The sequence below is a fragment of the Schistocerca serialis genome, chromosome 2 (assembly GCF_023864345.2).
Source record: "Schistocerca serialis cubense isolate TAMUIC-IGC-003099 chromosome 2, iqSchSeri2.2, whole genome shotgun sequence".
NCBI classification, from domain to species: Eukaryota; Metazoa; Arthropoda; class Insecta; order Orthoptera; family Acrididae; genus Schistocerca; species Schistocerca serialis.
In genome coordinates, this window is record NC_064639.1 from 78,125,123 (window position 1) to 78,197,211 (window position 72,089).

Sequence of the window (72,089 nt, forward strand, 5' to 3'; positions counted from 1 at the left end):
GAGTCCAGTTTTAGATTTCGATGTTTCACTACAGGTTTGCAGTATACCTTGGAACTTCTTATTGATGATGAAACACAGTAATTGCATCGGAATAAAAATTCAAAAGGCACAATGCCGACTTAAGTACAAGAGGACTGACACTCTAACACTCTATGATTTCAACCTCTCCTGTAAGTCCAGTTTTGGATTCCGATGCTTCACTTTAAGTTTACTGTATACCTTGGACCTTCTTATTGACGATGAAACACAGAAATTATATCGGATTTAAATTCAAAAGGCACAATGCCGACTTCAGTACAAGAGGACTGACACTCTAACTTTCTATGATTTGAACCTCTCCTGTGAGTCCAGTTTTAGATTCCGATGCCTCACTTCAGGTTTACTGTATCCCTTGGACCTTCTTATTGACGATGAAACACAGAAATTGCATCCGAATTTAATACAAAAGGCACAATGCCGACTTAAGTACAAGAGGACTGACACTCCTACTTTCTATGATTTGAACCTCTCTTGTGAGTCCAGTTTAAGATTCCGATGCTTCACTTCAGGTTTCCTGTGTACCTTGGACCTTCTTATTGACGATGAAACAAAGAAATTGCATCCGATATAAATTCAAAAGGCACAATGCCGACTTAAGTACAAGAGGACTGGCACTCTTACTTTCTATGATTTGAACCTCTCCTGTGAGCCCAGTTTTAGATTCCGATGCTTCACTTCAGGTTTCCTGTATACCTTGGACCTTCTTATTGACGATGAAACACAGAAATTGCATCCGATTTTAATACAAAAGGCACAATGCCGACTTAAGTACAAGAGGACTGACACTCCTACTTTCTATGATTTGAACCTCTCTTGTGAGTCCAGTTTAAGATTCCGATGCTTCACTTCAGGTTTCCTGTGTACCTTGGACCTTCTTATTGACGATGAAACAAAGAAATTGCATCCGATATAAATTCAAAAGGCACAATGCCGACTTAAGTACAGGAGGACTGGCACTCTTACTTTCTATGATTTGAACCTCTCCTGTGAGCCCAGTTTTAGATTCCGATGCTTCACTTCAGGTTTCCTGTATACCTTGGACCTTCTTATTGACGATGAAACACAGAAATTGCATCCGAGTTTAGTACAAAAGGGACAATGCCGACTTAAGTACAAGAGGACTGACACTCAAACTTTCTATGATTTGAACCTCTCTTGTGAGTCCAGTTTAAGATTCCGATGCTTCACTTCAGGTTTCCTGTGTACCTTGGACCTTCTTATTGACGATGAAACAAAGAAATTGCATCCGATATAAATTCAAAAGGCACAATGCCGACTTAAGTACAAGAGGACTGACACTCTAACTTTCTATGAAATGAACCTCCCCAGTGAGTCCAGTTTTAGTTTCCGATGCGTCACTTCAGGATTACTGTATCCCTTGGCCCTTCTTATTGACGATGAAGCACAGAAATTGCATTCGAATTTAATTCAAAAGGCACAATGCCGACTTAAGTACTAGAGGACTGACACTCTCACTTTCTATGATTTGAACCTCTCCTGTGGGTCCTGGTTTAGATTCCGATGCTTCACTTCAGGTTTACTGTATCCCTTGAACCTTCTTATTGACGATGAAACACAGAAATTGCATCGGAATTTGATACAAAAGGCACAATGCCGACTTAAGTACAAGAGGACTGCCACTCTCACTTTCTATGATTTGAACCTCTCCTGTGAGTCCAGTTTCAGATTCCGATGCTTCACTTCAGGTTTCCTGTATACCTTGGACCTTCTTATTGACGATGAAACACAGAAATTGCATCCGAATTTAATACAAAAGGCACAATGCCGACTTAAGTACAAGAGGACTGACACTTTCACTTTCTATGATTTGAACCTCTCCTGTGGGTCCTGGTTTATATTCCGATGCTTCACTTCAGGTTTACAGTATCCCTTGAACTTTCTTATTGACGATGAAACACAGAAATTGCATCGGAGTTTAATACAAAAGGCACAATGCCGACTTAAGTACAAGAGGACTGACTCTCTACCTTTCTATGATTTGAATGTCTCCTGTGAGTCCAGTTTTAGATTCCGATGCTTCACTACAGGTTTGCTGTATACCTTGGAACTTCTCATTGACGATGAAACACAGTAATTGCAACGGAATAAAAATTCAAAAGGCACAATGCCGACTGAAGTACAAGAGGACTGACATTCTAACTTTCTATGATTTGAACCTCTCTTGTGAGCCCAGATTTTGATTCCGATGCTTCACGTCAGGTTTACTGTATCCCTTGGACCTTCTTATTGATGATGAGACACAGAAATTGCATCCGAATTTAATACAAAAGGCACAATGGCGACTTAAGTACAAGATGACTGACACTCTAACTCTCTATGATTTCAATCTCTCCTGTAAGTGCAGTTTTGGATTCCGATGCTTCACTTCAAGGTTACTGTATACCTTGGACCTTCTTATTGACGATGAAACACAGAAATTGCATCGGAATTAAATTCAAAAGGCACAATGCCGACTTAAGTACAAGAGGACTGGCACTCTTACTTTCTATGATTTGAACCTCTCCTGTGAGCCCAGTTTTAGATTCCGATGCTTCACTTCAGGTTTCCTGTATACCTTGGACCTTCTTATTGACGATGAAACACAGAAATTGCATCCGAATTTAATACAAAAGAGCACAATGCCGACTTAAGTACAAGAGGACTGACACTCTAACTTTCTATGAAATGAACCTCCCCAGTGAGTCCAGTTTTAGTTTCCGATGCGTCACTTCAGGATTACTGTATCCCTTGGCCCTTCTTATTGACGATGAAGCACAGAAATTGCATTCGAATTTAATTCAAAAGGCACAATGCCGACTTAAGTACTAGAGGACTGACACTCTCACTTTCTATGATTTGAACCTCTCCTGTGGGTCCTGGTTTAGATTCCGATGCTTCACTTCAGGTTTACTGTATCCCTTGAACCTTCTTATTGACGATGTAACACAGAAATTGCATCGGAATTTGATACAAAAGGCACAATGCCGACTTAAGTACAAGAGGACTGCCACTCTCACTTTCTATGATTTGAACCTCTCCTGTGAGTGTAGTTTCAGATTCCGATGCTTCACTTCAGGTTTCCTGTATACCTTGGACCTTCTTATTGGCGATAAAACACAGAAATTGCATCCGAGTTTAGTACAAAAGGGACAATGCCGACTTAAGTACAAGAGGACTGACACTCAAACTTTCTATGATTTGAACCTCTCCTGTGAGTCCAGTTTTAGATTCCGATGTTTCAGTTCAGGTTTATTGTATCCCTTGGACCTTCTTATTGACGATGAAACACAGAAATTGCATCCGAATTTAATACAAAAGGCACAATGCCGACTTAAGTACAAGAGGACTGACACTTTCACTTTCTATGATTTGAACCTCTCCTGTGGGTCCAGGTTTAGATTCCGATGCTTCACTTCAGGTTTACAGTATCCCTTGAACTTTCTTATTGACGATGAAACACAGAAATTGCATCGGAATTTAATACAAAAGGCACAATGCCGACTTAAGTACAAGAGGACTGACTCTCTACCTTTCTATGATTTGAATCTCTCCTGTGAGTCCAGTTTTAGATTCCGATGCTTCACTACAGGTTTGCTGTATACCTTGGAACTTCTCATTGACGATGAAACACAGTAATTGCAACGGAATAAAAATTCAAAAGGCACAATGCCGACTGAAGTACAAGAGGACTGACATTCTAACTTTCTATGATTTGAACCTCTCTTGTGAGCCCAGATTTTGATTCCGATGCTTCACGTCAGGTTTACTGTATCCCTTGGACCTTCTTATTGATGATGAAACACAGAAATTGCATCCGAATTTAATACAAAAGGCACAATGGCGACTTAAGTACAAGATGACTGACACTCTAACTCTCTATGATTTCAATCCCTCCTGTAAGTGCAGTTTTGGATTCCGATGCTTCACTTCAAGTTTACTGTATACCTTGGACCTTCTTATTGACGATGAAACACAGAAATTGCATCGGAATTAAACTCAAAAGGCACAATGCCGACATAAGTACAAGAGGACTGACACTCTTACTTTCTATGATTTGAACCTCTCCTGTGAGTCCAGTTTTAGATTCCGATGCTTCACTTCAGGTTTCCTGTATACCTTGGACCTTCTTATTGGCGATAAAACACAGAAATTGCATCCGAATTTAATACAAAAGGCACAATGCCGACTTAAGTACAAGAATACTGACACTCTCACTTTCTATGATTTGAAGCACTCCTGTGAGTCTAGTTTCACATTCCGATGCTTCACTTCAGGTTTCCTGTATACCTTTGACCTTCTTATTGACGATAAAATACAGAAATTGCATCCGAAGTTAATACAAAAGGCACAATGCCGACTTAAGCACAAGAGGACTGACACTCTAACATTCTATGATTTTAAACTCTCCTGTGGGTCAAGTTTTAGGTTCCGATGCTTCACTACAGGTTTACTGTATACCTTGGAACTTCTTAATGATGATGAAACACAGTAATTGCATCGGAATAAAAATTCAAAAGGCACAATGCCGACTTAAGTACAAGTGGACTGACACTCTAACTTTCTATGATTTGAACCTCTCCTGTGACTCCAGATTTAGATTCCGATGCTTCACTTCCGGTTTACTGTATCCCTTGGACCTTCATATTGACGAGGAAACACAGAAATTGCATCCGAATTTAATACAAAAGTCACAATGCCGACTTAAGTACAAGAGGACTGACACTCTCACTTTCTATGGTTTGAAGCTCTCCTGTGAGTGCAGATTTAGATTCCGATGCTTCACTTCAGGTTTCGTGTACACTTTGGACGTTCTTTTTGACGATGAAACACAGAAATTGCATCCGAACTTAATACAAAAGGCACAATGACGACTTAAGTACAAGCGGACTGACTCTCACTTTCTATGATTTGAACACCTCCTGTGAGTCCAGTTTCAGATTCCGATGCTTGACTTCAGGTTCCGTGTATACCTTGGACGTTCTTATTGACGAAGAAACACAGAAGTTGCATCGGAATTAAATTCAAAAGGCACAATGCCTATTTACGTACAAGAGGACTGACACTCTACCTTTCTATGATAAACGTCTAATGTGAGTCCAGTTTTAGATTCCGATGCTTCACTTCAGGTTTACTGTATCCCTTGGACCCTCTTATTGACGATTAAACACAGAGATCGCATCCGAATTTAATACAAAAGGCATAATGCCGACTTAAGTACGAGAGGATAGACACTCTCACTTTCTATGATTTGAACCTCTCCTGTGAGCCCAGTTTTAGATTCCGATGCTTCACTTCTGGTTTTCTGTATACCTTGGACCTTCGTATTGACTATGAAACACAGCAATTGCATCCGAATTTAATACAAAAGGCACAATGCCGACTTAAGTACAAGAGGACTGACACTTTCACTTTCTATGAATTGAACCTCCCCTGTGAGTCCAGTTTTAGATTCCGATGCTTCACTTCAGGTTTACTGTATACCTTGGACCTTCTTAATGACGATGAAACACAGAAATTGCATCCGAATTTAATACAAAAGCCACAATGCCGACTTAAGTACAAGAGGACTGACACTCTCACTTTCTATGATTTGAACCTCTCCTGTGAGTCCAGTTTTAGATTCCGATTTTTTACTTCAGGTTTACTGTATCCGTTGGACCTTCTTTTTGACGATGAAGCTCAGAAATTGCATCGGAATTAAATTCAAAAGGCACAATGCCGACTTAAGTACAAGAGTACTGACACTCTAACTTTCTATGATTTGAACCTCTCCTGTGAGTCCAGTTTTAGATTCCGATGCTTCACTTCAGATTTTCTGTATCCCTTGGACCCTCTTATTGACGATGAAACACTGAAATCGCATCCGAATTTAATACAAAAGGCATAATGCCGACTTTAGTACGAGAGGATAGACACTCTCACTTTCTATGTTTTGAACCTCTCCTGTGAGCCCAGTTTTAGATTCTGATGCTTCACTTCTGGTTTCCTGTATACCTTGGACCTTCTTATTGACGATGAAACACAGCAATTGCATCCGAATTTAATACAAAAGGCACAATGCCGACTTTAAAACAAGAGGACTGACAATCCTACTTTCTATGATTTGAACCTCTCCTGTGAGTCCAGTTTTTGATTCCGATGCTTCACTTCCGGTTTACTGTATACCTTGGACCTTCTTATTGACGATGAAACACAGAAATTGCATCCGAATTTAATACAAAAGGCACAATGCCGACTTAAGTACAAGAGGACTGACACTCTCACTTTCTATGATTTGAACCTCTCCTGTGAGTCCAGTTTTAGATTCTGATGCTTCATTTCAGGTCTACTGTATCCCTTGGATCTTCTTATTGACCATGAAACACAGACATTGCATCCGAATTTAATACTAAAGACACAATGCCGACTTAAGGAAAAGAGGACTGACACTCTCACTTTCTATGATTTGAACCTCTCCTGTGAGTCATGTTTTAGATTCCGATGCTTCACTTCAGGTTTCCTGTATCCCCTGGACCTTCTTATTGACGATGAAACACAGAAATTGCATCCGAATTAAATTCGAAAGGCACAATGCCGACATAAGTACAAGAGGACTGACTCTCTAACTTTCTTTAATTTGAACCTCTTCTGTGAGTCCAGTTTTAGATTCCGATGCTTCACTTCAGGTTTACTGTATCCCTTGGACCTTCTTGTTGAAAATGAAACACAGAAATTGTATCCGAATTTAATACAAAAGGCACAATGCCGACTTAAGTACAAGAGGAGTGACACTCACACATTCTATGATTTGAACCTCTCCTGTGAGTCCAGTTTTAGATTCCGATGCTTCACTTCTGGTTTCCTGTATACCTTGGACCTTCTTATTGACGATGAAACACAGCAATTGCATTCGAATTTAATACAAAAGGCACAATGCCGACTTATGTACAAGAGGACTGACACTTTCACTTTCTATGAATTGAACCTCCCCTGTGGGTCCAGTTTTAGATTCCGATGCTTTACTTCAGGTTTACTGTATACCTTGGAAATTCTTATTGACGATGAAACACAGAAATTGCATCGAATTTAATACAAAAGGCACAATGCCGACTTAAGTACAACAGGACTGACACTCTCACTTTCTATGACTTGAACCTCTCCTGTGAGTCCAGTTTTAGATTCCGATGCTTCACTTCAGGTTTACTGTATCCCTTGGACCTTCTTATTGACGATGAAACACAGAAATTGTATCCGAATTTAATACAAAACTCACAATGCCGACTTAAGTACAAGATGACTGACACTCTCACTTTCTATGATTTGAACCTCTCCTGTGAGTCCAGTTTTAGATTCCGATGCCTCACTTCATGTCTACTGTATACCTTGGACCTTCTTATTGACGATGAAACACAGAAATTGCATCCGAATTAAATTCGAAAGGCACAATGCCGACATAAGTACAAGAGGACTGACTCTCTAACTTTCTTTGATTTGAACCTCTTCTGTGAGTCCAGATTTAGTTTCCGATGATTCACTTCAGGTTCACTGTATCCCTTGGACTTTCTTATTGACGATGAAACACAGCAATTGCATCCAAATTTAATACAAAAGGCACAATGCCGACTTAAGTACATGAGGACTGACACTTTCACTTCCTAAGAATTGAACCTCCCCTGTGAGTCCAGCTTTAGATTCCGAAGCTTCACTTCAGGTTTACTGTATACCTTGGACCTCCTTATTGACGATGAATCACAGAAATTGCATTCGAATTTAATACAAACGGCACAATGCCGACTTAAGTACAAGAGGACTGACACTCTCACTTTCTATGATTTGAACCTCTCCTGTGAGTCCAGTTTTAGATTCCGATGCTTGACTTCAGGTTTCGTGTACACCTTGGACGTTTTTAACGACGATGAAACACAGAAATTGCATCCGAATTTAATACAAAAGGCACAATGCCAACTTAAGTAAAACAGGACTGACACTCTCACTATCTATGATTTGAACACCTCCTGTGAGTCCAGTTTCAGATTCCGATGCTTGACTTCAGGTTTCGTCTATACCTTGGACGTTCTTATTGACGATGAAACACCGCAGTTGCATCCGAATTTAATACAAAAGGCACAATGCCGACTTAAGTACGAGAGGATAGACACTCTCACTTTCTATGATTTTAACCTCTCCTGTGAGCCCAGTTTTAGATTCCGATGCTTAACTTCTGGTTTCCTGTATACCATGGACCTTCTTATTGACGATGAAACACCGCAGTTGCATCCGAATTTAATACAAAAGGCACAATGCCGACTTAAGTACAAGAGGACTGACACTTTCACTTCCTATGAATTGAACCTCCCCTGTGAGTACAGTTTTAGATTCCGATGCTTCACTCCAGGTTTCCTGTATACATTGGAGCTTGTTATTGGCGATGAAAACAAGAAATTGCATCCGAATTAAATTCAAAAGGCACAATGCCGACTTAAGTACAAGAGGACTGACTCTCTAACTTTCTATGATTTGAACCTCTTCTGTGAGTCCAGTTTTCATTCCGATGATTCACTTCAGGTTTACTGTATCCCTTGGACTTTCTTATTGACGATGAAACACAGCAATTGCATCCGAATTTAATACAAAAGGCACAATGCCGACTTAAGTACAAGAGGACTGACACTTTCACTTTCTATGAATTGAACCTCCCCTGTGAGTCCAGTTTTAGATTCCGATGCTTCACTTCAGGTTTACTGTACCTTTTGGACCCTCTTCTTGACGATGAAACACAGAAATCGCATCCGAATTTAATGCAAAAGGCATAATGCCGACTTAAGTACGAGAGGATAGACACTCTCACTTTCTATGATTTGAACCTCTCCTGTGAGCCCAGTTTTAGATTCCGATGCTTAACTTCTGGTTTCCTGTATACCATGGACCTTCTTATTGACGATGAAACACCGCAGTTGCATCCGAATTTAATACAAAAGTCACAATGCCGACTTAAGTACAAGAGGACTGACACTTTCACTTCCTATGAATTGAACCTCCCCTGTGAGAACAGTTTTAGATTCCGATGCTTCACTCCAGGTTTCCTGTATACATTGGACCTTGTTATTGGCGATGAAAACAAGAAATTGCATCCGAATTAAATTCAAAAGGCACAATGCCGCCTTAAGTACAAGAGGACTGACTCTCTAACTTTCTATGATTTGAACCTCTTCTGTGAGTCCAGTTTTCTCTCCGATGATTCACTTCAGGTTTACTGTATCCCTTGGACTTTCTTATTGACGATGAAACACAGCAATTGCATCCGAATTTAATACAAAAGGCACAATGCCGACTTAAGTACAAGAGGACTGACACTTTCACTTTCTATGAATTGAACCTCCCCTGTGAGTCCAGTTTTAGATTCCGATGCTTCACTTCAGGTTTACTGTATACCTTGGACCATCTTATTGACGATGACACACAGAAATTGCATCCGAATTTAATACAAAAGGCACAATGCCGACTTAAGTACAAGAGGACTGACACTCTCTCTTTCTATGATTTGAACCTCTCCTGTGAGTCCAGTTTTAGATTCCGATGCTTCACTTCAGGTTTACTGTATCCCTTGGACCTTCTTATTGACGATGAAACACAGAAATTGTATCCGAATTTAATACAAAAGGCACAATGCCGACTTAAGTACAAGAGGACTGACACTCTAACTTTCTATGATTTGAAGCACTCCTGTGAGTCTAGTTTCACATTCCGATGCTTCACTTCAGGTTTCCTGTATACCCTGGACCTTCTTATTGACGATAAAACACAGAAATTGCATGCGAATTAAATTCGAAAGGCACAATGCCGACATAAGTACAAGAGGACTGACTCTCTAACTTTCTTTGATTTGAACCTCTTCTGTGTGTCCAGATTTAGTTTCCGATGATTCACTTCAGGTTCACTGTATCCCTTGGACTTTCTTATTGACGATGAAACACAGGAATTGCATCCGAATTTAATACAAAAGGCACAATGCCGACTTAAGTACATGAGGACTGACACTTTCACTTCCTAAGAATTGAACCTCCCCTGTGAGTCCAGCTTTAGATTCCGATACTTCACTTCTGGTTTCCTGTATACCTTGGACCTTCTTATTGACGATGAAACACAGCAATTGCATCCGAATTTAATACAAAAGGCACAATGCCGACTTAAGTACAAGAGGACTGACACTTTCACTTTCTATGAATTGAACCTCCCCTGTGGGTCCAGTTTTTAGATTCCGATGCTTTACTTCAGGTTTACTGTATACCTTGGAAATTCTTATTGACGATGAAACACAGAAATTGCGTCGAATTTAATACAAAAGGCACAATGCCGACTTAAGTACAAGAGGACTGACACTCTCACTTTCTATGACTTGAACCTCTCCTGTGAGTCCAGTTTTAGATTCCGATGCTTCACTTCAGGTTTACTGTATCCCTTGGACCTTCTTATTGACGATGAAACACAGAAATTGTATCCGAATAATACAAAACTCACAATGCCGACTTAAGTACATGATGACTGACACTCTCACTTTCTATGATTTGAACCTCTGCTGTGAGTCCAGTTTTAGATTCCGATGCCTCACTTCAGGTCTACTGTATACCTTGGACCTTCTTATTGACGATGAAACACAGAAATTGCATCCGAATTAAATTCGAAAGGCACAATGCCGACATAAGTACAAGAGGACTGACTCTCTAACTTTCTTTGATTTGAACCTCTTCTGTGAGTCCAGATTTAGTTTCCGATGATTCACTTCAGGTTCACTGTATCCCTTGGACTTTCTTATTGACGATGAAACACAGCAATTGCATCCAAATTTAATACAAAAGGCACAATGCCGACTTAAGTACATGAGGACTGACACTTTCACTTCCTAAGAATTGAACCTCCCCAGTGAGTCCAGCTTTAGATTCCGATGCTTCACTTCAGGTTTACTGTATACCTTGGACCTCCTTATTGACGATGAAACACAGAAATTGCATTCGAATTTAATACAAACGGCACAATGCCGACTTAAGTACAAGAGGACTGACACTCTCACTTTCTATGATTTGAACCTCTCCGGTGAGTCCAGTTTTAGATTCCGATGCTTCACTTCAGGTTTACTGTATCCCTTGGACCTTCTTGTTGAAAATGAAACACAGAAATTGTATCCGAATTTAATACAAAAGGCACAATGCCGACTTAAGTACAAGAGGAGTGACACTCACACATTCTATGATTTGAACCTCTCCTGTGAGTCCAGTTTTAGATTCCGATGCTTCACTTCTGGTTTCCTGTATACCTTGGACCTTCTTATTGACGATGAAACACAGCAATTGCATCCGAATTTAATACAAAAGGCACAATGCCGACTTAAGTACAAGAGGACTGACACTCTCACTTTCTATGATTTGAACCTCTCCTGTGAGTCCAGTTTTAGATTCCGATGCTTGACTTCAGGTTTCGTGTACACCTTGGACGTTTTTAACGACGATGAAACACAGAAATTGCATCCGAATTTAATACAAAAGGCACAATGCCAACTTAAGTACAACAGGACTGACACTCTCACTATCTATGATTTGAACACCTCCTGTGAGTCAAGTTTCATATTCCGATGCTTGACTTCAGGTTTCGTCTATACCTTGGACGTTCTTATTGACGATGAAACACAGAAATTGCATCGGAGTTAAATTCAAAAGGCACAATGCCGACTTAAGTACAAGAGGACTGACACTCTACCTTTCTATGATATGAACGTCACCTGTGAGTCCAGTTTTAGATTCCGATGCTTTTACTTCAGGCTTACTGTACCTTTTGGACCCTCTTGTTGACGATGAAACACAGAAATCGCATCCGAATTTAATGCAAAAGGCATAATGCCGACTTAAGTACGAGAGGATAGACTTTCTCACTTTCTATGATTTGAACCTCTCCTGTGAGCCCAGTTTTAGATTCCGATGCTTAACTTCTGGTTTCCTGTATACCATGGACCTTCTTATTGACGATGAAACACCGCAGTTGCATCCGAATTTAATACAAAAGGCACAATTCCGACTTAAGTACAAGAGGACTGACACTCACACTTTCTGTGGTTTGAACCTCTCCTGTGAGTCCAGTTTTAGATTCCGAAGATTCACTTCAGGTTTCCTGTATACCTTGGACCTGCTTATTGACGATGAAACACAGAAATTGCATCAGAATTTAATACAAAATGCACAATGCCGACTTAAAAACAAGAGGACTGACACTCTCACTTTCTATGATTTGAACCTCTCCTGTGAGTCCAGTTTTAGTTTCCGATTCTTCACTTCAGGTTTACTGTATCCGATGGACCTTCTTTTTGACGATGAAGCTCAGAAATTGCATCGGAATTAAATTCAATAGGCACAATGCCGACTTAAGTACAAGAGGACTGACTCTCTACCTTTCTATGATTTGAACCGCTCCTGTGAGTCCAGTTTTAATTTCCGATGCTTCAATTCAGGTTTACTGTATCCCTTGGACCCTCTTATTGACGATGAAACACAGAAATCGCATCCGAATTTAATACAAAAGACATAATGCCGACTTAAGTACGAAAGGATAGACACTCTCACTTTCTATGATTTGAACCTCTCCTGTGAGCCCAGTTTTAGATTCCGATGCTTCACTTCTGGTTTCCTGTATACCTTACACATTCTTATTGACGATGAAACACAGCAATTGCATCAGAATTTAATACAAAAGGCACAATGCCGACTTAAGTACAAGAGGACTGACACTTTCACTTTCTATGAATTGAACCTCCCCTGTGAGTCCAGCTTTAGATTCCGATGCTTCACTTCAGGTTTACTGTATACCTTGGACCATCTTATTGACGATGAAACACAGAAATTGCATCCGAATTTAATACAAAAGGCACAATGCCGACTTAAGTACAAGAGGACTGACACTTTCACTTTCTATGAATTGAACCTCCCCTGTGAGTCCAGCTTTAGATTCCGATGCTTCACTTCAGGTTTACTGTATACCTTGGACCATCTTATTGACGATGAAACACAGCAATTGCATCCGAATTTAATACGAAAGGCACGATGCCGACTTAAGTACAAGAGGTCTGACACTTTCACTTTCTATGAATTGAACCTGCGCTTTGAGTTCTGTTTTAGATCGGATGCTTCACTTCAGGTTTACTGTATACCTTGGACCTTCTTATTGACGATGAAACACAGAAATTGCATCCGAATGTAATACAAACGGCACAATGCCGACTTAAGTACAAGAGGACTGACACTCTCAGTTTCTATGATTTGAACCTCTCCTGTGAGTCCAGTTTTAGATTCCGATGCTTCACTTCAGGTTTACTGTATCCCTTGGACCTTCTTATTGACGATGAAACACAGAAATTGTATACGAATTTAATACAAAAGGCACAATTCCGACTTAAGTACAAGAGGACTGACACTCACACTTTCTATGGTTTGAACCTCTCCTGTGAGTCCAGTTTTAGATTCCGATGATTCACTTCAGGTTTCCTGTATACCTTGGACCTTCTTATTGACGATGAAACACAGAAATTGCATCCGAATTTAATACAAAATGCACAATGCCGACTTAAAAACAAGAGGACTGACACTCTCACTTTCTATGATTTGAACCTCTCCTGTGAGTCCAGTTTTAGTTTCCGATTCTTCACTTCAGGTTTACTGTATCCGTTGGACCTTCTTTTTGACGATGAAGCTCAGAAATTGCATCGGAATTAAATTCAATAGGCACAATGCCGACTTAAGTACAAGAGGACTGACTCTCTACCTTTCTATGATTTGAACCGCTCCTGTGAGTCCAGTTTTAATTTCCGATGCTTCACTTCAGGTTTACTGTATCCCTTGGACCCTCTTATTGACGATGAAACACAGAAATCGCATCCGAATTTAATACAAAAGACATAATGCCGACTTAAGTACGAAAGGATAGACACTCTCACTTTCTATGATTTGAACATCTCCTGTGAGCCCAGTTTTAGATTCCGATGCTTCACTTCTGGTTTCCTGTATACCTTAGACATTCTTATTGACGAAGAAACACAGCAATTGCATCAGAATTTAATACAAAAGGCACAATGACGCCTTAAGTACAAGAGGACTGACACTCTCACTTTCTATGATTTGAACCTCTCCTGTGAGTCCAGTTTTAGATTCCGATGCTTCACTCCAGGTTTCCTGTATACATTGGACCTTGTTATTGGCGATGAAAACAAGAAATTGCATCCGAATTAAATTCAAAAGGCACAATGCCGACTTAAGTACAAGAGGACTGACTCTCTAACTTTCTATGATTTGAACCTCTTCTGTGAGTCCAGTTTTCATTCCGATGATTCACTTCAGGTTTACTGTATCCCTTGGACTTTCTTATTGACGATGAAACACAGCATTTGCATCCGAATTTAATACAAAAGGCACAATGCCGACTTAAGTACAAGAGGACTGACACTTTCACTTTCTATGAATTGAACCTCCCCTGTGAGTCCAGTTTTAGATTCCGATGCTTCACTTCAGGTTTACTGTATACCTTGGACCATCTTATTGACGATGAAACACAGAAATTGCATCCGAATTTAATACAAAAGGCACAATGCCGACTTAAGTACAAGAGGACTGACACTCTCTCTTTCTATGATTTGAACCTCTCCTGTGAGTCCAGTTTTAGATTCCGATGCTTCACTTCAGGTTTACTGTATCCCTTGGACCTTCTTATTGACGATGAAACACAGAAATTGTATCCGAATTTAATACAAAAGGCACAATGCCGACTTAAGTACAAGAGGACTGACACTCTAACTTTCTATGATTTGAAGCACTCCTGTGAGTCTAGTTTCACATTCCGATGCTTCACTTCAGGTTTCCTGTATACCTTGGACCTTCTTATTGACGATAAAACACAGAAATTGCATCCGAATTAAATTCGAAAGGCACAATGCCGACATAAGTACAAGAGGACTGACTCTCTAACTTTCTTTGATTTGAACCTCTTCTGTGAGTCCAGATTTAGTTTCCGATGATTCACTTCAGGTTCACTGTATCCCTTGGACTTTCTTATTGACGATGAAACACAGCAATTGCATCCGAATTTAATACAAAAGGCACAATGCCGACTTAAGTACATTAGGACTGACACTTTCACTTCCTAAGAATTGAACCTCCCCTGTGAGTCCAGCATTAGATTCCGATGCTTCACTTCTGGTTTCCTGTATACCTTGGACCTTCTTATTGACGATGAAACACAGCAATTGCATCCGAATTTAATACAAAAGGCACAATGCCGACTTAAGTACAAGAGGACTGACACTTTCACTTTCTATGAATTGAACCTCCCCTGTGGGTCCAGTTTTTAGATTCCGATGCTTTACTTCAGGTTTACTGTATACCTTGGAAATTCTTATTGACGATGAAACACAGAAATTGCGTCGAATTTAATACAAAAGGCACAATGCCGACTTAAGTACAAGAGGACTGACACTCTCACTTTCTATGACTTGAACCTCTCCTGTGAGTCCAGTTTTAGATTCCGATGCTTCACTTCAGGTTTACTGTATCCCTTGGACCTTCTTATTGACGATGAAACACAGAAATTGTATCCGAATAATACAAAACTCACAATGCCGACTTAAGTACAAGATGACTGACACTCTCACTTTCTATGATTTGAACCTCTCCTGTGAGTCCAGTTTTAGATTCCGATGCCTCACTTCAGGTCTACTGTATACCTTGGACCTTCTTATTGACGATGAAACACAGAAATTGCATCCGAATTAAATTCGAAAGGCACAATGACGACATAAGTACAAGAGGACTGACTCTCTAACTTTCTTTGATTTGAACCTCTTCTGTGAGTCCAGATTTAGTTTCCGATGATTCACTTCAGGTTCACTGTATCCCTTGGACTTTCTTATTGACGATGAAACACAGCAATTGCATCCAAATTTAATACAAAAGGCACAATGCCGACTTAAGTACATGAGGACTGACACTTTCACTTCCTAAGAATTGAACCTCCCCAGTGAGTCCAGCTTTAGATTCCGATGCTTCACTTCAGGTTTACTATATACCTTGGAACTCCTTATTGACGATGAAACACAGAAATTGTATTCGAATTTAATACAAACGGCACAATGCCGACTTAAGTACAAGAGGACTGACACTCTCACTTTCTATGATTTGAACCTCTCCTGTGAGTCCAGTTTTATATTCCGATGCTTCACTTCAGGTTTACTGTATCCCTTGGACCTTCTTGTTGAAAATGAAACACAGAAATTGTATCCGAATTTAATACAAAAGGCACAATGCCGACTTAAGTACAAGAGGAGTGACACTCACACATTCTATGATTTGAACCTCTCCTGTGAGTCCAGTTTTAGATTCCGATGCTTCACTTCTGGTTTCCTGTATACCTTGGACCTTCTTATTGACGATGAAACACAGCAATTGCATCCGAATTTAATACAAAAGGCACAATGCCGACTTAAGTACAAGAGGACTGACACTCTCACTTTCTATGATTTGAACCTCTCCTGTGAGTCCAGTTTTAGATTCCGATGCTTGACTTCAGGTTTCGTGTACACCTTGGACGTTTTTAACGACGATGAAACACAGAAATTGCATCCGAATTTAATACAAAAGGCACAATGCCAACTTAAGTACAACAGGACTGACACTCTCACTATCTATGATTTGAACACCTCCTGTGAGTCAAGTTTCAGATTCCGATGCTTGACTTCAGGTTTCGTCTATACCTTGGACGTTCTTATTGACGATGAAACACAGAAATTGCATCGGAGTTAAATTCAAAAGGCACAATGCCGACTTAAGTACAAGAGGACTGACACTCTACCTTTCTATGATATGAACGTCACCTGTGAGTCCAGTTTTAGATTCCGATGCTTCACTTCAGGTTTACTGTATACCTTGGACCTCCTTATTGACGATGAAACACAGAAATTGCATTCGAATTTAATACAAACGGCACAATGCCGACTTAAGTACAAGAGGACTGACACTCTCACTTTCTATGATTTGAACCTCTCCTGTGAGTACAGTTTTAGATTCCGATGCTTCACTTCAGGTTTACTGTATACCTTGGACCCTCTTAATGACGATGAAACACAGAAATTGCATCCGAATTTAATACAAAAGGCATAATGCCGACTTAGGTACAAGAGGACTGACACTCTCACTTTCTATGATTTGAACCTCTCCTGTGAGTCCAGTTTTAGATTCCGATTTTTTACTTCAGGTTTACTGTATTTGTTGGACCTTCTTTTTCACGTTGAAGCTCAGAAATGGCATCGGAATTAAATTCAAAAGGCACAATGCCGACCTAAGTACAAGAGGACTGACACCCTACCTTTCTATGATTTGAACCTCTCCTGTGAGTCCAGTTTTAGATTCCGATGCTTCACTTCAGGTTTACTGTATCCCTTGGACTTTCTTATTGACGATGAAACACAGCAATTGCATCCGAATTTAATACGAAAGGCACGATGCCGACTTAAGTACAAGAGGACTGACACTTTCACTTTCTATGAATTGAACCTGCGCTTTGAGTCCTGTTTTAGATCGGATGCTTCACTTCAGGTTTACTGTATACCTTGGACCTTCTTATTGACGATGAAACACAGAAATTGCATCCGAATGTAATACAAACGGCACAATGCCGACTTAAGTACAAGAGGACTGACACTCTCACTTTCTATGATTTGAACCTCTCCTGTGAGTCCAGTTTTAGATTCCGATGCTTCACTTCAGGTTTACTGTATCCCTTGGACCTTCTTATTGACGATGAAACACAGAAATTGTATACGAATTTAATACAAAAGGCACAATTCCGACTTAAGTACAAGAGGACTGACACTCACACTTTCTGTGGTTTGAACCTCTCCTGTGAGTCCAGTTTTAGTTTCCGATTCTTCACTTCAGGTTTACTGTATCCGTTGGAACTTCTTTTTGACGATGAAGCTCAGAAATTGCATCGGAATTAAATTCAATAGGCACAATGCCGACTTAAGTACAAGAGGACTGACTCTCTACCTTTCTATGATTTGAACCGCTCCTGTGAGTCCAGTTTTAATTTCCGATGCTTCAATTCAGGTTTACTGTATCCCTTGGACCCTCTTATTGACGATGAAACACAGAAATCGCATCCGAATTTAATACAAAAGACATAATGCCGACTTAAGTACGAAAGGATAGACACTCTCACTTTCTATGATTTGAACCTCTCCTGTGAGCCCAGTTTTAGATTCCGATGCTTCACTTCTGGTTTCCTGTATACCTTAGACATTCTTACTGACGATGAAACACAGCAATTGCATCAGAATTTAATACAAAAGGCACAATGCCGACTTAAGTACAAGAGGACTGACACTTTCACTTTCTATGAATTGAACCTCCCCTGTGAGTCCAGCTTTAGATTCCGATGCTTCACTTCAGGTTTACTGTATACCTTGGACCATCTTATTGACGATGAAACACAGAAATTGCATCCGAATTTAATACAAAAGGCACAATGCCGACTTAAGTACAAGAGGACTGACACTCTCTCTTTCTATGATTTGAACCTCTCCTGTGAGTCCAGTTTTAGATTCCGATGCTTCACTTCAGGTTTACTGTATCCCTTGGACCTTCTTATTGACGATGAAACACAGAAATTGTATCCGAATTTAATACAAAAGGCACAATGCCGACTTAAGTACAAGAGGACTGACACTCTAACTTTCTATGATTTGAAGCACTCCTGTGAGTCTAGTTTCACATTCCGATGCTTCACTTCAGGTTTCCTGTATACCTTGGACCTTCTTATTGACGATAAAACACAGAAATTGCATCCGAATTAAATTCGAAAGGCATAATGCCGACATAAGTACAAAAGGACTGACTCTCTAACTTTCTTTGATTTGAACCTCTTCTGTGAGTCCAGATTTAGTTTCCGATGATTCACTTCAGGTTCACTGTATCCCTTGGACTTTCTTATTGACGATGAAACACAGCAATTGCATCCGAATTTAATACAAAAGGCACAATCCCGACTTAAGTACAAGAGGACTGACACTTTCACTTTCTATGAATTGAACCTCCCCTGTGAGTCCAGTTTTAATCTCCGATGATTCACTTCAGGTTTACTGTATCCCTTGGACCCTCTTATTGACGATGAAACACAGAAATCGCATCCGAATTTAATACAAAAGACATAATGCCGACTTAAGTACGAAAGGATAGACACTCTCACTTTCTATGATTTGAACCTCTCCTGTGAGCCCAGTTTTAGATTCCCATGCTTCACTTCTGGTTTCCTGTATACCTTATACATTCTTATTGACGATGAAACACAGCAATTGCATCCGAATTTAATACAAAAGGCACAATGCCGACTTAAGTACAAGAGGACTGACACTCTCACTTTCTATGATTTGAACCTCTCCTGTGAGTCCAGTTTTAGATTCCGATGCTTCACTCCAGGTTTCCTGTATACATTGGACCTTCTTATTGGCGATGAAAACAAGAAATTGCATCCGAATTAAATTCAAAAGGCACAATGCCGACATAAGTACAAGAGGACTGACTCTCTAACTTTCTATGATTTGAACCTCTTCTGTGAGTCCAGTTTTCACTCCGATGATTCACTTCAGGTTTACTGTATCCCTTGGACTTTCTTATTGACGATGAAACACAGCAATTGCATCCGAATTTAATACAAAAGGCACAATGCCGACTTAAGTACAAGAGGACTGACACTTTCACTTTCTATGAATTGAACCTCCCCTGTGAGTCCAGTTTTAGATTCCGATGCTTCACTTCAGGTTTACTGTATACCTTGGACCATCTTATTGACGATGAAACACAGAAATTGCATCCGAATTTAATACAAAAGGCACAATGCCGACTTAAGTACAAGAGGACTGACACTCTCTCTTTCTATGATTTGAACCTCTCCTGTGAGTCCAGTTTTAGATTCCGATGCTTCACTTCAGGTTTACTGTATCCCTTGGACCTTCTTATTGACGATGAAACACAGAAATTGTATCCGAATTTAATACAAAAGGCACAATGCCGACTTAAGTACAAGAGGACAGACACTCTAACTTTCTATGATTTGAAGCACTCCTGTGAGTCTAGTTTCACATTCCGATGCTTCACTTCAGGTTTCCTGTATACCTTGGACCTTCTTATTGACGATAAAACACAGAAATTGCATCCGAATTTAATACAAAGAGCACAATGCCGACTTAAGTACAAGAGGACTGACACTCTAACTTTCTCTGATTTGAAAATCTCCAGTGAGTCCAGTTTTAGTTTCCGATGCGTCACTTCAGGATTACTGTATCCCTTGGACCTTCTTATTGACGATGAAGCACAGAAATTGCATTCGAATTTAATTCAAAATTCACAATGCCGACATAAGTACTAGAGGACTGACACTCTCACTTTCTATGATTTGAACCTCTCCTGTGGGTCCAGGTTTACATTCCGATGCTTCACTTCAGGTTTACTGTATCCCTTGAACCTTCTTATTGACGATGAAACACAGAAATTGCATCGGAATTTAAAACAAAAGGCACAATGCCGACTTAAGTACAAGAGGACTGACACTCTAACATTCTATGATTTGAAACTCTCTTGTGGGGCAAGTTTTAGGTTCCGATGCTTCACTACAGGTTTACTGTATACCTTGGAACTTCTTAATGATGATGAAACACAGTAATTGCATCGGAATAAATATTCAAAAGGCACAATGCCGACTTAAGTACAAGTGGACTGACACTCTAACTTTCTATGATTTGAACCTCTCCTGTGACTCCAGTTTTAGATTCCGATGCTTCACTTCCGGTTTACTGTATCCCTTGGACCTTCATATTGACGAGGAAACACAGAAATTGCATCCGAATTTAATACAAAAGTCTCAATGCCGACTTAAGTACAAGAGGACTGACACTCTCACTTTCTATGGTTTGAAGCTCTCCTGTGTGTGCAGATTTAGATTCCGATGCTTCACTTCAGGTTTACTATATCCCTTGGACCCTCTTGTTATCGATGAAACACAGATATTGCATCCGAATTTAATACAAAAGGCACAATGCCAACTTAAGTACAAAAGGACTGACACTCGCACTTTCTATGATTTGAACCTCTCCTGTGAGTCCAGTTTTAGAATCCGATGATTGACATTAGGTTTCGTGTACACCTTGGACGCCCGTATTGACGATGAAACACAGAAATTGCATCCGAATTTGATACAAAATGCACAATGCCGACATAAGTACAAGAGGACTGATACTCTACCTTTCTATGATTTGAACCTCTCCTGTGAGTCCAGTTTTAGATTCCGATGCTTCACTTCAGGTTTACTGTATCCCTTGGACCCGCATATTGAAGATGAAACACAGAAATCGCATCCGAATTTAATACAAAAGGCATAATGCCGACATAAGTACGAGAGGATAGACACTCTCACTTTCTATGATTTGAACCTCTCCTGTGAGCCCAGTTTTAGATTCCGATGCCTCACTTCTGGTTTCCTGTATACCTTGGACCTACTTATTGACGATGAAACACAGAAGTTGCATCGGAATTAAATTCAAAAGGCACAATGCCGACTTACGTACAAGAGGACTGACACTCTACCTTTCTATGATTTTAACGTCTAATGTGAGTCCAGTTTTAGATTCCGATGCTTCACTTCAGGTTTACTGTATCCCTAGGACCCTCTTATTGACGATGAAACACAGAAATCGCATCCGAATTTAATACAAAAGGCATAATGCCGACTTAAGTACGAGAGGATAGACACTCTCACTCTCTATGATTTGAACCCCTCCTGTGGGCCCAGTTTTAGACTCGGATGCTTCACTTCTGGTTTCCTGTATACCTTGGACCTTCGTATTGACTATGAAACACAGCAATTGCATCCGAATTTAATACAAAAGGCACAATGCCGACTTAAGTACAAGAGGACTGACACTCTCACTTTCTATGATTTGAACCTCTCCCGTGAGTCCAGTTTTAGATTCCGATGCTTCACTCCAGGTTTCCTGTATACATTGGACCTTCTTATTGGCGATGAAAACAAGAAATTGCATCCGAATTAAATTCAAAAGGCACAATGCCGACATAAGTACAAGAGGACTGACTCTCTAACTTTCTATGATTTGAACCTCTTCTGTGAGTCCAGTTTTCATTCCGATGATTCACTTCAGGTTTACTGTATCCCTTGGACTTTCTTATTGACGATGAAACACAGCAATTGCATCCGAATTTAATACAAAAGGCACAATGCCGACTTAAGTACAAGAGGACTGACACTTTCACTTTCTATGAATTGAACCTCCCCTGTGAGTCCAGTTTTAGATTCCGATGCTACACTTCAGGTTTACTGTATACCTTGGACCATCTTATTGACGATGAAACACAGAAATTGCATCCGAATTTAATAAAAAAGGCACAATGCCGACTTAAGTACAAGAGGACTGACACTCTCTCTTTCTATGATTTGAACCTCTCCTGTGAGTCCAGTTTTAGATTCCGATGCTTCACATCAGGTTTACTGTATCCCTTGGACCTTCTTATTGACGATGAAACACAGAAATTGTATCCGAATTTAATACAAAAGGCACAATGCCGACTTAAGTACAAGAGGACTGACACTCTAACTTTCTATGATTTGAAGCACTCCTGTGAGTCTAGTTTCACATTCCGATGCTTCACTTCAGGTTTCCTGTATACCTTGGACCTTCTTATTGACGATAAAACACAGAAATTGCATCCGAATTTAATACCAAAGGCACAATGCCGACTTAAGTACAAGAGGACTGACACTCTAACTTTCTATGATTTGAACCTCTCCAGTGAGTCCAGTTTTAGTTTCCCATGCGTCACTTCAGGATTACTGTATCCCTTGGACCTTCTTATTGACGACGAAGCACAGAAATTGCATTCGAATTTAATTCAAAATTCACAATGCCGACATAAGTACTAGAGGACTGACACTCTCACTTTCTATGATTTGAACCTCTCCTGTGGGTCCAGGTTTACATTCCGATGCTTCACTTCAGGTTTACTGTATCCCTTGAACCTTCTTATTGACGATGAAACACAGAAATTGCATCGGAATTTAAAACAAAAGGCACAATGCCGACTTAAGTACAAGAGGACTGACACTCTAACATTCTATGATTTGAAACTCTCCTGTGGGGCAAGTTTTAGGTTCCGATGCTTCACTACAGGTTTACTGTATACCTTGGAACTTCTTAATGATGATGAAACACAGTAATTGCATCGGAATAAATATTCAAAAGGCACAATGCCGACTTAAGTACAAGTGGACTGACACTCTAACTTTCTATGATTTGAACCTCTCCTGTGACTCCAGTTTTAGATTCCGATGCTTCGCTTCCGGTTTACTGTATCCCTTGGACCTTCATATTGACGAGGAAACACAGAAATTGCATCCGAATTTAATACAAAAGTCTCAATGCCGACTTAAGTACAAGAGGACTGACACTCTCACTTTCTATGGTTTGAAGCTCTCCTGTGTGTGCAGATTTAGATTCCGATGCTTCACTTCAGGTTTACTATATCCCTTGGACCCTCTTGTTATCGATGAAACACAGATATTGCATCCGAATTTAATACAAAAGGCACAATGCCAACTTAAGTACAAAAGGACTGACACTCGCACTTTCTATGATTTGAACCTCTCCTGTGAGTCCAGTTTTAGAATCCGATGATTGACATTAGGTTTCGTGTACACCTTGGACGCTCGTATTGACGATGAAACACAGAAATTGCATCCGAATTTGATACAAAATGCACAATGCCGACATAAGTACAAGAGGACTGATACTCTACCTTTCTATGATTTGAACCTCTCCTGTGAGTCCAGTTTTAGATTCCGGTGCTTCACTTCAGGTTTACTGTATCCCTTGGACCCTCATATTGAAGATGAAACACAGAAATCGCATCCGAATTTAATACAAAAGGCATAATGCCGACATAAGTACGAGAGGATAGACACTCTCACTTTCTATGATTTGAACCTCTCCTGTGAGCCCAGTTTTAGATTCCGATGCCTCACTTCTGGTTTCCTGTATACCTTGGACCTTCTTATTGACGATGAAACACAGCAATTGCATCCGAATTTAATACAAAAGGCACAATGCCGACTTAAGTACAAGCGGACTGACTCTCACTTTCTATGATTTGAACACCTCCTGTGAGTCCAGTTTCAGATTCCGATGCTTGACTTCAGGTTCCGTGTATACCTTGGACGTTCTTATTGACGAAGAAACACAGAAGTTGCATCGGAATTAAATTCAAAAGGCACAATGCCGACTTACGTACAAGAGGACTGACACTCTACCTTTCTATGATTTTAACGTCTAATGTGAGTCCAGTTTTAGATTCCGATGCTTCACTTCAGGTTTACTGTATCCCTAGGACCCTCTTATTGACGATGAAACACAGAAATCTCATCCGAATTTAATACAAAAGGCATAATGCCGACTTAAGTACGAGAGGATAGACACTCTCACTTTCTATGATTTGAACCTCTCCTGTGGGCACAGTTTTAGATTCGGATGCTTCACTTCTGGTTTCCTGTATACCTTGGACCTTCGTATTGACTATGAAACACAGCAATTGCATCCGAATTTAATACAAAAGGCACAATGCCGACTTAAGTACAAGAGGACTGACACTTTCACTTTCTATGAATTGAACCTCCCCTGTGAGTCCAGTTTTAGATTCCGATGCTTCACCTCAGGTTTACTGTATACCTTGGACCTTCTTAATGACGATGAAACACAGAAATTGCATCCGATTTAATACAAAAGCCACAATGCCGACTTAAGTACAAGAGGACTGACAATCTCACTTTCTATGATTTGAACCTCTCCTGTGAGTCCAGTTTTAGATTCCGATTTTTTACTTCATGTTTTCTGTATCCGTTGGACCTTCTTTTTGACGATGAAGCTCAGAAATTGCATCGGAATTAAATTCAAAAGGCACAATGCCGACTTAAGTACAAGAGTACTGACACTCTAACTTTCTATGATTTGAACCTTTCCTGTGAGTCCAGTTTTAGATTCCGATGCTTCACTTCAGGTTTACTGTATCCCTTGGACCATCTTATTGACGATGAAACACAGAAATCGCATCCGAATTTAATACAAAAGGCATAATGCCGACTTAAGTACGAGAGGATAGACACTCTCACTTTCTATGTTTTGAACCTCTCCTGTGAGCCCAGTTTTAGATTCTGATGCTTCACTTCTGGTTTCCTGTATACCTTGGACCTTCTTATTGACGATGAAACACAGCAATTGCATCCGAATTTAATACAAAAGGCACAATGCCGACTTAAAAATAAGAGGACTGACAATCCTACTTTCTATGATTTGAGCCTCTCCTGTGAGTCCAGTTTTAGATTCCGATGCTTCACTTCCGGTTTACTGTATACCTTGGACCTTCTTATTGACGATGAAACACAGACATTGCATCCGAATTTAATACTAAAGACACAATGCCGATTCAAGGAAAAGAGGACTGACACTCTCACTTTCTATGATTTGAACCTCTCCTGTGAGTCCAGTTTTAGATTCCGATGCTTCACTTCAGGTTTCCTGTATCCCTTGGACCTTCTTATTGACGATGAAACACAGAAATTGCATCCGAATTAAATTCGAAAGGCACAATGCCGACATAAGTACAAGAGGACTGACTCTCTAACTTTCTTTGATTTGAACCTCTTCTGTGAGTCCAGATTTAGTTTCCGATGATTCACTTCAGGTTCACTGTATCCCGTGGACTTTCTTATTGACGATGAAACACAGCAATTGCATCCGAATTTAATACAAAAGGCACAATGCCGACTTAAGTACATGAGGACTGACACTTTCACTTCCTAAGAATTGAACCTCCCCTGTGAGTCCAGCTTTAGATTCCGATGCTTCACTTCAGGTTTACTGTATACGTTGGACCTCCTTATTGACGATGAAACACAGAAATTGCATTCGAATTTAATACAAACGGCACAATGCCGACTTCAGTACAAGAGGACTGACACTCTCACTTTCTATGATTTGAACCTCTCCTGTGAGTCCAGTTTTAGATTCCGATGCTTCACTTCAGGTTTACTGTATCCCTTGGACCTTCTTGTTGAAAATGAAACACAGAAATTGTATCCGAATTTAATACAAAAGGCACAATGCCGACTTAAGTACAAGAGGAGTGACACTCACACATTCTATGATTTGAACCTCTCCTGTGAGTCCAGTTTAAGATTCCGATGCTTCACTTCTGGTTTCCTGTATACCTTGGACCTTCTTATTGACGATGAAACACAGCAATTGCATCCGAATTTAAAACAAAAGGCACAATGCCGACTTAAGTACAAGAGGACTGACACTTTCACGTTCTATGAATTGAACCTCCCCTGTGGGTCCAGTTTTAGATTCCGATGCTTTACTTCAGGTTTACTGTATACCTTGGAAATTCTTATTGACGATGAAACACAGAAATTGCATCCGAATTTAATACAAAAGGCACAATGCCGACTTAAGTACAAGAGGACTGACACTCTCACTTTCTATGACTTGAACCTCTCCTGTGAGTCCAGTTTTAGATTCCGATGCTTCACTTCAGGTTTACTGTATCCCTTGGACCTTCTTTTTGACGCTGAAACACAGAAATTGTATCCGAATTTAATACAAATTTCACAATGCCGAGTTAAGTACAAGATGACTGACACTCTCACTTTCTATGATTTGAACCCCTCCTGTGAGTCCAGTTTTAGATTCCGATGCCTCACTTCAGGTCTACTGTATACCTTGGACCTTCTTATTGACGATGAAACACCGAAATTGCATCCGAATTAAATTCAAAAGGCACAGTGCCGACATAAGTACAAGAGGACTGACTCTCAAACTTTCTATGATTTGAACCTCTTCTGTGAGTCCAGTTTTAGATTCCGATGATTCACTTCAGGTTTACTGTATCCCTTGGACCTTCTTATTGACGATGAAACACAGAAATTGCATCCGAATTTAATACAAAAAGCACAATGCCGACTTAAGTACAAGAGGACTGACACTCTCACTTTCTATGATTTGAACCTCTCCTGTGAGTCCAGTTTTAGATTCCGATGCTTGACTTCAGGTTTCGTGTACACCTTGGACGGTTTTATTGACGATGAAACACAGAAATTGCATCCGAATTTAATACAAAAGGCACAATGCCAACTTAAGTACAACAGGACTGACACTCTCACTATCTATGATTTGAACACCTCCTGTGAGTCCAGTTTCAGATTCCGATGCTTGACTTCAGGTTTCGTCTATACCTTGGACGTTCTTATTGACGACGAAACACAGAAATTGCATCGGAGTTAAATTCAAAAGGCACAATCCCGACTTAAGTACAAGAGGACTGACACTCTACCTTTCTATGATATGAACGTCACCTGTGAGTCCAGTTTTAGATTACGATGCTTCACTTCAGGTTTACTGTACCTTTTGGACCCTTTTGTTGACGATGAAACACAGAAATCGCATCCGAATTTAATGCAAAAGGCATAATGCCGACTTAAGTACGAGAGGATAGACACTCTCACTTTCTATGATTTGAACCTCTCCTGTGAGCCCAGTTTTAGATTCCGATGCTTAACTTCTGGTTTCCTGTATACCATGGACCTTCTTATTGACGATGATACACCGCAGTTTCATCCGAATCTAATACAAAAGGCACAATGCCGACTTAAGTACAAGAGGACTGACACTTTCACTTTCTATGAATTTAACCTCCCCTGTGAGTACAGTTTTAGATTCCGATGCTTCACTTCAGGTTTACTGTATACCTTGGACCCTCTTAATGACGATGAAACACAGAAATTGCATCCGAATTTAATACAAAAGGCATAATGCCGACTCAAGTACAAGAGGACTGACACTCTCACTTTCTATGATTTGAACCTCTCCTGTGAGTCCAGTTTTAGATTCCGATTTTTTACTTCAGGTTTACTGTATTCGTTGGACCTTCGTTTTGACGTTGAAGCTCAGAAATGGCATCGGAATTAAATTCAAAAGGCACAATGCCGACCTAAGTACAAGAGGACTGACACCCGACCTTTCTATGATTTCAACCTCTCCTGTGAGTCCAGTTTTAGATTCCGATGCTTCACTTCAGGTTTACTGTATCCCTTGGACTTTCTTATTGACGATGAAACACAGCAATTGCATCCGAATTTAATACGAAAGGCACGATGCCGACTTAAGTACAAGAGGACTGACACTTTCACTTTCTATGAATTGAACCTGCGCTTTGAGTCCTGTTTTAGATCGGATGCTTCACTTCAGGTTTACTGTATACCTTGGACCTTCTTATTGACGATGAAACACAGAAATTGCATCCGAATGTAATACAAACGGCACAATGCCGACTTAAGTACAAGAGGACTTACACTCTCACTTTCTATGATTTGAATCTCTCCTGTGAGTCCAGTTTTAGATTCCGATGCTTCACTTCAGGTTTACTGTATCCCTTGGACCTTCTCATTGACGATGAAACACAGAAATTGTATACGAATTTAATACAAAAGGCACAATTCCGACTTAAGTACAAGAGGACTGACACTCACACTTTCTATGGTTTGAACCTCTCCTGTGAGTCCAGTTTTAGATTCCGACGATTCACTTCAGGTTTCCTGTATACCTTGGACCTTCTTATTGACGATGAAACACAGAAATTGCATCCGAATTTAATACAAAATGCACAATGCCGACTTAAAAACAAGAGGACTGACACTCTCACTTTCTATGATTTGAACCTCTCCTGTGAGTCCAGTTTTAGTTTCCAATTCTTCACTTCAGGTTTACTGTATCCGTTGGACCTTCTTTTTGACGATGAAGCTCAGAAATTGCATCGGAATTAAATTCAATAGGCACAATGCCGACTTAAGTACAAGAGGACTGACTCTCTACCTTTCTATGATTTGAACCGCTCCTGTGAGTCCAGTTTTAATTTCCGATGCTTCACTTCAGGTTTACTGTATACCTTGGACCTTCTTATTGACGATGAAACACAGCAATTGCATCCGAATTTAATACAAAAGGCACAATGCTGACTTAAGTACAAGAGGACTGACACTCTCACTTCCTATGATTTGAACCTCTCCTGTGAGTACAGTTTTAGATTCCGATGCTTCACTTCAGGTTTCCTGTATACATTGGACCTTCTTATTGGCGATGAAAACAAGAAATTGCATCCGAATTAAATTCAAAAGACACAATGCCGACATAAGTACAAGAGGACTGACTCTCTAACTTTCTATGATTTGAACCTCTTCTGTGAGTCCAGTTTTCATTCCGATGATTCACTTCAGGTTTACTGTATCCCTTGGACTTTCTTATTGACGATGAAACACAGCAATTGCATCCGAATTTAATACAAAAGACACAAAGCCGACTTAAGTACAAGAGGACTGACACTTTCACTTTCTATGAATTGAACCTCCCCTGTGAGTCCAGTTTTAGATTCCGATGCTTCACTTCAGGTTTACTGTATAGCTTGGACCATCTTATTGTCGATGAAACACAGAAATTGCATCCGAATTTAATACAAAAGGCACAATGCCGACTTAAGTACAAGAGGACTGACACTCTCTCTTTCTATAATTTGAACCTCTCCTGTGAGTCCAGTTTTAGATTCCGAAGCTTCACTTCAGGTTTACTGTATCCCTTGGACCTTCTTATTGACGATGAAACACAGAAATTGTATCCGAATTTAATACAAAAGGCACAATGCCGACTTAAGTACAAGAGGTCTGACGCTCTCACTTTCTATGATTTGAACCTCTCCTGTGAGTCCAGTTTTAGATTCCGATGCTTCACTTCAGGTCTACTGTATCCTTTGGACCTTCTTATTGACGATGAAACACAGAAATAGCATCCGAATTTAATACAAAAGGCACAATGCCGACTTAAGTTCAAGAGGACTGACACTCCCTACTTTCAATGATTTGAACCTCCCCTGTGAGTCCAGTTTTAGTTTCCGATGCTTAACTTCAGGTTTCGTGTATACTTTGGACCTTCTTATTGACGATGAAACACAGAAATTGCATCCGAATTTAATACAAACGGCACAACGCCGACTTAAGTACAAGAGGACTGACACTCTCACTTTCTATGATTTGAACCTCTCCTGTGAGTCCAGTTTTAGATTCCGACGCTTCACTTCAGGTTTCCTGTATACATTGGACCTTGTTACTGACGATGAAACACAGAAATTGCATCCGAATTTAATACAAAAGGCACAACGCCGACTTAAGTACAAGAGGACTGACACTCTCACTTTCTATGATTTGAACCTCTCCTGTGAGTCCAGTTTTAGATTCCGACGCTTCACTTCAGGTTTCCAGTATACCTTGCACCTTCTTATTGACGATGAAACACAGAAATTGTATCCGAATTAAATTCAAAAGGCACATTGCCGACATAAGTACAAGAGGACTGACTCTCTAACTTTCTTTGATTTGAACCTCTTCTGTGTGTCCAGTTTTAGATTCCGATGATTCACTTCAGGTTTACTGTGTCCGTTGGACTTTCTTATTGTCGATGAAACACAGAAATTGAATCCGAATTTATTACAAAAGGCACAAGGCCGACTTAAGTACAAGAGGACTGACACTCTCACTTTCTATGATTTGAACCTCTCCTGTGAGTGCAGTTTTAGATTCCGAAGCTTGACTTCAGCTTTCGTGTATACCTTGGACGTTCTTATTGACGATGAAACACAGAAATTGCATCCGAGTTTAATACAAAAGGCACAATGCTGACTTAAGTACAAGAGGACTGACACTCTCACTTTCTATGATTTGAACCTCTCCTGTGAGTCCAGTTTTAGATTCCGATGATTCACTTCAGGTTTACTGTACCCCTTGGACTTTCTTATTGTCGATGAAACACAGAAATTGCATCCGAATTTGATACAAAAGGCACAATGGCGACTTAAGTACAAGAGGACTGACACTATATGTTTCTATGATTTGAACCTCTCCTGTAAGTCCAGTTTTAGTTTCCGATGCTTCACTTCAGGTTTACTGTATCCCTTGGACCCTCTTATTGACGATGAAACACAGAAATCGCATCCGAATTTAATACAAAAGGCATAATGCCGACGTAAGTACGAAAGGATAGACACTCTCACTTTCTAAGATTTGAACATCTCCTGTGAGCCCAGTTTTAGATTCCGATGCTTCACTTCTGGTTTCCTGTATACCTTGGACATTCTTGTTGACGATAAAACACAGCAATTGCAACCGAATTTAATACAAAAGGCACAACGCCGACTTAAGTACAAGAGGACTGACACTTTCACTTTCTATGAATTGAACCTCATCTGTGAGTCCAGTTTTAGATTCCGATGCTTCACTTCAGGTTTACTGTATACCTTGGACCTTCTTATTGACGATGAAACACAGAAATTGCATCCGAATTTAATACAAAAGGCACAATGCCGACTTAAGTACAAGAGGACTGACACTCTCACTTTCTATGATTTGAACCTCTCCTGTGAGTCCAGTTTTAGATTCCGATGCTTCACTTCAGGTTTACTGTATCCCTTGGACCTTCTTATTGACAATGAAACACAGAAATTGTATCCGAATTTAATACAAGAGGCACAATGCCGAACTAGTACAAGAGGACTGACACTCTCACTTTCTATGATTTGAACCTCTCCTGTGAGTCCAGTTTTTGATTCCGATGCTTCACTTCAGGTTTCCTGTATACGTTGGACCTTCTTATTGACGATGAAGCACAGAAATTGCATCCGAATTAAATTCAAAAGGCACAATGCCGACATAAGTACAAGAGGACTGACTCTCTACCTTTCTATGATTTGAACCTCTTCTGTGAGTCCAGTTTTAGATTCCGATGATTCACGTCAGGTTTACTGTATCCCTTGGACCTTATTATTGACGATGAAACACAGAAATTGCATCCGAATTTAATACAAAAGGCACAATGCTGACTGAAGTTCAAGAGGACTGACACTCTCACTTTCAATGATTTGAACCTCTCCTGTGAGTCCAGTTTTAGTTTCCGATGCTTGACTTTAGGTTTCGTGTATACTTTGGACCTTCTTATTGACGATGAATCACAGAAATTGCATCCGAAATTAATACAAAAGGCACAACGCCGACTTAAGTACAAGAGGACTGACACTCTCACTTTCTATGATTTGAACCTCTCCTGTGAGTCCAGTTGTAGATTCCGATGCATCACTGCAGGTTTCCTGTTTACCTTGGACCTTCTTATTGACGATGAAACACAGCAGTTGCATCAGAATTTAATACAAAAGGCACAATGCCGACTTAAGTACAAGAGGACTGACACTTTCAACTTCTATGAATTGAACCTCCCCTGTGAGTCCAGCTTTAGATTCCGATGCTTCACTTCAGGTTTACTGTATACCTTGGACCTCCTTATTGACGATGAAACACAGAAATTCCATCCGAATTTAATACAAACGGCACAATGCCGACTTAAGTACAAGAGGACTGACACTCTCACTTTCTATGATTTGAACCTCTCCTGTGAGTCCAGTTTTAGATTCCGATGCTTCACTGCAGGTTTACAGTATCCCTTGGACCTTCTTATTGACGATGAAACACAGAAATTTTATCCGAATGTAATACAAAAGGCACAATGCCGACTTAAGTACAAGAGGAGTGACACTCACACTTTCTATGATTTGAACCTCGCGTGTGAGTCCAGTTTTAGATTCCGATGCTTCACTTCAGGTTTACTGTATCCCTTGGACCCTCATATTGACGATGAAACACAGACTCGCATCCGAATTTAACACAAAAGGCATAATGCCGACATAAGTACGAGAGGATAGACACTCTCAATTTCTATGATTTGAACCTCTCCTGTGAGCCCAGTTTTAGATTCCGATGGTTCACTTCTGGTTTCCTGTATACCTTGGACCTTCTTATTGACGATGAAACACAGCAATTGCATCGGAATTAAATTCAAAATGCACAATGCCGACTTAAGTACAAGAGGACGGACACTCTACCTTTCTATGATTTGAACGTCTCCTGTGAGTCCAGTTTTGGATTCCGATGCTTCACTTCAGGTTTACTGTATACCATGGACCTTCATATTGACGATGAAACACAGCAATTGCATCCGAATTTAATACAAAAGGCACAATGCCGACTTAAGTACAAGAGGACTGACACTTTCACTTTCTATGAATTGAACCTCCCCTGTGAGTCCAGTTTTAGATTCCGATGCTTCACTTCAGGTTTACTGTATACCTTGGACCTTCTTAATGACGATGAAACAAAGAAATTGCATCCGAATTTAATACAAAAGGCATAATGCCGACTTAGGTACAAGAGGACTGATACTCTCACTTTCTATGATTTGAACCGCTCCTGTGAGTCCAGTTTTAGATTCCGATTTTTTACTTCAGGTTTACTGTATCCGTTGGACCTTCCTTTTGACGATGAAGCTCAGAAATTGCATCGGAATTAAATTCAAAAGGCACAATGCCGGCTTAAGTACAAGAGGACTGACACTCTACCTTCCTATGATTTGAACCTCTCCTGTGAGTCCAGTTTTAGATTCCGATGCTTCACTTCAGGTTTACTGTATACCTTGGACCTTCTTATTGACGATGAAACGCAGAAATTGCATCCGAATTTAATACAAAAGGCACAATGCCGACTTACGAACAAGAGGACTGACACTCTCACTTTCTATGAGTTGAACCTCTCCTGTGAGTCCAGTTTTAGATTCCGATGCTTCACTTCAGGTTTACTGTATCCCTTGGACCTTCTTATTGACGATGAAACACAGAAATTGTATCTGATGCTAATACAAAATTCACAATGCCGACTTAAGTACAAGAGGACTGACACTCTCACTTTCTATGATTTGAACCTCTCCTGTTAGTCCAGTTTTAGATTCCGATGCCTCACTTCAGGATTACTGTATACCTTGGACCTTCTTATTGACGATGAAACACAGAAATTGCATCCGAATTAAATTCAAAACTCACAATGCCGACATAAGTACAAGAGGACTGACTCTCTAACTTTCTATGATTTGAACCTCTTCTGTGAGACCAGTTTTAGATTCCGATGATTCACTTCAGGTTTACTGTATCCCTTGGACTTTCTTATTGACGAGGAAACACAGAAATTGCATCCGAATTCAATACAAAAGGCACAATGCCGACTGAAGTACAAGAGGACTGACACTCTCACTTTCTATGATTTGAACCTCTCCTGTGAGTCCAGTTTTAGTTTCTGATGCTTGACTTCAGGTTTCGTGTACACCATGGACGTTCTTATTGACGATGAAACACAGAAATTGCATCCGAATTTAATACAAAAGGCACAATGAAAACTTAAGTACAACAGGACTGACACTCTCACTTTCTATGATTTGAACACCTCCTGTGAGTCCAGTTTCAGATTCCGATGCTTGACTTCAGGTTTCGTGTATACCTTGGACGTTCTTATTGACGATGAAACAAAGAAATTGCATCGGAATAAAATTGAAAAGGCACAATCCCGACTTAAGTACAAGAGGACTGACACTCTACCTTTCTATGATTTGAACGTCTCCTGGGAGTCCAGTTTTAGATTCCGATGCTTCACTTCAGGTTTACTGTATCCCTTGGACCCTCTTATTGACGATGAAACACAGAAATCGCATCCCAATTTAATACAAAAGGCATAATGCCGACTTAAGCACGAGAGGATAGACACTCTCACTTTCTATGATTTGAACCTCTCCTGTGAGCCCAGTTTTAGATTCCGATGCTTCACTTCTGGTTTCCTGTATTCCATGGTCCTTCTTATTGACGATGAAACACAGCAATTGCATCCGAATTTAATACAAAAGGCACAATGCCGACTTAAGTACAAGAGGACTGACACTCTCACTTTCTATGATTTAAACCTCTCCTGTGAGTCCAGTTTTAGATTCCGATTTTTTACTTCAGGTTTACTGTATCCGTTGGACCTTCTTTTAGACGATGAAGCTCAGAAATTGCATCGGAATTAAATTCAAAAGGCACAATGCCGGCTTATGTACAAGAGGACTGACACTCTACCTTTCTATGATTTGAACCTCTCCTGTGAGTCCAGTTTTAGATTCCGATGCTTCACTTCAGGTTCACTGTATCCCTTGGACCCTCTTATTGACGATGAAACACAGAAATCGCATCCCAATTTAATACAAAAGGCATATTGCCGATTTAAGTACGAGAGGATAGACACTCTCATATTCTATGATTTGAACCTCTCCTGTGAGCCCAGTTTTAGATTCTGATGCTTCACTTCTGGTTTCCTGTATACCTTGGACCTTCTTATTGACTATGAAACACAGCAATTGCATCCGAATTTAATACAAAAGGCACAATGCCGACTTAAGTACAAGAGGACTGACACTTTCACTTTCTATGAATTGAACCTCCCCTGTGAGTCCAGTTTTAGTTTCCGATGCTTCACTTCAATTTTACTGTATACCTTGGACCTTCTTATTGACGATGAAACACAGAAATTGCATCCGAATTTAATACAAACGGCACAATGCCGACTTAAGTACAAGAGGACTGACGCTCTCACACACTATGATTTGAACCTCTCCTGTGAGTCCAGTTTTAGATTCCGATGCTTCACTTCAGGTTTACTGTATCCCTTGGCCCTTCTTATTGACGATGGAACACAGAAATTGTATACGAATTTAATACAAAAGGCACAATGCCGACTTAAGTACAAGAGGACTGACACTCACACTTTCTATGATTTGAACCTCTCCTGTGAGTCCAGTTTTAGATTCCGATGATTCACTTCAGGTTTCCTCTATACCTTGGACCTTCTTATTGACGAAGAAACACAGAAATTGCATCCGAGTTTAATACAAAAGACACAAGGCCGACTTAAGTACAACAGGACTGACACTCTTACTTTTTATGATTTGCACCTCTCCTCTGAGTCCAGTTTTAGATTCCGATGCTAGACTTCAGGTTTCGTGTATAGCTTGAACGTTCTTATTGACGATGAGATACAGAAATTGCATCCGAGTTTAATAAAAGGGCACAATGCTGACTTAAGTACAAGAGGACTGACACTCTCAATTTCTATGAATTGCACAACTCCTGTGAGAAAGTTTTAGATTTCGATGCTTCACCTCAGGTCTACTGTATCACTTGCACCTTCTTATTGACGATGAACCACAGAAATTGCATCCGATTGTAATACAAAAGGCATAATGCCGACTTAAGTACAACAGGACTGACAATCCCACTTTCTATGATATGAACCTCTCCTGTGAGTCCAGTTTTAGTTTCCGATTTTTCACTTCAGGTTTACTGCAACCGTTGGACCTTCTTTTTGACGATGAAGCTCAGAAATTGCATCTGAATTAAATTCAAAAGGCACAATGCCGACTTAAGTACAATAGGAGTGACACTCTACCTTTCTATGATTTGAACCTCTCCTGTGAGTCCAGTTTTAGTTTCCGATGCTTCACTTCAGGTTTACAGTATCCCTTGGACCCTCTTATTGACGATGAAACACAGATATCGCATCTGAATTTAATACAAAAGGCTTAATGCCGACTTAAGTACAAGAGGGCTGACACTCTCACTTTCTATGAATTGAACCTAACCTGTGAGTCCAGTTTTAGATTCCGATGCTTCACTTCAGATTTACTGTATGCCTTGGACCTTCCTATTGGCGATGAAACACAGAAATTGCAACCAAATTTAATACAAAAGGCACAATGCCGACTTAAGTACAAGAGGGTTGACACTATCACTTTCTATGATTTGAACCTCTCCTGTGAGTCCAGTTTTAGATTCCGATGCTTCACTTCAGGTTTACTGTATCCCATGGACCTTCTTATTGACGACGAAACACAGAAATTGTATACAAATTTAATACAAAAGGCACAATGCCGACGTAAGTACAAGAGGACTGACACTCTCACTTTCTATGATTTGAACCTCTCCTATGAGTCCAGTTTTAGATTCCGATGCTTCACTTCAGGTCTACTGTATCCCTTGGACCTTCTTATTGACGATGAAACACAGAAATTGCATCCGAATTTAATACAAAAGGCACAATGCCGACTTATGGAAAGGAGGACTGACACTTTCACTTTCTATGAATTGAACCTCCCCATTGAGTCCAGTTTTAGATTCCGATGCTTCACTTCAGGTTTACTGTATACCTTGGACCATCTTATTGACGATGAAACACAGAAATTGCATCCGAATTTAATACAAAAGGCACAATGCCGACTTAAGTACAAGAGGACTGACACTCTCACTTTCTATCATTTGAACCTCTCCTGTGAGTCCAGTTTCAGATTCCGATGCTTCACTTCAGGTTTACTGTATCCCTTGGAGCTTCTTATTAACAATGAATCACAGAAATTGTATCCAAATTTAATACAAAAAGCACAATGCCGACTTAAGTACAAGAGGACTGACACTCTCACTTTCTATGATTTGAACCTCTCCTGTGAGTCCAGTTTTAGATTCTGATGCTTCACTTCAGGTCTACTGTATCCCTTGGACCTTCATATTGACGATGAAACACAGAAATTGCATCCGAATTTAATACAAAAGGCACAATGCCGACTTAAGTTCAAGAGGACTGACACTCTCATTTCAATGATTTGAACCTCTCCTGTGAGTCTAGTTTTAGTTTCCGATGCTTGACTTCAGGTTTCGTGTATTCTTTGGACCTTCTTATTGACGATGAAACACAAAAATCGCATCCGAATTTAATACAAAAGGCACAAAGCCGACATAAGTACAAGAGGACTGACACTCTCACTTTCTATGATTTGAACCTCTTCTGTGAGTCCAGTTTTAGATTCCGATGATTCACTTCAGGTTCACTGTATCCTTTGGACTTTCTTATTGCCGATGAAACACAAAAATTGCATTAGAATTTAATACAAAAGGCACAAGGCCGACTTAAGTACAAGAGGACTGACACTCTCACTTTCTATGATTTGAACCTCTCCTGTGAGTGCAGTTTTAGATTCCGATGCTTGACTTCAGGTTTCGTGTATACCTTGGACGCTCTTATTGACGATGAGACACAGAAAGTGCATCCGAGTTTAATAAAAAGGCACAATGCTGACTTAAGTACAAAAGGACTGACACTCTCACTTTCTATGATTTGAAACTCTCCTGTGAGTCCAGTTTTAGATTCCGATGATTCGCTTCAGGTTTACTGTATCCCTTGGAATTTCCTATTGTCGATGAAACACAGAAATTGCAACCGAATTTAATACAAAAGGCACAAGGCCGTCTTAAGTACAAGAGGAATAACACTCTCACTTTCTATGATTTGAACCTCTCCTGTGAGTCCAGTTTTAGATTCCGATGCTTGACTTCAGGTTTCGTGTATACCTTGGACGTTCTTATTGACGATGAGACACAGAAATTGCATCCGAGTTTAATAAAGAGGCACAATGCTGACTGAAGTACAAGAGGACTGACAATCTCACTGTCTATGATTTGAACCTCTCCTGTGAGTGCAGCTTCAGTTTCCGATTTTTCACATCAGGTCTACTGTATCCGTAAGACCTTCTTTTTGACGATGAAGCTCAGAAATTGCATCGGAATTAAATTCAAAAGGCACAATGCCGACTTAAGTACAAGAGGACTGACACTCTATCTTTCTATGATTTGAACCTCTCCTGTGAGTCCAGTTTTAGTTTCCGATGCTTCACTTCATGTTTACTGTATCCCTTGGTCCCTCTTATTGACGATGAAACACAGGAATCGCATCCGAATTTAATACAAAAGGCATAATGCCGACTTAAGTACGAAAGGATAGACACTCTCACTTTCTATGATTTGAACCTCTCCTGTGAGCCCAGTTTTAGATTCCGATGCTTCACTTCTGGTTTCCTGTATACCTTGGACATTCTTATTGACGATAAACCACAGCAATTGCGTCCGAATTTAATACAAAAGGCACAATGCCGACTTAAGTACAAGAGGACTGACACTTTCACTTTCTATGAATTGAACCTCCCCTGTGAGTCCAGTTTTAGATTCCGATGCTTCACTTCAGGTTTACTGTATACCTTGGACCTTCTTATTGACGATGAAACACAGAAATTGCATCCGAATTTAATACAAAAGGCACAATGCCGACTTAAGTACAAGAGGACTGACACTCTCACTTTCTATGATTTGAACCTCTCCTGTGAGTCCAGTTTTAGATTCCGATGCTTCACTTCAGGTTTACTGTATCTCTAGGACCTTCTTATGGACGATGAAACACAGAAATTGTATCCGAATTTAATACAAAAGGCACAATGCCGACTTAAGTACAAGAGGACTGACACTCTCACTTTCTATGATTTTAACCTCTCCTATGAGTCCAGTTTTAGGTTCCGATGCTTCACTTCAGGTCTACTGTATCACTTGGACCTTCTTATTGTCGATGAAACACAGAAATTGCATCCGAATTTTTATACAAAAGGCACAATGCCGACATAAGTACAAGAGGACTGACTCTCTACCTTTCTATGATTTGAACCTCTTCTGTGAGTCCAGTTTTAGATTCCGATGATTTACTTCAGGTTTACTGTATCCCTTGGACTTTCTTATTGACGATGAAACACAGCAATTGCATCCGAATTTAATACAAAAGGCACAACGCCGACTTAAGTACAAGAGGACTGACACTCTCACTTTCTATGATTTGAACCTCTCCTGTGAGTCCAGTTTTAGATTCCAATGCTTTACTTCAGGTTTCCTGTATACCTTGCACCTCTTTATTGACGATGAAACACAGAAATTGTATCCGAATTAAATTCAAAAGGCACAATGATGACATAAGTACAACAGGACTGACTCTCTAACTTTCAATGATTTGAACCTCTTCTGTGAGTCCAGTTTTAGATTCCGATGAATCACTTCAGGTTTACTGTATCCGTTGGACTTTCTTATTGTCGATGAAACACAGAAATTGCATCCCAATTTAATACAAAACGCAAAAGGCCAACTTCAGTACAAGAGGACAGACACTCTCACTTTCTATGATTTGAACCTCTCCTGTGAGTCCAGTTTTACATTCCGATGCTTGACTTCAGGTTTCGTGTATACCTTGGACGTTCTTATTGACGATGAAACACAGAAATTGCATCCGAGTTTAATACAAAAGGCACAATGCTGACTTAAGTACAAGAGGACTTACACTCTCACTTTCTATGATTTGAACAACTCCTGTGAGTCAAGTTTTAGATTCCGATGCTTCACTTCAGGTCTGCTGTATCACTTGCACCTTCTTACTGACGATGAAGCACAGAAATTGCATCCGAATTTAAACAAAAGGCACAATGCTGACTTAAGTACAAGAGGGCAGACGTTCTAACTTTCTATGATTTGAACCTCTCCTGTGAGTCCAGTTTTAGATTCCGATGCTTCACTTCAGGTTCACTGTATACCTTGGACCTTCTCAATGACGATGAAACACAGAAATTGCATCGGAATTAAATTCAAAAGTCACAATGCCGACCTAAGTACAAGAGGACTGACACTCTAACTTTCTATGATTTGTACCTCTCCTGTAAGCCCAGTTTTAGATTCGAATGCTTCACTTCAGGTTTACTGTATACCTTGGACCTTCTTATAGAGTAAGAAGCACAGATATTGCTTCGGAATTAAATTCAAAAGGCACAATGCCGGCATATGTACAAGAGGACCGACACTCTAACTTTCTATGATTTGAACCTCTCCTGTGAGTACTGTTTTAGATTCCGATGCTTCACTTCAGGTTTACTGTATCCCTTGGACTTTCTTATTGACGAGGAAACACAGAAATTGCATCCGAATTCAATACAAAAGGCACAATGCCGACTGAAGTACAAGAGGACTGACACTCTCACTTTCTATGATTTGAACCTCTCCTGTGAGTCCAGTTTTAGTTTCTGATGCTTGACTTCAGGTTTCGTGTACACCATGGACGTTCTTATTGACGATGAAACACAGATATTGCATCCGAATTTAATACAAAAGGCACAATGAAAACTTAAGTACAACAGGACTGACACTCTCACTTTCTATGATTTGAACACCTCCTGTGAGTCCAGTTTCAGATTCCGATGCTTGACTTCAGGTTTCGTGTATACCTTGGACGTTCTTATTGACGATGAAACAAAGAAATTGCATCGGAATAAAATTGAAAAGGCACAATCCCGACTTAAGTACAAGAGGACTGACACTCTACCTTTCTATGATTTGAACGTCTCCTGGGAGTCCAGTTTTAGATTCCGATGCTTCACTTCAGGTTTACTGTATCCCTTGGACCCTCTTATTGACGATGAAACACAGAAATCGCATCCCAATTTAATACAAAAGGCATAATGCCGACTTAAGCACGAGAGGATAGACACTCTCACTTTCTATGATTTGAACCTCTCCTGTGAGCCCAGTTTTAGATTCCGATGCTTCACTTCTGGTTTCCTGTATACCATGGACCTTCTTATTGACGATGAAACACAGCAATTGCATCCGAATTTAATACAAAAGGCACAATGCCGACTTAAGTACAACAGGACTGACACTCTCACTTTCTATGATTTAAACCTCTCCTGTGAGTCCAGTTTTAGATTCCGATTTTTTACTTCAGGTTTACTGTATCCGTTGGACCTTCTTTTAGACGATGAAGCTCAGAAATTGCATCGGAATTAAATTCAAAAGGCACAATGCCGGCTTATGTACAAGAGGACTGACACTCTACCTTTCTATGATTTGAACCTCTCCTGTGAGTCCAGTTTTAGATTCCGATGCTTCACTTCAGGTTTACTGTATCCCTTGGACCCTCTTATTGACGATGAAACACAGAAATCGCATCCCAATTTAATACAAAAGGCATATTGCCGATTTAAGTACGAGAGGATAGACACTCTCATATTCTATGATTTGAACCTCTCCTGTGAGCCCAGTTTTAGATTCTGATGCTTCACTTCTGGTTTCCTGTATACCTTGGACCTTCTTATTGTCGATGAAACACAGAAATTGCATCCCAATTTAATACAAAACGCAAAAGGCCGACTTCAGTACAAGAGGACAGACACTCTCACTTTCTATGATTTGAACCTCTCCTGTGAGTCCAGTTTTACATTCCGATGCTTGACTTCAGGTTTCGTGTATACCTTGGACGTTCTTATTGACGATGAAACACAGAAATTGCATCCGAGTTTAATACAAAAGGCACAATGCTGACTTAAGTACAAGAGGACTTACACTCTCACTTTCTATGATTTGAACACTTCCTGTGAGTCAAGTTTTAGATTCCGATGCTTCACTTCAGGTCTGCTGTATCACTTGCACCTTCTTACTGACGATGAAGCACAGAAATTGCATCCGAATTTAAACAAAAGGCACAATGCTGACTTAAGTACAAGAGGGCAGACGTTCTAACTTTCTATGATTTGGACCTCTCCTGTGAGTCCAGTTTTAGATTCCGATGCTTCACTTCAGGTTCACTGTATACCTTGGACCTTCTCAATGACGATGAAACACAGAAATTGCATCCTAATTAAATTCAAAAGTCACAATGCCGACCTAAGTACAAGAGGACTGACACTCTAACTTTCTATGATTTGTACCTCTCCTGTAAGCCCAGTTTTAGATTCGAATGCTTCACTTCAGGTTTACTGTATACCTTGGACCTTCTTATTGACTAAGAAGCACAGATATTGCTTCGGAATTAAATTCAAAAGGCACAATGCCGGCATATGTACAAGAGGACCGACACTCTAACTTTCTATGATTTTAACCTCTCCTGTGAGTACTGTTTTAGATTCCGATGCTTCACTTCAGGTTTACTGTATCCCTTGGACTTTCTTATTGACGAGGAAACACAGAAATTGCATCCGAATTCAATACAAAAGGCACAATGCCGACTGAAGTACAAGAGGACTGACACTCTCACTTTCTATGATTTGAACCTCTCCTGTGAGTCCAGTTTTAGTTTCTGATGTTTGACTTCAGGTTTCGTGTACACCATGGACGTTCTTATTGACGATGAAACACAGAAATTGCATCCGAATTTAATACAAAAGGCACAATGAAAACTTAAGTACAACAGGACTGACACTCTCACTTTCTATGATTTGAACACCTCCTGTGAGTCCAGTTTCAGATTCCGATGCTTGACTTCAGGTTTCGTGTATACCTTGGACGTTCTTATTGACGATGAAACAAAGAAATTGCATCGGAATAAAATTGAAAAGGCACAATCCCGACTTAAGTACAAGAGGACTGACACTCTACCTTTCTATGATTTGAACGTCTCCTGGGAGTCCAGTTTTAGATTCCGATGCTTCACTTCAGGTTTACTGTATCCCTTGGACCCTCTTATTGACGATGAAACACAGAAATCGCATCCCAATTTAATACAAAAGGCATAATGCCGACTTAAGCACGAGAGGATAGACACTCTCACTTTCTATGATTTGAACCTCTCCTGTGAGCCCAGTTTTAGATTCCGATGCTTCACTTCTGGTTTCCTGTATACCATGGACCTTCTTATTGACGATGAAACACAGCAATTGCATCCGAATTTAATACAAAAGGCACAATGCCGACTTAAGTACAAGAGGGTTGACACTATCACTTTCTATGATTTGAACCTCTCCTGTGAGTCCAGTTTTAGATTCCGATGCTTCACTTCAGGTTTACTGTATCCCATGGACCTTCTTATTGACGACGAAACACAGAAATTGTATACAAATTTAATACAAAAGGCACAATGCCGACGTAAGTACAAGAGGACTGACACTCTCACTTTCTATGATTTGAACCTCTCCTATGAGTCCAGTTTTAGATTCCGATGCTTCACTTCAGGTCTACTGTATCCCTTGGACCTTCTTATTGACGATGAAACACAGAAATTGCATCCGAATTTAATACAAAAGGCACAATGCCGACTTATGGAAAGGAGGACTGACACTTTCACTTTCTATGAATTGAACCTCCCCATTGAGTCCAGTTTTAGATTCCGATGCTTCACTTCAGGTTTACTGTATACCTTGGACCATCTTATTGACGATGAAACACAGAAATTGCATCCGAATTTAATACAAAAGGCACAATGCCGACTTAAGTACAAGAGGACTGACACTCTCACTTTCTATCATTTGAACCTCTCCTGTGAGTCCAGTTTCAGATTCCGATGCTTCACTTCAGGTTTACTGTATCCCTTGGAGCTTCTTATTAACAATGAATCACAGAAATTGTATCCAAATTTAATACAAAAAGCACAATGCCGACTTAAGTACAAGAGGACTGACACTCTCACTTTCTATGATTTGAACCTCTCCTGTGAGTCCAGTTTTAGATTCTGATGCTTCACTTCAGGTCTACTGTATCCCTTGGACCTTCATATTGACGATGAAACACAGAAATTGCATCCGAATTTAATACAAAAGGCACAATGCCGACTTAAGTTCAAGAGGACTGACACTCTCATTTCAATGATTTGAACCTCTCCTGTGAGTCTAGTTTTAGTTTCCGATACTTGACTTCAGGTTTCGTGTATTCTTTGGACCTTCTTATTGACGATGAAACACAAAAATCGCATCCGAATTTAATACAAAAGGCACAAAGCCGACATAAGTACAAGAGGACTGACACTCTCACTTTCTATGATTTGAACCTCTTCTGTGAGTCGAGTTTTAGATTCCGATGATTCACTTCAGGTTCACTGTATCCTTTGGACTTTCTTATTGCCGATGAAACACAGAAATTGCATTAGAATTTAATACAAAAGGCACAAGGCCGACTTAAGTACCAGAGGACTGACACTCTCACTTTCTATGATTTGAACCTCTCCTGTGAGTGCAGTTTTAGATTCCGATGCTTGACTTCAGGTTTCGTGTATACCTTGGACGCTCTTATTGACGATGAGACACAGAAAGTGCATCCGAGTTTAATAAAAAGACACAATGCTGACTTAAGTACAAAAGGACTGACACTCTCACTTTCTATGATTTGAAACTCTCCTGTGAGTCCAGTTTTAGATTCCGATGATTCGCTTCAGGTTTACTGTATCCCTTGGATTTTCCTATTGTCGATGAAACACAGAAATTGCAACCGAATTTAATACAAAAGGCACAAGGCCGTCTTAAGTACAAGAGGAATAACACTCTCACTTTCTATGATTTGAACCTCTCCTGTGAGTCCAGTTTTAGATTCCGATGCTTGACTTCAGGTTTCGTGTATACCTTGGACGTTCTTATTGACGATGAGACACAGAAATTGCATCCGAGTTTAATAAAGAGGCACAATGCTGACTGAAGTACAAGAGGACTGACAATCTCACTGTCTATGATTTGAACCTCTCCTGTGAGTGCAGCTTCAGTTTCCGATTTTTCACTTCAGGTCTACTGTACCCGTAAGACCTTCTTTTTGACGATGAAGCTCAGAAATTGCATCGGAATTAAATTCAAAAGGCACAATGCCGACTTAAGTACAAGAGGACTGACACTCTATCTTTCTATGATTTGAACCTCTCCTGTGAGTCCAGTTTTAGTTTCCGATGCTTCACTTCATGTTTACTGTATCCCTTGGACTCTCTTATTGACGATGAAACACAGGAATCGCATCCGAATTTAATACAAAAGGCATAATGCCGACTTAAGTACGAAAGGATAGACACTCTCACTTTCTATGATTTGAACCTCTCCTGTGAGCCCAGTTTTAGATTCCGATGCTTCACTTCTGGTTTCCTGTATACCTTGGACATTCTTATTGACGATAAACCACAGCAATTGCGTCCGAATTTAATACAAAAGGCACAATGCCGACTTAAGTACAAGAGGACTGACACTTTCACTTTCTATGAATTGAACCTCCCCTGTGAGTCCAGTTTTAGATTCCGATGCTTCACTTCAGGTTTACTGTATACCTTGGACCTTCTTATTGACGATGAAACACAGAAATTGCATCCGAATTTAATACAAAAGGCACAATGCCGACTTAAGTACAAGAGGACTGACACTCTCACTTTCTATGATTTGAACCTCTCCTGTGAGTCCAGTTGTAGATTCCGATGCTTCACTTCAGGTTTACTGTATCTCTAGGACCTTCTTATTGACGATGAAACACAGAAATTGTATCCGAATTTAATACAAAAGGCACAATGCCGACTTAAGTACAAGAGGACTGACACTCTCACTTTCTATGATTTTAACCTCTCCTATGAGTCCAGTTTTAGGTTCCGATGCTTCACTTCAGGTCTACTGTAACACTTGGACCTTCTTATTGACGATCAAACACAGAAATTGCATCCGAATTTTTATACAAAATGCACAATGCCGACATAAGTACAAGAGGACTGACTCTCTACCTTTCTATGATTTGAACCTCTTCTGTGAGTCCAGTTTTAGATTCCGATGATTTACTTCAGGTTTACTGTATCCCTTGGACTTTCTTATTGACGATGAAACACAGCAATTGCATCCGAATTTAATACAAAATACACAACGCCGACTTAAGTACAAGAGGACTGACACTCTCAATTTCTATGATTTGAACCTCTCCTGTGAGTCCAGTTTTAGATCCCAATGCTTTACTTCAGGTTTCCTGTATACCTTGCACCTCTTTATTGACGATGAAACACAGAAATTGTATCTGGATTAAATTCAAAAGGCACAATGATGACATAAGTACAACAGGACTGACTCTCTAACTTTCAATGATTTGAACCTCTTCTGTGAGTCCAGTTTTAGATTCCGATGAATCACTTCAGGTTTACTGTATCCGTTGGACTTTCTTATTGTCGATGAAACACAGAAATTGCATCCCAATTTAATACAAAACGCAAAAGGCCGACTTCAGTACAAGAGGACAGACACTCTCACTTTCTATGATTTGAACCTCTCCTGTGAGTCCAGTTTTACATTCCGATGCTTGACTTCAGGTTTCGTGTTTACCTTGGACGTTCTTATTGACGATGAAACACAGAAATTGCATCCGAGTTTAATACAAAAGGCACAATGCTGACTTAAGTACAAGAGGACTTACACTCTCACTTTCTATGATTTGAACAACTCCTGTGAGTCAAGTTTTAGATTCCGATGCTTCACTTCAGGTCTGCTGTATCACTTGCACCTTCTTACTGACGATGAAGCACAGAAATTGCATCCGAATTTAAACAAAAGGCACAATGCTGACTTAAGTACAAGAGGGCAGACGTTCTAACTTTCTATGATTTGAACCTCTCCTGTGAGTCCAGTTTTAGATTCCGATGCTTAACTTCAGGTTCACTGTATACCTTGGACCTTCTCAATGACGATGAAACACAGAAATTGCATCGGAATTAAATTCAAAAGTCACAATGCCGACCTAAGTACAAGAGGACTGACACTCTAACTTTCTATGATTTGTACCTCTCCTGTAAGCGCAGTTTTAGATTCGAATGCTTCACTTCAGGTTTACTGTATACCTTGGACCTTCTTATTGACTAAGAAGCACAGATATTGCTTCGGAATTAAATTCAAAAGGCACAATGCCGGCATATGTACAAGAGGACCGACACTCTAACTTTCTATGATTTGAACCTCTCCTGTGAGTACTGTTTTAGATTCCGATGCTTCACTTCAGGTTTACCGTATCCCTTGGAACTTCTTATTGACGATGAAACACAGAAATTGCATCCGAATTTAATACAAAAGGCACAATGACGACTTATGTACAAAAGGACTGACACTCTAACTTTCTGTGACTTGAACCTCTCCAGTGAGTCCAGTTTTAGATTCCGATGCTTCACTTCAGGTCCACTGTGTACCTTGGATCTTCTTATTGACGATGAAACACAGAAATTGCATTCGAATTTTATACAAAAGGCACAATGGCGACATAAGTACAAGAGGACTAACACTCTCACTATCTATGATTTGATCCTCTCCTGTGAGTCCAGTTTTAGATTCCGATGCTTCACTTCAGGTTTCCTGTATACCATGGACCTCCTTATTGACAATGAAACTCAGAAATTGCAACCGAATTTAATACAAAAGGCACAATGCCGACTTAAGTACAAGAGGACTGACACTCTCACTTTCTATGATTTGATCCTCACCTGTGAGTCCAGTTTTAGATTCCGATGCTTCACTTCAGGTTTCCTGTATACCTTGGACCTTCTTATTGACGACGAAATACAGAAATTGCATCCGAATGTAATACAAAAGGCACAATGCCGACTTAAGTACAAGAGGACTGACACTCTAACTTTCTATGATTTGACCCTCTCCTGTGAGTCCAGTTTTAGATTCCGATGCTTGACTTCAGGTTACGTGTATACTTTTGACCTCCTTATTGACGATGAAACTCAGAAATTGCAACCGAATTTAGTACAAAAGGCACAATGCCGACTTAAGTACAAGAGGACTGACACTCTCACTTTCTATGATTTGAACCTCTCCTGTGAGTCGAGTTTTAGATTCCGATGCTTCACTTCAGGTTTCCTGTATACCTTGGACGTTCTTATTGACGACGAAACACAGAAATTGCATCCGAATTTAATACAATAGGCACAATGCCGACTTAAGTAAAAGAGGACTGAGACTCTCACTTTCTATGATTTTAACCTCTCCTGTGAGTCCAGCATTAGATTCCGATGCTTCACTCCAGGTTTCCTGTATACCTTGGACCTTCTTATTGACGATGAAACACAGAAATTGCATCCGAAAAAAATTCAAAAGGCACAATGCCGACATAAGTACAAGAGGACTGACTCTCTAACTTCCTATGATTTGAACCTCTTCTGTGAGTCCAGTTTTAGATTCCGATGATTCACATCAGGTTTATTGTATCTCTTGGACTTTCTTATTGTCGATGAAACACAGAAATTGCACCCGTAGGGGAGTGACACTCTCACTTTCTATGATTTGAACCTCTCCTGTGAGTCCAGTTTTAGATTCTGATGCTTGACTTCAGGTTTCGTGTATACCTTGGACGTTCTTATTGCCGATGAAACACAGATATTGCATCAGAGTTTCATACAAAAGGCACAATGCTGACTTAAGTACAAGAGGACAGACACTCTAACTTTCTATGATTTGAACCTCTCCTGTGAGTCCAGTTTTAGTTTCCGATGCTTCACTTTAGGTTTACTGTATACCTTGGACCTTCTTAATGACGATGAAACACAGAAATAGCATCGGAATTAAATTCAAAGGGCACAATGCCGACTTAAGTACAAGAGGACTGACTCTCTAACTTTCTATGATTTGTACCTCTCCTGTGAGCCCAGTTTTAGATTCGGATGCTTCACTTCAGGTTTACTGTATACATTAGACCTTCTTATTGACGAAGAAGCACAGATATTGCTTCAGAATTTAATTCAAAAGGCACAATGCCGACTTAAGTACAAGTGGACCGACGCTCTAACTTTCTATGATTTGAACCTCTACTGTGAGTCCTGTTTTAGATTCCGATGCTTCACTTTAGGTTTACTGTATCCCTTGGAACTTCTTATTGACGATGGAACACAGAAATTGCATTCGAATTCTATACAAAAGGCACAATGCCGACTCAAGTACAAGAGGACTGACACTCTCACTTTCTATGATTTGAACCTCTCCTCTGATTCCAGTTTTAGTTTCCGATGCTTGACTTCAGGTTTCGTGTATACCTTGGACGTTCTTATTGACGATGAAACACAGAAATTGCATAAGAATTTAATACAAAATGCACAATGCCGACTTAAGTACAAGAGGACTGACACTCTCACTTTCTATGATTTGAACATCCCCTGTGAGTCAAGTTTTAGATTCCGATGCTTCACTTCAGGTCTACTATATCACTTGCACCTTCTTATTGTCGATTAAACACAGAAATTGCATCGGAATTAAATTCAAAAGGCACAATGCCGACTTAAGTAAAAGAGGACTGATACTCTCAATTTCTATGATTTTAACCTCTCCTGTGAGTCCAGTTTTAGATTCCGATGTTCACTTCAGGTTTCCTGTATACCTTGGACCTTCTTATTGACGATGAAACACAGAAATTGCATCGGAATTACATTCAAAAGGCACAATGCCGACTTAAGTACTAGAGGACAGACTCTCTAACTTTCTATGATTTGTACCTCTCCTGTGAGCCCAGTTTTAGAGTCGGATGCTTCACTTCAGGTTTACTGTATACCTTGGACCTTCTTATTGACGAAGAAGCACAGATATTGATTCAGAGTTTAATTCGAAAGGCACAATGCCGACTTAAGTACAAGTGGACCGACACTCTAACTTTCTATGATTTGAACCTCTACTGTGAGTCCTGTTTTAGATTCCGATGCTTCACTTTAGGTTTACTGTATCCCTTGGAACTTCTTATTGACGATGAAACACAGAAATTAGATCTGAATTTAATACAAAAGGCACAATGACAACTTAAGTACAAAAGGACTGACACTCTAACTTTCTGTGATTTGAACCTCTCCAGTGGGTCCAGTTTTAGATTCCGATGCTTCACTTCAGGTTCACTGTATACCTTGGAACTTCTTATTGACGATGGAACACAGAAATTGCATTCGAATTTTATACAAAAGGCACAATGGCGCCTTAAGTACAAGAGGATTGACACTCTCACTGTCTATGATTTGAACCTCTCCTGTGAGTCCAGTTTTAGATTCCGATGCTTCACTTCAGGTCAACTGTATCCCCTGGACCTTCTTATTGACGATGAAACACAGAAATTGCATCCGAATTTAATACAAAGGGCACATTGCCGACTTAAGTACAAGAGGACCGACACTCTCACTTTCTATGATTTGAACCACTCCTGTGAGAACAGTTTTAGATTCCGATGCATGACTTCAGGTTTCGTGTATACTTTGGACCTCCTGATTGACGATGAAACACAGAAATTGCAACCGAATTTAATACAAAAGGCACAATGCCGACTTAAGTAAAAGAGACTGACACTCTCACTTTCTATGATTTGAACCTCTCCTGTGAGTCCAGTTTTAGATTCCGATGCTTCACTTCAGGTTTCCTGTATACCTTGGACCTTCTTATTGACGAGGAAACACAGAAATTGCATCCGAATTTAATACAAAAGGCACAATGCCGACTTAAGTAAAAGAGGACTGACACTCTCACTTTCTATGATTGTAACCTCTCCTGTGAGTCCAGGTTTAGATTCCGATGCTTCACTTCAGGTTTACTGTATACCTTGGACCTTCTTATTGACGATGAAACACAGAAATTGCATGGGATTGAAATTCAAAAGGCACAATGCCGACTTAAGTACAAGAGGACTAATGCTCTAACTTTCTATAAATTGTACCTCTCCTGTGAGCCCAGTTTTAGTTTCGGATGCTTCACTTCGGGTTTACTGTATACCTTGGACCTTCTTATTGACGAAGAAGCACAGAAATTGCTTCGGAATTAAATTCAAAAGGCACAATGCCGACTTAAGTACAAGAGGACCGACTCTCTAACATTCTTTGATTTTAACCTCTCCTGTGAGTCCAGTTTTAGGTTCTGATGCTTCACTTCAGGTTTACTGTTTCCCTTGGAACTTCTTATTGACGATGAAACACAGAAATTGCATCCGAATTTAATACAAAAGGCAAAATGACGACTTAAGTAGAAAGGGACTGACACTCTAATTTACTGTGATTTAAACCTCTCCTGTGGGTCCAGTTTTAGATTCCGATACTTCACTTCAGGTTCACTGTATACCTTGGACCTTCTTATTGACAATGAAACACAGAAATTGCATCGGAATTAAATTCAAAAGGCACAATGCAGACTTAAGTACAAGAGGACTGACACTCTAACTTTCTATGATTTGAACCTCTCCTGTGAGTCTAGTTTTAGATTCGGATGCTTCACTTCAGGTTTACTGTACACCTTGGACCTTCTTATTGACGATGAAGCACAGAAATTGCTTCGCAATTAAAATCAAATTGCACAATGCCGTTTAAGTAGCAGAGAACTGATACTCTAACTTTCTATGATTTCAACCTCCACTGTGAGTCCAGTTTTAGATTCCGATGCTTCACTTCATGTTTACTGTATCCCTTGGACCTTCGTATTGACGACGAAACACAGAAATTGCAACCGAATTTAATAGAAAATGCACAATGCTGACTTAAGTACAAGTGGACTGACACTCTAACTTTCTATGATTTGAACCTCTCCTGTGAGTCTAGTTTTAGATTCCGATGCTTCACTTCAGGTTCACTGTATGCACTGGACCTTCTTATTGACGATAAAACACAGAAATTGCATCGGAATTAAATTCAAAATGCACAATGCCGACATAAGTAAAAAGGGGCTGACACTATCACTTTCTATGATATTAACCTCTCTGTGAGTTCAGTTTTAGATTCCGATGATTCACTTCAGGTTTACTGTATCCCTTGGACTTTCATATTGACGATGAAACACAGTAATTACATCCGAATTTAATACAAAAGCACAATGCCGTCTCAAGTACAAGAGGACTGACACTCTCACTTTCTATGATTTGAACCTCTCTTCTGATTCCAGTTTTAGTTTCCGATGCTTGACTTCAGGTTTCGTGTATACCTTGGACGTTCTTATTGACGATGAAACACAGAAATTGCATCCGAATTTAATACAAAAGTCACAATGCCGACTTAAGTACAAGAGGACTGACACTCTCACATTCTATGATTTGAACATCCCCTGTGAGTCAAGTTTTAGATTCCGATGCTTCACTTCAGGTCTACTATATCACTTGCACCTTCTTATTGTCGATTAAACACAGAAATTGCATCGGAATGAAATTCAAAAGGCACAATGCCGACTTAAGTAAAAGAGGACTGATACACTCAATTTCTATGATTTTAACCTCTCCTGTGAGTCCAGTTTCAGATTCCGATGCTTCACTTCAGGTTTCCTGTATACCTTGGACCTTCTTATTGACGATGAAACACAGAAATTGCATCGGAATTACATTCAAAAGGCACAATGCCGACTTAAGTACTAGAGGACTGACTCTCTAACTTTCTATGATTTGTACCTCGCCTGTGAGCCCAGTTTTAGAGTCGGATGCTTCACTTCAGGTTTACTGTATACCTTGGACCTTCTTATTGACGAAGAAGCACAGATATTGCTTCAGAATTTAATTCGAAAGGCACAATGCCGACTTAAGTACAAGTGGACCGACACTCTAACTTTCTATGATTTGAACCTCTACTGTGAGTCCTGTTTTAGATTCCGATGCTTCACTTTAGGTTTACTGTATCCCTTGGAACTTCTTATTGACGATGAAACACAGAAATTAGATCTGAATTTAATACAAAAGGCACAATGACAACTTAAGTACAAAAGGACTGACACTCTAACTTTCTGTGATTTGAACCTCTCCAGTGGGTCCAGTTTTAGATTCCGATGCTTCACTTCAGGTTCACTGTATACCTTGGAACTTCTTATTGACGATGGAACACAGAAATTGCATTTGAATTTTATACAAAAGGCACAATGGCGCCTTAAGTACAAGAGGACTGACACTCTCACTGTCTATGATTTGAACCTCTCCTGTGAGTCCAGTTTTAGATTCCGATGCTTCACTTCAGGTCAACTGTATCCCTTGGACCTTCTTATTGACGATGAAACACAGAAATTGCATCCGAATTTAATACAAAGGGCACATTGCCGACTTAAGTACAAGAGGACCGACACTCTCACTTTCTATGATTTGAACCACTCGTGTGAGAACAGTTTTAGATTCCGATGCATGACTTCAGGTTTCGTGTATACTTTGGACCTCCTGATTGACGATGAAACACAGAAATTGCAACCGAATTTAATACAGAAGGCACAATGCCGACTTAAGTAAAAGAGACTGACACTCTCACTTTCTGTGATTTGAACCTCTCCTGTGAGTCCAGTTTTAGATTCCGATGCTTCACTTCAGGTTTCCTGTATACCTTGGACCTTCTTATTGACGAAGAAGCACAGAAATTGCTTCGGAATTAAATTCAAAAGGCACAATGCCGACTTAAGTACAAGAGGACCGACTCTCTAACATTCTTTGATTTTAACCTCTCCTGTGAGTCCAGTTTTAGATTCCGATGCTTCACTTCAGGTTTACTGTTTCCCTTGGAACTTCTTATTGACGATGAAACACAGAAATTGCATCCGAATTTAATACAAAAGGCAAAATGACGACTTAAGTAGAAAGGGACTGACACTCTAATTTACTGTGATTTGAACCTCTCCTGTGAGTCCAGTTTTAGATTCCGATACTTCACTTCATGTTCACTGTATACCTTGGACCTTCTTATTGACGATGAAACACAGAAATTGCATCGGAATTAAATTCAAAAGGCACAATGCAGACTTAAGTACAAGAGGACTGACACTCTAACTTTCTATGATTTGAACCTCTCCTGTGAGTCTAGTTTTAGATTCGGATGCTTCACTTCAGGTTTACTGTACACCTTGGACCTTTTTATTGACGATGAAACACAGAAATTGCTTCGGAATTAAATTCAAAAGGCACAATGCCGTTTAAGTAGCAGAGAACTGACACTCTAACTTTCTATGATTTGAACCTCCACTGTGAGTCCAGTTTTAGATTCCGATGCTTCACTTCAGGTTTACTGTTTCCCTTGGAACTTCTTATTGACGATGAAACACAGAAATTGCATCCGAATTTAATACAAAAGGCAAAATGACGACTTAAGTAGAAAGGGACTGACACTCTAATTTACTGTGATTTGAACCTCTCCTGCGAGTCCAGTTTTAGATTCCGATGCTTCACTTCAGGTTTACTGTGTCCCTTGGACTTTCTTATTGACGATGAAACACAGGAATTGCGTCCGAATTTAATACAAAAGCACAATGCCGACTTAAGTACAAGAGGACTGACCCTCTAACTTTCTATGATTTGAACCTCTCCTGTGAGTCCAGTTTTAGATTCCGATTCTTGACTTCAGGTTTCGTGTATTCCTTGGACGTTCATATTGACGATGAAACACAGGAATTGCATCCGAATTTAATACAAAAGGCACAATGCCGACTTAAGTACAAGAGAACGGACACTCTCACTTTCTATGATTTGAACATCTCCTGTGAGTCAAGTTTTAGATTCCGATGCTTCACTTCAGGTCTACTATATCACTTGCACCTTCTTATTGACGATGAAACACAGAAATTGCATCGGAATTACATTCAAAAGGCACAATTCTAACTTAAGTAAGAGAGGACTGACACTCTCACTTTCTATGATTTTAACCTCTCATGTGAGTCCAGTTTTAGATTCCGATGCTTCACTTCACTTTTCCTGTATACCTTGGACCTTCTTATTGACGATGAAACACAGAAATTTCATCGGAATTAAATTCAAAAGGCACAATGCCGACTTATGTACTAGAGGACCGGCTCTCTAACTTTCTATGATTTGTACCTCTTTTATGAGCCCAGTTTTAGATTCGGATGCTTCACTTCAGGTTTACTGTACACCTTGTACCTTCATATTGACGAAGAAGCACAGAAATTGCTTCGGAATTAAATTCAAAAGGCACAATACCGACTTAGGTACAAGAGGACCGACACTCTAAATTTCTTTGATTTTAACCTCTCCTGTGAGTCCAGTTTTAGATTCCGATGCTTCACTTCAGGTTTACTGTATCCCTTGGAACTTCTTATTGACGATGAAACACCGAAATTGCATGCGAATTAAATACAAAAGGCAAAATGACGACTTAAGTACAAAGGGACTGACACTCTAACTTTCTGTGATTTGAACTTCTCCTGTGAGTCCAGTTTTAGATATCGATGCTTCACCTCAGGTTCACTGTATACCTTGGACCTTCTTATTGACGATGAAACACAGAAATTGCATCATAATTAAATTCAAAAGTAACAATGCCGACTTAAGTAGAAGAGGACTGACACTCTAAATTTCTATGATTTGAACCTCTCCTGTGAGTCTAGTTTTAGATTCGGATGCTTCACTTCAGGTTTACTGTATCCCTTGGACTTTCTTATTGACGATGAAACACAGAAATTGCTTCGGAATTAAATTCAAAAGGCACAATGCCGTTTAAGTAGCAGAGAACTGACACTCTAACTTTCTATGATTTGAACCTCCACTGTGAGTCCAGTTTTAGATTCCGATGCTTCACTTCAGGTTCACTGTATACCTTGGACCTTCTTATTGACGATGAAACACAGAAATTGCATCGGAATTAAATTCAAAAGGCACAATGCCGACATAAGTACAAGAGGACTGACACTCTCACTTTCTATGATTTTAACCTCTCCTGTGAGTCCAGTTTTAGATTCCGATGCTTCACTTCAGGTTTCCTGTATACGTAGGACCTTCTAGTGGCGATGAAACACAGAAATTGCAATGGAATTAAATTCAAAAGGCACAATGCCGACTTAAGTACAAGAGGACTGACTCTCTAACTTTGTATGATTTGAACCTCTTCTGTGAGTCCAGTTTTGGATTCCGATGATTCACTTCAGGTTTACTGTATCCCTTGCACTTTCTTATTGACGATGATACACAGAAATTGCATCCGAATTTAATACAAAAGCACAATGTCGACTTAAGTAGAAGAGGACTGACACTCTCACATTCTATGATTTGAACCTCTCCTGTGACTCCAGTTTTAGATTCTGATGCTTGCCTTCAGGTTTCGTGTATACCTTGGACGTTCATGTTGACGATGAAACACAGAAATTGCATCCGAATTTAATACAAAAGGCACAATGCCGACTTAAGTACAAGAGGACTGACACTCTCACTTTCTAAGATTTGAACATCTCCTGTGAGTCAAGTTATAGATTCCGATGCTTCACTTCAGGTCTACTATATCACTTGCACCTTCTTATTGACGATGAAACACAGAAATTGCATCGGAATTAAATTCAAAAGGCACAATGCCGACTTAAGTAAAGGAGGATTGACACTCTCACTTTCTATGAATTGAACCTCTCCTGTGAGTCTACTTTTAGATTCGGATGCTTCACTTCAGGTTTACTGTACACCTTGGACCTTCTTATTGACGAAGAAGCACAGATACTGCTTCGTAATTAAATTCAAAAGGCACAATGCCGACTTAAGTACAAGAGGACTCACACTCAAACTTTCTATGATTTGAACCTCTCCTGTGAGTCTACTTTTAGATTCGGATGCTTCACTTCAGGTTTACTGTACACCTTGGAGATTCTTATTGACAATGAAGCACAGAAATTGCTTCGGAATTAAATTCAAAAGGCACAATGCCGACTTAAGTAGCAGAGAACTGACACTCTAACTTTCTATGATTTGAACCTGTCCTGTGAGTCCAGTTTTAGATATGGATGCTTCCCTTCGGGTTTACTGTATACCTTGGACCTACTTATTGACGATGAAGCACAGAAATTGCTACGGAATTAAAATCAAAAGGAACAATGCCGACTTAAGTACAAGAGGACTGACACTCTAACTTTTAATGATTTGAACCTCTCCTGTGAGTCCAGTTTTAGATTCCGATGCTTCACTTCAGGTTTACTGTATCCCTTGGACCTTCTTATTGACGATGAAACACAGATATTGCATCCGAATTTAATGCAAAAGGCACAACGACGACTTAAGTACAAAAGGACTGACACGCTAATTTTCTGTGATTTGAACCTCTCCTGTGAAACCAGTTTTGGATTCCGATGCCTCCCTTCACATTCAGTGTATACTTTGGACCTTCTTATTGACGATGAAACACAGAAATTGCATCGGAATTAAATTCAAAAGGCACAATGCCGACTCAAGTACAAGCGGTCTGACACTCTAACTTTCTATGATTTGAACATCTCTTGTGAGTCCAGTTTTAGATTCGGATGCTTCACTTCAGGTTCACTGTATACCTTGGACCTTCTGATTGACGATGAAGCACAGAAATTGTTTCGGAATTAAATTCAAAAGGCACAATGCCGACTTAAGTTGCAGAGGACTGACACTCTAAATTTGTATGATTTGAACCTCTCCTGTGAGTCCAGTTTTAGATTGCGATGCTTCACTTCAGGTTTAATGTTTCCTTTGGACCTTCTTACTGACGATGAAACACAGAAATTGCATCTGAATTTATTACAAAAGGCACAATGACGACTTAAGTACAAAAGGACTGACACTCTAACTATCTATGATTTGAATCTCTCCTGTGAGTCCACTTTTAGATTCCGATGCTTCACTTCTAGTTTACTGTATACCTTGGACCTTCTTATTGACGATGAAACACAGAATTTGCTCGGAATTAAATTCAAAAGGCACAATGCCGACTTAAGTACAAGAGGTCTGACACTCTTACTTTCTATGGATCGAATCTCTCCTGTGAGTCCAGTTTTAGATTCCGATGCTTCACTTTAGGTCTACTGTATCCCTTGGACTTTCTTATTGACGGTGAAACACATAAATTGCATCCGAATTTAATACAAAAGGCACAATGCCGACTTAAGTACAAGAGGAATGACACTCTCTTTTTCTATGATTTGAACCTCTCCTGTGAGTCCAGTTTTAGATTCCGATGCTTCACTTCAGGTTTACTGTATCCCTTGGACCTTCTTATTGACGATGAAACATAGAAATAGCATCCGAATTTAATACAAAAGGCACAATGCCGACTTAAGTACAAGAGGACTGACACTCTCACTTTCTATGCTTTGAACCTCTCCTGTGAGTCCAGTTTTAGATTCCGATGCTTCACTTCAGGTTTACTGTATCCCTTGGACCTTCTTATTGACGATGAAACACAGATATTGCAACCGAATTTAATACAAAAGGCACAATGACGACTTAAGTACTAAGGGACTGACACGCTAACTTTCTGTGATTTGAACCTCTCCTGTGAGTCAAGTTTTAGTTTCGGATGCTTTACTTCAGGTTTAATGTACACCTTGGACCTTCTTATTGACGATGAAGCACAGAAATTGCTTCGGAATTAAATTCAAAACGCACAATGCCGACTTAAGTAGAAAGGGACTGACTCTCTAATTTTCTATGATTTCAACCTCTTCTGTGAGTCCAGTTTTAGATTCCGATGATTCACTACAGGTTTACTGTATCCCTTGGACTTTCATATTGACGATGAAACACAGAAATTGCATCCGAATTTAATACAAAAGCACAATGCCGACTTAAGTACAAGAGGACTGAGACTCTCGCTTTCTATGATTTGAACCTCTCATGTGAGTCCAGTTTTAGATTCCGATTCTTGACTTCTGGTTTTGTGTATACCTTGGACGTTCTTATTGACGATGAAACACAGAAATTGCATCCGAATTTAATACAAAGGGCACAATGCCGACTTAAGTACAAGAGGACTGACACTCTCACTTTGTATGATTTGAACATCTCCTGTGAGTCAAGTTTTAGATTCCGACGCTTCACTTCAGATCTACTATATCAATTGCACCTTCTTATTGACGATGAAACACAGAAATTGCATCGGAATTAAATTCAAAAGACACAATGCCGACTTCAGTACTAGAGGACTGACTCTTTAACTTTCTATGATTTGTACCTCTCCTGTGAGCCCAGATTTAGACTCGGATGCTTCACTTCAGGTTTACTGTATGCCTTGGATTTTCTTATTGACGATGAAACACAGAAATTGCATCCGAATTTAATACAAAAGGCACAATGACGACTTAAGTACTAAGGGACTGACACGCTAACTTTCTGTGATTTGAACCTCTCCTGTGAGTCAAGTCTTAGATTCGGATGCTTCACTTCAGGTTTAATGTACACCTTGGACCTTCTTATTGACGATGAAGCACAGAAATTGCTTCGGAATTAAATTCAAAACGCACAATGCCGACTTAAGTAGCAGAGAACTGACACTCTAACATTCTATGATATGATCCTCCACTGTGAGTCCAGTTTTAGATTCCGATGATTCACTTCAGGTTTCCTGTATACCTTGGACCTTCTTATTGACGATGAAACACAGGAATAGCATCGGAATTAAATTCAAAAGGCACAATGCCGACTTAAGTACTAGAGGACTGACTCTCTAACTTTCAATGATTTGTACCTCCCCTGTGAGTCTAGTTTTAGATTCCGATGCTTCACTTCAGGTTCACTGAATACCTTGGACCTTCATATTGACGAAGAAGCACAGAAATAGCTTCGGAATTAAATTCAAAAGGCACAATGCCGACTTAAGTAAAAGAGGACTTACACTCTCACTTTCAATGATTTTAACCTCTCCTGTGAGTCCAGTTTTAGATTCCGATGCTTCACTTCAGGTTTCCTGCATACCTAGGACCTTCTTATTGACAATGAAACACAGAAATTGCATCGGAATTAAATTCAAAAGGCACAATGCCGACTTAAGTACAAGAGGACTGACTCTCTAACTTTCTATGATTTGAACCTCTTCTGTGAGTCCAGTTTTAGATTCCGATGATTCACTTCAGGTTTACTGTATCCCTTGGACTTTCTTATTGACGATGAAACACAGAAATTGCGTCCGAATTTAATACAAAAGCACAATGTCGACTTAAGTACAGGAGGACTGACACTCTCACTTTCTAAGATTTGAACATCTCCTGTGAGTCAAGTTATAGATTCCGATGCTTCACTTCAGGTCTACTATATCACTTGCACCTTCTTATTGACGATGAAACACAGAAATTGCATCGGAATTAAATTCAAAAGGCACAATGCCGACTTAAGTAAAGGAGGACTGACACTCTCACTTTCTATGATTTGAACCTCTCCTGTGAGTCTACTTTTAGATTCGGATGCTTCACTTCAGGTTTACTGTACACCTTGGACCTTCTTATTGGCGAAGAAGCACAGATACTGCTTCGTAATTAAATTCAAAAGGCACAATGCCGACTTAAGTACAAGAGGACTCACACTCAAACTTTCTATGATTTGAACCTCTCCTGTGAGTCTACTTTTAGATTCGGATGCTTCACTTCAGGTTTACTGTACACCTTGGAGATTCTTATTGACAATGAAGCACAGAAATTGCTTCGGAATTAAATTCAAAAGGCACAATGCCGACTTAAGTAGCAGAGAATTGACACTCTAACTTTCTATGATTTGAACCTGTCCTGTGAGTCCAGTTTTAGATATGGATGCTTCCCTTCGGGTTTACTGTATACCTTGGACCTACTTATTGACGATGAAGCACAGAAATTGCTACGGAATTAAAATCAAAAGGAACAATGCCGACTTAAGTACAAGAGGACTGACACTCTAACTTTTAATGATTTGAACCTCTCCTGTGAGTCCAGTTTTAGATACCGATGCTTCACTTCAGGTTTACTGTATCCCTTGGACCTTCTTATTGACGATGAAACACAGATATTGCATCCGAATTTAATGCAAAAGGCACAACGACGACTTAAGTACAAAAGGACTGACACGCTAATTTTCTGTGATTTGAACCTCTCCTGTGAAACCAGTTTTGGATTCCGATGCCTCCCTTCACATTCAGTGTATACTTTGGACCTTCTTATTGACGATGAAACACAGAAATTGCATCGGAATTAAATTCAAAAGGCACAATGCCGACTCAAGTACAAGCGGTCTGACACTCTAACTTTCTATGATTTGAACATCTCTTGTGAGTCCAGTTTTAGATTCGGATGCTTCACTTCAGGTTCACTGTATACCTTGGACCTTCTGATTGACGATGAAGCACAGAAATTGTTTCGGAATTAAATTCAAAAGGCACAATGCCGACTTAAGTAGCAGAGGACTGACACTCTAAATTTGTATGATTTGAACCTCTCCTGTGAGTCCAGTTTTAGATTGCGATGCTTCACTTCAGGTTTAATGTTTCCCTTGGACCTTCTTATTGACGATGAAACACAGAAATTGCATCTGAATTTATTACAAAAGGCACAATGACGACTTAAGTACAAAAGGACTGACACTCTAACTATCTATGATTTGAATCTCTCCTGTGAGTCCACTTTTAGATTCCGATGCTTCACTTCTAGTTTACTGTATACCTTGGACCTTCTTATTGACGATGAAACATAGAATTTGCTCGGAATTAAATTCAAAAGGCACAATGCCGACTTAAGTACAAGTGGAGTGATACTCTAACTTTCTATGATTTGAACCTCTCCTGTGAGTCCAGTTTTAGATTCCGATGATTCACTTCAGGTTTACTGTATCCCTTGGACTTTCTTATTGACGATGAAACACAGAAATTGCGTCCGAATTTAATACAAAAGCACAATGTCGACTTAAGTACAGGAGGACTGACACTCTCACTTTCTAAGATTTGAACATCTCCTGTGAGTCAAGTTATAGATTCCGATGCTTCACTTCAGGTCTACTATATCACTTGCACCTTCTTATTGACGATGAAACACAGAAATTGCATCGGAATTAAATTCAAAAGGCACAATGCCGACTTAAGTAAAGGAGGACTGACACTCTCACTTTCTATGATTTGAACCTCTCCTGTGAGTCTACTTTTAGATTCGGATGCTTCACTTCAGGTTTACTGTACACCTTGGACCTTCTTATTGACGAAGAAGCACAGATACTGCTTCGTAATTAAATTCAAAAGGCACAATGCCGACTTAAGTACAAGAGGACTCACACTCAAACTTTCTATGATTTGAACCTCTCCTGTGAGTCTACTTTTAGATTCGGATGCTTCACTTCAGGTTTACTGTACACCTTGGAGATTCTTATTGACAATGAAGCACAGAAATTGCTTCGGAATTAAATTCAAAAGGCACAATGCCGACTTAAGTAGCAGAGAACTGACACTCTAACTTTCTATGATTTGAACCTGTCCTGTGAGTCCAGTTTTAGATATGGATGCTTCCCTTCGGGTTTACTGTATACCTTGGACCTACTTATTGACGATGAAGCACAGAAATTGCTACGGAATTAAAATCAAAAGGAACAATGCCGACTTAAGTACAAGAGGACTGACACTCTAACTTTTAATGATTTGAACCTCTCCTGTGAGTCCAGTTTTAGATTCCGTTGCTTCACTTCAGGTTTACTGTATCCCTTGGACCTTCTTATTGACGATGAAACACAGATATTGCATCCGAATTTAATGCAAAAGGCACAACGACGACTTAAGTACAAAAGGACTGACACGCTAATTTTCTGTGATTTGAACCTCTCCTGTGAAACCAGTTTTGGATTCCGATGCCTCCCTTCACATTCAGTGTATACTTTGGACCTTCTTATTGACGATGAAACACAGAAATTGCATCGGAATTAAATTCAAAAGGCACAATGCCGACTCAAGTACAAGCGGTCTGACACTCTAACTTTCTATGATTTGAACATCTCTTGTGAGTCCAGTTTTAGATTCGGATGCTTCACTTCAGGTTCACTGTATACCTTGGACCTTCTGATTGACGATGAAGCACAGAAATTGTTTCGGAATTAAATTCAAAAGGCACAATGCCGACTTAAGTAGCAGAGGACTGACACTCTAAATTTGTATGATTTGAACCTCTCCTGTGAGTCCAGTTTTAGATTGCGATGCTTCACTTCAGGTTTAATGTTTCCCTTGGACCTTCTTATTGACGATGAAACACAGAAATTGCATCTGAATTTATTACAAAAGGCACAATGACGACTTAAGTACAAAAGGACTGACACTCTAACTATCTATGATTTGAATCTCTCCTGTGAGTCCAGTTTTAGATTCCGATGCTTCACTTTAGGTCTACTGTATCCCTTGGACTTTCTTATTGACGGTGAAACACATAAATTGCATCCGAATTTAATACAAAAGGCACAATGCCGACTTAAGTACAAGAGGAATGACACTCTCTTTTTCTATGATTTGAACCTCTCCTGTGAGTCCAGTTTTAGATTCCGATGCTTCACTTCAGGTTTACTGTATCCCTTGGACCTTCTTATTGACGATGAAACATAGAAATAGCATCCGAATTTAATACAAAAGGCACAATGCCGACTTAAGTACAAGAGGACTGACACTCTCACTTTCTATGATTTGAACCTCTCCTGTGAGTCCAGTTTTAGATTCCGATGCTTCACTTCAGGTTTACTGTATCCCTTGGACCTTCTTATTGACGATGAAACACAGATATTGCAACCGAATTTAATACAAAAGGCACAATGACGACTTAAGTACTAAGGGACTGACACGCTAACTTTCTGTGATTTGAACCTCTCCTGTGAGTCAAGTTTTAGATTCGGATGCTTTACTTCAGGTTTAATGTACACCTTGGACCGTCTTATTGACGATGAAGCACAGAAATTGCTTCGGAATTAAATTCAAAACGCACAATGCCGACTTAAGTAGAAAGGGACTGACTCTCTAACTTTCTATGATTTCAACCTCTTCTGTGAGTCCAGTTTTAGATTCCGATGATTCACTACAGGTTTACTGTATCCCTTGGACTTTCATATTGACGATGAAACACAGAAATTGCATCCGAATTTAATACAAAAGCACAATGCCGACTTAAGTACAAGAGGACTGAGACTCTCGCTTTCTATGATTTGAACCTCTCATGTGAGTCCAGTTTTAGATTCCGATTCTTGACTTCTGGTTTTGTGTATACCTTGGACGTTCTTATTGACGATGAAACACAGAAATTGCATCCGAATTTAATACAAAGGGCACACTGCCGACTTAAGTACAAGAGGACTGACACTCTCACTTTGTATGATTTGAACATCTCCTGTGAGTCAAGTTTTAGATTCCGACGCTTCACTTCAGATCTACTATATCAATTGCACCTTCTTATTGACGATGAAACACAGAAATTGCATCGGAATTAAATTCAAAAGACACAATGCCGACTTCAGTACTAGAGGACTGACTCTCTAACTTTCTATGATTTGTACCTCTCCTGTGAGCCCAGATTTAGACTCGGATGCTTCACTTCAGGTTTACTGTATTCCTTGGATTTTCTTATTGACGATGAAACACAGAAATTGCATCCGAATTTAATACAAAAGGCACAATGACGACTTAAGTACTAAGGGACTGACACGCTAACTTTCTGTGATTTGAACCTCTCCTGTGAGTCAAGTTTTAGATTCGGATGCTTCACTTCAGGTTTAATGTACACCTTGGACCTTCTTATTGACGATGATGCACAGAAATTGCTTCGGAATTAAATTCAAAACGCACAATGCCGACTTAAGTAGCAGAGAACTGACACTCTAACATTCTATGATATGATCCTCCACTGTGAGTCCAGTTTTAGATTCCGATGATTCACTTCAGGTTTCCTGTATACCTTGGACCTTCTTATTGACGATGAAACACAGGAATAGCATCGGAATTAAATTCAAAAGGCACAATGCCGACTTAAGTACTAGAGGACTGACTCTCTAACTTTCAATGATTTGTACCTCCCCTGTGAGTCTAGTTTTAGATTCCGATGCTTCACTTCAGGTTCACTGAATACCTTGGACCTTCATATTGACGAAGAAGCACAGAAATAGCTTCGGAATTAAATTCAAAAGGCACAATGCCGACTTAAGTAAAAGAGGACTTACACTCTCACTTTCAATGATTTTAACCTCTCCTGTGAGTCCAGTTTTAGATTCCGATGCTTCACTTCAGGTTTCCTGCATACCTAGGACCTTCTTATTGACAATGAAACACAGAAATTGCATCGGAATTAAATTCAAAAGGCACAATGCCGACTTAAGTACAAGAGGACTGACTCTCTAACTTTCTATGATTTGAACCTCTTCTGTGAGTCCAGTTTAGATTCCGATGATTCACTTCAGGTTTACTGTATCCCTTGGACTTTCTTATTGACGATGAAACACAGAAATTGCGTCCGAATTTAATACAAAAGCACAATGTCGACTTAAGTACAGGAGGACTGACACTCTCACTTTCTAAGATTTGAACATCTCCTGTGAGTCAAGTTATAGATTCCGATGCTTCACTTCAGGTCTACTATATCACTTGCACCTTCTTATTGACGATGAAACACAGAAATTGCATCGGAATTAAATTCAAAAGGCACAATGCCGACTTAAGTAAAGGAGGACTGACACTCTCACTTTCTATGATTTGAACCTCTCCTGTGAGTCTACTTTTAGATTCGGATGCTTCACTTCAGGTTTACTGTACACCTTGGACCTTCTTATTGACGAAGAAGCACAGATACTGCTTCGTAATTAAATTCAAAAGGCACAATGCCGACTTAAGTACAAGAGGACTCACACTCAAACTTTCTATGATTTGAACCTCTCCTGTGAGTCTACTTTTAGATTCGGATGCTTCACTTCAGGTTTACTGTACACCTTGGAGATTCTTATTGACAATGAAGCACAGAAATTGCTTCGGAATTAAATTCAAAAGGCACAATGCCGACTTAAGTAGCAGAGAACTGACACTCTAACTTTCTATGATTTGAACCTGTCGTGTGAGTCCAGTTTTAGATATGGATGCTTCCCTTCGGGTTTACTGTATACCTTGGACCTACTTATTGACGATGAAGCACAGAAATTGCTACGGAATTAAAATCAAAAGGAACAATGCCGACTTAAGTACAAGAGGACTGACACTCTAACTTTTAATGATTTGAACCTCTCCTGTGAGTCCAGTTTTAGATTCCGATGCTTCACTTCAGGTTTACTGTATCCCTTGGACCTTCTTATTGACGATGAAACACAGATATTGCATCCGAATTTAATGCAAAAGGCACAACGACGACTTAAGTACAAAAGGACTGACACGCTAATTTTCTGTGATTTGAACCTCTCCTGTGAAACCAGTTTTGGATTCCGATGCCTCCCTTCACATTCAGTGTATACTTTGGACCTTCTTATTGACGATGAAACACAGAAATTGCATCGGAATTAAATTCAAAAGGCACAATGCCGACCCAAGTACAAGCGGTCTGACACTCTAACTTTCTATGATTTGAACATCTCTTGTGAGTCCAGTTTTAGATTCGGATGCTTCACTTCAGGTTCACTGTATACCTTGGACCTTCTGATTGACGATGAAGCACAGAAATTGTTTCGGAATTAAATTCAAAAGGCACAATGCCGACTTAAGTAGCAGAGGACTGACACTCTAAATTTGTATGATTTGAACCTCTCCTGTGAGTCCAGTTTTAGATTGCGATGCTTCACTTCAGGTTTAATGTTTCCCATGGACCTTCTTATTGACGATGAAACACAGAAATTGCATCTGAATTTATTACAAAAGGCACAATGACGACTTAAGTACAAAAGGACTGACACTCTAACTATCTATGATTTGAATCTCTCCTGTGAGTCCAGTTTTAGATTCCGATGCTTCACTTTAGGTCTACTGTATCCCTTGGACTTACTTATTGACGGTGAAACACATAAATTGCATCCGAATTTAATACAAAAGGCACAATGCCGACTTAAGTACAAGAGGAATGACACTCTCTTTTTCTATGATTTGAACCTCTCCTGTGAGTCCAGTTTTAGATTCCGATGCTTCACTTCAGGTTTACTGTATCCCTTGGACCTTCTTATTGACGATGAAACATAGAAATAGCATCCGAATTTAATACAAAAGGCACAATGCCGACTTAAGTACAAGAGGACTGACACTCTCACTTTCTATGATTTGAACCTCTCCTGTGAGTCCAGTTTTAGATTCCGATGCTTCACTTCAGGTTTACTGTATCCCTTGGACCTTCTTATTGACGATGAAACACAGATATTGCAACCGAATTTAATACAAAAGGCACAATGACGACTTAAGTACTAAGGGACTGACACGCTAACTTTCTGTGATTTGAACCTCTCCTGTGAGTCAAGTTTTTGATTCGGATGCTTTACTTCAGGTTTAATGTACACCTTGGACCTTCTTATTGACGATGAAGCACAGAAATTGCTTCGGAATTAAATTCAAAACGCACAATGCCGACTTAAGTAGAAAGGGACTGACTCTCTAACTTTCTATGATTTCAACCTCTTCTGTGAGTCCAGTTTTAGATTCCGATGATTCACTACAGGTTTACTGTATCCCTTGGACTTTCATATTGACGATGAAACACAGAAATTGCATCCGAATTTAATACAAAAGCACAATGCCGACTTAAGTACAAGAGGACTGAGACTCTCGCTTTCTATGATTTGAACCTCTCATGTGAGTCCAGTTTTAGATTCCGATTCTTGACTTCTGGTTTTGTGTATACCTTGGACGTTCTTATTGACGATGAAACACAGAAATTGCATCCGAATTTAATACAAAGGGCACAATGCCGACTCAAGTACAAGAGGACTGACACTCTCACTTTGTATGATTTGAACATCTCCTGTGAGTCAAGTTTTAGATTCCGACGCTTCACTTCAGATCTACTATATCAATTGCACCTTCTTATTGACGATGAAACACAGAAATTGCATCGGAATTAAATTCAAAAGACACAATGCCGACTTCAGTACTAGAGGACTGACTCTCTAACTTTCTATGATTTGTACCTCTCCTGTGAGCCCAGATTTAGACTCGGATGCTTCACTTCAGGTTTACTGTATTCCTTGGATTTTCTTATTGACGATGAAACACAGAAATTGCATCCGAATTTAATACAAAAGGCACAATGACGACTTAAGTACTAAGGGACTGACACGCTAACTTTCTGTGATTTGAACCTCTCCTGTGAGTCAAGTTTTAGATTCGGATGCTTCACTTCAGGTTTAATGTACACCTTGGACCTTCTTATTGACGATGAAGCACAGAAATTGCTTCGGAATTAAATTCAAAACGCACAATGCCGACTTAAGTAGCAGAGAACTGACACTCTAACATTCTATGATATGATCCTCCACTGTGAGTCCAGTTTTAGATTCCGATGATTCACTTCAGGTTTCCTGTATACCTTGGACCTTCTTATTGACGATGAAACACAGGAATAGCATCGGAATTAAATTCAAAAGGCACAATGCCGGCTTAAGTACTAGAGGACTGACTCTCTAACTTTCAATGATTTGTACCTCCCCTGTGAGTCTAGTTTTAGATTCCGATGCTTCACTTCAGGTTCACTGAATACCTTGGACCTTCATATTGACGAAGAAGCACAGAAATAGCTTCGGAATTAAATTCAAAAGGCACAATGCCGACTTAAGTAAAAGAGGACTTACACTCTCACTTTCAATGATTCTTTACTTCAGGTTTCGTGTATTCCTTGGACGTTCATATTGACAATGAAACACACGAATTGCATCCGAATTTAATACAAAAGGCACAATGCCGACTTAAGTACAAGAGAACGGACACTCTCACTTTCTATGATTTGAACATCTCCTGTGAGTCAAGTTTTAGATTCCGATGCTTCACTTCAGGTCTACTATATCACTTGCACCTTCTTATTGACGATGAAACACAGAAATTGCATCGGAATTAAATTCAAAAGGCACAATGCCGACTTATGTACTAGAGGACCGACTCTCTAACTTTCTATGATTTGTACCTCTTTTATGAGCCCAGTTTTAGATTCGGATGCTTCACTTCAGGTTTACTGTATACCTTGGACCTTCATATTGACGAAGAAGCACAGAAATTGCTTCGGAATTAAATTCAAAAGGCACAATACCGACTTAGGTACAAGAGGACCGACACTCTAAATTTCTTTGATTTTAACCTCTCCTGTGAGTCCAGTTTTAGATTCCGATGCTTCACTTCAGGTTTACTGTATCCCTTGGAACTTCTTATTGACGATGAAACACCGAAATTGCATCCGAATTTTATACAAAATGCAAAATGACGGCTTAAGTACAAAGGGACTGACACTCTAACTTTCTGTGATTTGAACTTCTCCTGTGAGTCCAGTTTTAGATATCGATGCTTTTCCTCAGGTTCACTGTATACCTTGGACCTTCTTATTGACGATGAAACTCAGAAATTGCATCATAATTAAATTCAAAAGTAACAATGCCGACTTAAGTAGAAGAGGACTGACACTCTAACTTTCTATGATTTGAACCTCTCCTGTGAGTCTAGTTTTAGATTCGGATGCTTCACTTCAGGTTTACTGTATCCCTTGGACTTTATTATTGACGATGAATCACAGAAATTGCTTCGGAATTAAATTCAAAAGGCACAATGCCGTTTAAGTAGCAGAGAACTGACACTCTAACTTTCTATGATTTGAACCTCCACTGTGAGTCCAGTTTTAGATTCCGATGCTTCACTTCAGGTTCACTGTATACCTTGGACCTTCATATTGACGAAGAAGCACAGAAATTGCTTCGGAATTAAATTCAAAAGGCACAATGCCGACTTAAGTACAAGGGAACGGACACTTTCACTTTCTATGATTTGAACATCTCCTGTGAGTCAAGTTTTAGATTCCGATGCTTCACTTCAGGTCTTCTATATCACTTGCACCTTCTTATTGACGATGAAATACAGAAATTGCATCGGAATTACATTCAAAGGGCACAATGCTGACTTAAGTAAAAGAGGACTGACACTCTCACTTTCTATGATTTTAACCTCTCCTGTGAGTCCAGTTTTAGATTCCGATGCTTCACTTGAGGTTCACTGTATACCTTGGACCTTCTTATTGACGACGAAACACAGAAATTGCATCGGAATTAAATTCAAAAGGCACAATGCCGACATAAGTAAAAGAGGACTGACACTCTCACTTTCTATGATTTTAACCTCTCCTGTGAGTCCAGTTTTAGATTCAGATGCTTCACTTCAGGTTTCCTGTATACATAGGACCTTCTAGTGGCGATGAAACACAGAAATTGCAATGGAATTAAATTCAAAAGGCACAATGCCGACTTAAGTACAAGAGGACTGACTCTCTAACTTTGTATGATTTGAACCTCTTCTGTGAGTCCAGTTTTAGATTCTGATGCTTGCCCCTCAGGTTTCGTGTATACCTTGGACGTTCATGTTGACGATGAAACACAGAAATTGCATCCGAATTTGATACAAAAGGCACAATGCCGACTTAAGTACAAGAGGACTGACACTCTCACTTTCTATGATTTGAACATCTCCTGTGAGTCAAGTTTTAGATTCCGATGCTTCACTTCAGCTCTACTATATCACTTGCACCTTCTTATTGACGATGAAACACAGAAATTGCATCGGAATTAAAATCAAAAGGCACAATGCCGACTTAACTAAAGGAGGACTGACACTCTCACTTTCTATGATTTGAATCTCTCCTGTGAGTCCAGTTTTAGATTCCGATGCTTCACTTCAGGTTTCCTGTATACCTTGGACCTTCTTATTGACGATGAAACACAAATTGCATCGGAATTAAATTCAAAAGGCACAATGCCGACTTAAGTACTAGAGGACTGACTCTCTAACTTTCTATGATTTGTACCTCTTTTGTGAGCCCAGTTTTAGATTCGGATGCTTCACTTCAGGTTTACTGTATTCCTTGGACCTTCTTATTGACGAAGAAGCACAGATATTGCTTCGTAATTAAATTCAAAAGGCACAATGCCGACTTAAGTACCAGAGGACTCACACGCAAACTTTCTATGTTTTGAACCTCTCCTGTGAGTCTACTTTTAGATTCGGATGCTTCACTTCAGGTTTACTGTACACCTTGGAGATTCTTATTGACGATGAAGCACAGGAATTGCTTCGGAATTAAATTCAAAAGGCACAATGCCGACTTAAGTAGCAGAGAACTGACACTCTAACTTTCTATGATTTGAACCTCCACTGTGAGACCAGGTTTAGATTCCGATGCTTCACTTCAGGTTTACTGTATCCCTTGGACCATCTTATTGACGATGAAACACAGTAATTTCATCCGAATCAAATTCAAAAGGCACAATGCCGACATAAGTACAAGAGGACTGACACTCTAACTTTCTATGATTTGAACCTCACCTGTGAGTCCAGTTTTAGATTCCGATGCTTCATATCAGGTTTCCTGTATACCTTGGACCTTCTTATTGACGATGATACACAGAAATTGCATCCGAATGTAATACAAAAGGCACAATGCCGACATAAGTACGAGAGGACTGACACCCTCACTTTCTATGAATTGAACCTCTCCTGTGAGTCCAGTCTTAGATTACGATGCTTCACTTCAGGTCTACTGTATC